We start from the raw sequence: 72,089 nt of genomic DNA on the forward strand, positions 1-72,089 counted from the left end.
TATAGATATATATATAGATATACATACATACATACATGTATATAAATTCAATTTCAGCTTGACAGTGGATCAAATTAAAGTTCAAGAGGTGAACTTTGGCAGCCATTTGGAAAACATATAATTACTTGGGTATACTAACAGAAACCCGATAAGAATTCTTTGATCTGTTCCATGTACCAAAACTTATGGAAAGAGGAAAAAGTGTAAGAGTGCCATTTTACAGCTTTAAAAGCTATGATACACTTAATGCTGCCTCACAGTTCCTTCTTTACATGAAGCTGTAGCTGCTCCAATGTACTGCAGTATCAAAAGGTACTGCAAAATAAAGAGCAAAAGAAAAAAAAAGTGTTGGAGTATTATATTTTTGAAAGTTGTAATCTGTTTAATGCTACCTGAGAGCATGTATCTTTTCAGCTTTAAAAACTGCAATTTACTTTGCACTGCCACACATAAAATGCAGCATAGCAGAATGAAATGTATAACAACTTTTAAAGTTGTTGTAGCTTTCTGCCATTATTCTTTGGTGGTTGCTGTTTATGCTCTAGTGTGACTCCAAAGCATAACAGTGATAGAAGGTGCATAACAAAACTTTGTAAAGCACATTTCTGATGTCAGAAGTGTGTGATGGAAATAAAGACAGTATATGTGTTTCAGTCTGGGGATTGGAAAAGCAGGATTACGCTCACATTACATATTCATAATTTATAGTGCTTGATGTTTCCAGTAGGTGTAGCCTACCAAACTTATTCACCTTTTTAAATTTCATAGAATTAATAATTTTATGACTTTTCAGATATTATTATATCTGTCTGGTTTATAATGAAATTAGTACTGGTTATGGCCTCCTGGTGTCTGCATTCATTTTAGATTTCTCTTCATATGGACATTTTTTTCACCATGAGCTCAATGCATTTTGTTTTCATTTAAGATAATAGCAAAATACATTATTTTTGATTGTAAAGTATATGAAATGGATATAAATAGGAAAAGCACTTGTTGATTATAGAAGGAATTTTCAAATTTTAAGACACAAATCTCCACTTTTAATCTCAAAATAAAGGAACTGTAAAATAAATAAATAAACAAACAGATTTTTAGCACAGGCCATAGAGACAAGACAGTGCTGGATTATCAATACAAACAGCAAGCAGAAAATACTAATTTGAAATGACATTTTGGACCTTTTTATCCATTTCTTTACCAGGACATTCAGAAATAGTGCAATAAATCAATGATTCTTAGATTTCTTAAAGATTTATATTTGTTGATATGCTAGGAAAGAATGGCTACATAGCTTTCTAAATATTTTGCTGGCAATCTTGAGTTGTCTATGTCATACCTAACAGGATAGTAGTTTTGGGTTAGTAGGTTACAGAAGAGGTGGTATCTGTTAGTTCCAGTGGAAAGTCACACCAGGGTGTCATATGTTGTAATCATTTTATTTATAGCCAACTGCTAGAATGAAATAACTGACAACATTTTGGCACAGGAAAGTCCTAGACATTTTTTTGTCTCTGTAGATAAGGCCAGACTTTTTTTACTTTTGGTGATAAAAATGTTGTGAGCTAGAACAAAATTCTACCACCATAACAGAAACAAACAGTACAGTAACACATTGGCATACAGAGACAAAAAAAGTTTCAAGCAATAAAGCAGAAACCCATCCACTCTTCCTCCCTGCATCATGATCTCATTCAAAATCACACTTGAAATGGTCATTACCCTCAGCAAGGTATGCACACCAGTTCCATTGGATGAGATACAGGGAAGCCTAATTTCTGCAATGAAAAATACAATAGTACACACCTTAACAGAACATTGAAAACTGGCTACATTCCTGACATCTGTAATCAGGCTGTTGCACTCTAAATCCACAAGGGAGGGCCTTGCACAGACTTAATAAGCAATGTCTCAAAAGCATGTTGTGCCGGTTGATGGAGACAATCGTTATGCCACTTATTCAGGCAGACATAGGACACTTCTGATGATTTAGCACCATTTCATTCTTTCAAAAGTATGCCTTGCATGGTTAACCTCATAAATTTCTTTGAGCTCATAAATGCCTTCCTGGATGAATGTTCTTCTGCCCATGAAGCTTACCTCAGTGTGCCTAAAGAGTTTGGTACTATATTCTACGACTGAAACATACATACATTCAGGAGTGTAAAAGTAAATGCATAATAACTTGAATAAGCAACAGAAGTCAAATGTGGCAACGTTGTCCTTAACCTCACTGATACTACCTCACTTCAGATGGCACTTAACACTTACATATGAATGATGCAGTAGAACAAACAAACTGAAAAGTAGCAATGCACACAACTTGAGGACTCAGAACAAAAACAGTGTGCAAACAATTGCTGGATCCAGAAGAAAAGAAACCAGTACAAAAAAAAAAAAAAAAACAGAGCCCAACAAAGGGTAATCTCTGAAAGCAAAATTCAATAAGAACTTCAGGATCCTGCTATTGTATGCACGCTGTTTGGATTCTGAATAATGCAGTAGAAATGACCTTGCCTGTGGGATACATGAAGAAGAGAGGACATCAGAGCAGAAACAGGAGCAGAGTAGTCCCAGCTGTATTGAAGGACAAGTAGAACAGAATATGGTGGTTCTATCATACATGCAGGAAAGCAGAAGAAGTTTTGGTGAAGACAATTTAGGAAAGAAGGGAAGTAGGCAAGAGAAAACAAGGACATTCCACTAAAAGATGGATGGATTGCTTGACAGGAGACCTGCAAGAGTCAGATGTGATTATAGAGGAAGGTAGGAGAGTGGAACTGAATCGAGAGATGTGGTGAAAGTTGAATCAACACCTCAACCCATTGTACAAAATTGATAAAAGGGGCCTGGTGATGGTGGACAATATCTAAAGGTTGGCAAAATAGTAAAGTAGAGATGTTGTAGTTGGTGGCCCCTCATTCTGTACCCATATAAGTACTGTTGTCCAAATGTATATGCTTTACCCCCTGAACCTTCATGTGGTTGAGAGCAATGCTAGGGAGGTAAGTGTTCCCTTCTATGCAGCTATCAGACCATTTACAGAATGCTGTATTCTACTCATCTGGTGAGGTTAAAGAATATATAAAGATACCTTGCAAAGAGAATTGAAAGGCTTCAAGGCTTGTCTTACCGGCAAAGACAACATCTACTCTCCTCCATATCTTAACACCTCCTTAGAGAAGACCTATGTCTGTCATACTGACTGTTAAAAGACTTCTTACTATTTGAAACCCTTTGCTTAGAATACCTCCCAGATGACTTGAACACAAGGGTACACTCAATTTACTAAACGTTATCAACTGTATCATGAAAATTAACAGCTTCACAGCTCAGCGACTCCCATCCTATAGAATAAACTTCCTCCCCTAATTAAAATCAGTCTATACCTTCAGGAAGGAAATGGTTGAGTATATGGTCAGCTGTAAGTTTCAACATGGAATCCAGGGCATCAAGCTCTTCATTGGCCTATAAGCCTTGCGCTTGCTCACCAATCCCATTAATGTATGCATCTGAGAACCAATGAACTTTATTCAGTGTTTCCATTACCTGAGAATTTGTTTGCCTGTGGTACAAATAAGGAGAAAAATATAAACAACTGCCCCTCCAATGGCACTCGGTCCATGTTACTCATTGATTAGTCCCCACTAGTACCTCCAGCACCTGCACCCCAGATATGGAATTTCTTAAGGGAATTCCCACTGCTCCATGTTTACTTGGGAAAATGAAGAAACTGCTATGCAGGCAGGGGTGGCTCATGCTATTGGGCTACAGGACTGCAGCCGCACCCAGCTAAAAAACAAAAAAGAAAAGAAAATAAAAAAAATAAAAACAAAAATAAAAAAAATAAAACAAAAGCGAGTCCCGGAACATTGCACATGTACACTTGTGGTATTTCTTGATATCCGGACTGCTGGTGAACCAGACTGGAGCATGCACACAGAATCCAGACTGTCTCACCAGCAGTCCGGATGAGGAAGACAGCATTCAGCAGCAAATATCCCAGAAGTCTATGCAGTTACAACTGCATAGACTGGAAGGGGATCAGACTGCAATGTCTGAAGGCTGGATAGCACGCAGCTTGCTCTGGTCTCAATGGAAGAACTAGGATGACCGTTCCGGGCTTTTGGTACTGAATGGATGGATGTTACAGACTTTAGGGGAAGGACTTGCTCTCGTGTTGTACTGGATGGATGTTGCTTGAACCCAGTACCTTGGGCCCAGGTGGCAAGAGCCTGAATTCCCTACCCACCACCATTTGTAAAAAAATTGCAGATTTTGCCTCATATTTGTTCTCTTCTGTTCCTCATAAAATCTGTGGTTTCTGTATTTTTGTGTCTTTACACAGTCAGTCATGCAGTGCTGCTGTGGTAGCATTGTTGCCTGACAGCTACAGGTTCTCTGGTTTGATTCTTGGCTGGGGTGCCTTTTGTGTGGAGTCTGCATGTCCTCCCTGTGTTTGTGTGGGTTTGCTCTGGTGTCCTCCCATCTTACGAAGACACATGTCTGGAGTGTTTCTCCCTGGGCCTCTGCTGACAATTGGCTTTTGTTCCAAGTCAGACTTTCCTGGTTAACAAATGTTAAATAAATAAAAATGACAAGCATTTGAATTTCAGACTTCATATTCTTCAGAAAGTACATGGTAACACAAACCTTTTATTCTAACAATTGTCTAAGTTTATAAGATGGATATTTGGCATGTGTCCCTATTTTTGGGACTGTATTCCCACATTATCGGCTTTGTACAGGTTTTTTTGTGCTATGGTTGAGAGATATGGTAAGAACTGAATTCACTGAATATGTTTGGGGGCTGTATTCCCCCTTACTGGCTTTGTCCAGGTGTTTTGTGCTAAGAGGTTGACAGTTATGGTGAGAACTGAATTCACTAAATGGTAGCCATTTAAGTTTCAGTCTTCCTCTCTTTTACAAAACAGCTGATTTGGCATAGTGGTATGTTGCTTTGACTGTTTTGCACAGGGTCCTGGGTTCAAGACTTGACAGTAAAATGTATGGTAGTAACACAGCATTTTATTCTAGCAACTTTCCAGCATTGTACAAGCAATGTTTAAAATGTGTCCCTGGTTTTTGGGCTTTTGCCCCCCCCCTCGATAAATGTTGGCTTTTTCCAGATTTCTTGTGCTGCAAAGTTCAGAGATACAGCTGCGTGTTAAGTAGAATTTACAAGGAGCTGAGAGCTGCAGGGAAGCAAAAGTTTAGTGCTGCTTATGCTGAGTCTGCTTGCATTGTTAATAGCACAAAAGGTAGTGTACTTGCTTTTGATGCGGAAGGCTGTGAGTTCTACTCCCACAGTAGGTAGATGCATTGCTGATACTGTGTTGCAAAGGGTATGGATGCTGCAGTCCTTTTTGGCAAAGATACCAAGTAACTATGAACCTGTTATCAGTTTGCCATCCATTCCCTATTGCAATATTACTAGCTTATCATTTTTTTAGTGTAACATAGGCAATTTATTCCTCAAGGGCAACATACACTTTATTTGTAGATGAAACAATGAAATATAAAGTTCTTTGCTAGCTTACAGATCGCTTTAATGTGGAATTATTTAGATGACGTTTACTTCTTTAGAGATTGTGCATATTTACTGATACTGGTAGACTGTTGACATTTGAGTAGACTTTTATGATGGAAATGTTCTGAATTGGACAGTTTTATCATTACTGGTGCATGTATTTTGTTTCATTGTTTACTGGAAAAATGTTCAAAACAATAAATTTAAAATGCCCTCAAAAACTGTACTGTATTGTACAAGGAATACAATTGAATACAATCAGGAAGGCGTATCAAAGAGCATGTGTATGTTTCATGTGCAAGGGGCCTGTAATTTGAAAACAGCCCAAATTTAATCTTTATCTGCCACTGGCAAAATGTATTTTCTTTGAATGTGGGTTTCAATGCTGTTTCAATGAATGTGAGTTTCAAAGGCAGAGAAGTTTTAATGCTAAGCCTATTTTCATTGTGAGACTGCATTGCTTTGTTTAGCAGATATATATTAGTGTTTGTGCTGTAAAATGCAAAATAAAACTTTCAAATAAAATCCAGATCATCACAGAAGCAAAGCAGTATGCACATTACAGTGTTTATGGTAAATTGGGTGAAATAACCAAGGAATGGGACATTGGAATAGCTGCAGGAGGGAGTCTCCATTTGACCATGATTTTGTGAGGGGGGAAGGGCAGCAAACTCAAAGACAGCCCCGGCTGAACTATACCTCTCATCTGTTCAGATTTTTTCAGAATTAATAGATTTTTGCTTCTTATTTTTGGTTTGTTCCTCATAAAATTTGCAGTTTTCTGGCAAATCATTTAGGAATGAAGTCACTAAATAATGACAGAAATTTTCAGATGTCATAACCTTCAGAAAAATACATGCTAAAGCAAGACATGTTATTCTATCAACTGTCTAAGTTTATACAAGAGAAATTTTTAGTACTGGTTATATGTTCCCCCAATATATTTGGCCTTGTCCAGATTTTCTGCATTAAGAGGTTGAGAGGTAGGTGCAAATAAATTGCTTTATAGAATTAGGAATATTCAAACCTCTCAACTGACCCCAATTTTGGCTCAAAATGTTGCTCTCCCCCTAATAATCCCTCTGCAGAATGGCAATTTTGGAAGAAAATGTGGAGGATTTACAATTATAAATAACTGTAACAATCAGAGTCATAGATTGCTTTTATTTTAGAAATGCAGGTAGATTGTCTTATTTTATCAGCTGCTCGAGTTAACAGTACTAATATTAAAATGGTGTCCCTTCTTTGACAGGTTCCCAGCTGTATTGTGTGGCAATTTTATATTTTTGCATCACATTTTTGGTCCGTTTTTCATAAAATTGCGGTTTTCTGTCAAATTTGTGGCAAATCATTAAAGATTGATGTTAGAAAATAATGGCAGACATTTGAGTTTCAGATTTCATAAACTTCAAAAAAATTCATACTAATGCAAGACCTACTACTATTTTATTATCTTTCTAAGTTTATAAGAACAATATTTAGAAAGTGTCCTTATTTTTGGGCCTTTGTCCCACTTCTGTGTATGGCTTTGTCCATATTTCTTGCTCTGAGGTTGAGAGGTATGAGTGTCAGAGCCATCATCCTCAGCCAGAGACATATCAAATTGTGACATACTTGTTGCACCCCACTCACCCATGTAGTGACTCTGGATGTGTCCAAGCAAGGCAAGGAGTGGTTATGCAGCATAAGTATGCAGAGTATTCCCCCATCCAAGGTAGACACAGGTACGGCAGTAGCTTTTCATCTGTCCTTGATTTTGCAGAATGTTATGGTTTTCTGTCATATTTTTATACTTTTGATTTATGCTTCTTATTATTCAGAAAATGCATGCTGTCACAGTGCCCTGTTGCTCTTTGTTTAAGTAGCAATGCTTTAATGACCATCAGGTAAGCTTGTCGGAGATTATAAGATGCAAGTAAGCTTTAATAAACATACTGCTAAAGAATTACCCACATTGAAAGCCTTTTTGTTGTTGCCATGCTGAGAATATTTACATAACTAGATAACGTATAAGCCTTAGGTACTGAAATTCATATGACAGTATTTGTAATAAAGGACAGGATTACAGTATTTTCAGAAGCTCATTACATTTGTTGGAGACTTGCAGTCATCTTTGCAGGCTTTACCTGTAAACTAAACAGAATGCCAATCTATCATGTGTGGTCCATAACCTGTGCAGTAATCCTTTAAGCAATTTATCTTGAGCTTGTTTCTTGTTTGCTGTTCATTTTTTACTTTAATCATGCCTTTCCCATGAAACAAGTAGATAGCTGTTGTCAGGCAGCAGGTCTTTTTTGGATAAGAAACATTTTTACAAGTGGGGGTATCAGCTACTTTCAACATGTTACTTGGTACTTTTATAAAGCTGAATATAAATGATAATTAGAACTGCAGTGCAAGGAGAAGTGGTTTGAGTTGAGTGCTGCTTGTTTTTTTAATACTTAATTTTGGCTGGCATTCCAGTAATGTATTTAAAAAGTAATTTATTTTTTCATGCCTCACAACCTTTTTGTTTCCATCTAGATATTAAGTAAGCTGTCATGTAGCCAATGCATTGAAATATTTTTTTCTTCTACACTTCATTTTGTCTTGATTGGACTCTTGTAATGATGGTTTGGCACCCAGGGCAGCGTATTTAATTAAAGTTCCAGTTGTTGTGGTTTTGAACGTAGCTCCACCCCTTTCTAGTTGGCTACACCTCTTCCCATTGGCCCCACCTATTCAGCTGTCTCCTGCAGACCCCCTTTAATTTGAAGTCACCAGCCTCCACTGCAGCTGTAACCTAATCTTCTTAAATTACCTTATTTCTATATTGAAAGACAAGTGTCCTGAATGCAAATAGTATCCTGACACATTAATATATTATGTTAAAATAACCTAGACTTTTTATGTGTCTTTCTACCCCTTTATATTATTAGAACATATATTTATTGATGCATTTAACCATGTCATATTGCTATATATGTCTACCTCACTGGTTAGGAGCCTCATAAAAGGAAAGCCTCCTGATTAAGCATATATAGGTACAACTGTTATTCTAGGGGATTTCTTCCCATAATTCTTTGAGTAGACAGATTATGAAGTTCTAGTTTTTGGGCACAACCTGTTACAACTGATTAGTACTATTAAACAAATAAATCATCATTCTTTGTATTCAAAAATAACTGTATTAACTATGCACACTTCCTCACAAAATTCCCCTAATCACTCCCTAATCCGACAACTCCCTTCCAACTCCCTTTTTCTAATCCCCCCAATAGCCCCCTAACCCTAAATTTCACCACCTACTCCCTAAACCTACATTCCCCAATCACTTCCTAACCCTAAACCTCCCTTCTGTTCCCTTAAACCTAATTCTTCCCTTGATTGCTGCCTCAAATCCTAACAGCTAAACTTCCACCTATTTCCATATTCTCCAAATGGCTGCCTCACTTAACTTACTCATACTTTAATATGCATTTGAGTGGCAGTTGCCATATATGGCTGCAGCACCTTGTTTGAACACATATAAAAGTATGAGTGTGAAGGGCAGGCAGTCCATGAAAGTTACAAGATGCTTAATTTCCTGAAAACTAAGCAGCAACTTAGCAAGATGTACAAATCTACACATAAATTTAAAGTCATTCACATCTCTTTCCATTTAGACCTGGAATATTATCTAAGTACACAGTGTGAATGCCTGCACAGCTACACTAATAGATTGGAGTAGGATATCTATCCTCTCTAACATAAGATATATAATCCATACATCTCAACGATACTGGACCCTCAATATTTATCATCCAAATAATGGGGTGCCATGAATTCCCTAGTAGCTTCATTAATTCTCATTTTTTTTTTAATTTTTTCGAAGTTGTTGCTGATGTTATCACACACAGGGCATGAGCGATGATGTTAGCTTTGTAAAGGAGACTGCCAGCCTGTCAGAATAGGGTTGTCCCAGCTTTGACCATTTTTTTTTTTAAATGTATGTTGGTTAAGCTACGTTCATAGTAGACTAGTGGGACTGGGACTCTTAGTCTTGTACAGCTGGCAGCAGCACTGTACAGCATATAGCAAGTGGAGTGGAGGAGTAGGACAGGAGCTGTAAAGGTATTTTACTTTAAAGTGTTAAACTTCTGTATTTGTTCTGCTTCAGCTTCTATCAGTGGCAGCCAAGCCAAGAAGGAGTGACAAGTGCCTGCAACCCTTCAGAACTCCAGGAATCCCATCCCAGAGCAGAGTGACACCAGAGACCTGGCCAGCCAGGATCAGAAGGGTCACAGGAAAAGTACTGTACACTACAGCAGTCAGGATCAGGAATCATTATCTCAGTATGAGAAAATTTCTCTCTGGTGGCTTAACTTCCTCCTCCAGGTAAAAAAAAAAAAAAAAAAAAAAAACGGAATGGAGTAACGGACATTGTCTGACTTTCTCAATCCTTTTAAATAGTATTGCATTTGCATTTGAGAGCTGCAAATGAGGGGGAGTGTAGTGAGGTAGCAAAAATGTCTTTCATTAAGTATTCTCCACATGTCCACAATGGAAATTTACAATCACCATGCAGTCATCCAGAAGGATATTAAAGGCTGGTGGGGAAGAAGACTGCAAGACAGGTAAAGGCAACTTATTCCAAAAGGATGATAGGGGCAGCATAAATTATAGATCATGCTTCAACAACCTATTCAGATAAAATAATCTGTGTGTGAGGGTTGTCTTAAGATGATTTTTTTTACCAAATAACTTAAGCATTTGGCAGCTAACTGATTACATAGGGTTAAGTGTATGAGTTAATGAACCTCATCATAAATAAAAAAATAATCAATCAATGAAAAATAAAAGAATAAAATATATATTAATTCACAGATATATGGTTCCCAGAAATACAGCTAATAAAATGATATGCAGCAAAACAGCAGGCTATTCTGTATAACAATATCTCTCTTTCAGACTAGGTTGTTTCAGGGAGAGCAGGCAGCCTACAAAGTAAGTATGTTTTTTGTATTGGAAGTTCAGGAGGTCTTAACCAATTTTGTTCAGCTATTTGGATCAAACACATAATATAATTGATACAAAGCTACAGAAGCAGGTACTGGAATCCTAGTAAATATAAATGATGCTTTACGTGCTCGCACAGGTACTATGGTGATGTGCAATAGCAAGGTTAATGCATGGAGTAGCCAGGGTTACCTATTAGTTAACCCTTTCAGATGCTGTTGAGAAAAACTAGCAATAGAACTGAAGATCAAGATGTCACCTACTCTGTTGCATATCATCTACTCCGAGGTGATCTCTGCTTAACATACAAGGCCATGTCAAACCCAGAACTGTTGGACATGCTACACTTAAAGAAATCCCAATCCCTCAGAGCCACATACTCCAGGGATCTAAATCTTGTCATCACAATAAACTAAACATGCTGGAGGGATAGCTTCCTGACCCAGAGACTCCCCAGACTCTGGAATAGACTGCCCATACATGTCAGGCAGAGAGCCTCTTTGGCTCTCTTCAAAAGGAACCTTGATGATTGGATGGGAGAAAGGAAATTCACCCCGGGGATCACATCAGTTGCCCTGCTAGACAGGGGTCCAGGGAAGTAAATAGTGTGGGAAGAAATAGCCAGGGAATTGTTATGGCTAGGCTTGTATAGGCCCTAGGGCTGATAGCCTAGTACCAACCTATGAACCTATGAACCTATGAGCAGTATAAATGGTTAACATTTGTAGTTAACCCTGGCCACTCATGAATTATTTGTTATAATATATTATGACAAATTGTTAAAAAGTATAAAAAGGGCTTAACTTTGTATGTTTTAGCTTGTGTGTGTGTGTGTGTGTGTTGTGTTTTTTTCTTTTTTGCCATATTCAACACCTAATGGTTCATGTATATTTTACTGTGATATGTGTACATTGCTGGGTGATGTTATCAATGAAATACCTACACAGGCAAGAAAGTTTTGTGATGTTGAAACTACATAGTAGCAAGAAAATTATGCTGCTAGTTATAGCGCTGCACCCTGTACTAGTTACAGCAGTTAGTTGTCCACTAGACACTGTATAATTATAAAGGTCAGATGATGTGGATATGAATATCTGCAACAAAGGAACTACAAACTAGCTGTAAAGAAAAGCTGGAACAGATTGTTACTGTCCGCTATGCGTGTGCACTTAGGCAGTTTATAACAGAAATAATGACACTTTGATATGAAGGACACACACACACACACACACACACACACACACACACACACACACACACACACACACACACACACACACACACACACACACACACATGCAGAATATTAGTTAAAGAACTCCTACCTCACTGTTAGCCAATAACCAGCACAGCCTTCTTATACCTTTCAATTATCCAGATTTTCACAAAATATCCAGATTTTTGCCTCATATTTTAAATCTGTTCTTCATAAAATTAGTGCTTTTCTAGTAAATCGCTGGGGTTTGAAGTAATTAAATAATGACACCTTTGAGTCTCAAACTCATAGCTGTCAACCGATCAGAGACAAATCACAACAGAATCAGGGACAAATCCTCAGATAATCAGGGACATTTTTTAAATATTTGTACTATTAACCTGAAATATTTGCAGAATAAGAGAATGTGGATTAATATAGGTTTTCTGATGTAAAATGTCTATAACTCTAAATTACTATCATTATTTATTAAGGGCGTTTCACCACCTTTTCTTCAGCAGTCACCAGTTTTAAGAGGGATTAAGAGGGACAGACCTAAAATCGGAGTCTATATCAGGGACATCCCTGAAGATCAGGGACAGTTGAGAGGTCTGCTCAAACTTCATATGCTTCAGGAAATGCATGCTTATATAAATGATGTTATTCTAGCAACTTTCTAAGTTTAAAACAGTATTTAAAATCTGTCCCTGTTTTTGAGCCTTTGTCCCCTCATTATTTTGACTATCCCAGATTTGTTGTGCTATGAGGTTGAGATGTATGATTAGGGCACATGTCTGTACTTCAGTTTCTGTTTAAATGTTGGTATCCCACAATTCCATGAGAGTGGATGGGATTACATAATTATGCATGCAAATTTTATGTTAATCAGCATATATATTTTTAGCCAGTTGCACCTATTTTCATGGACCTTTGTCTAGATTTGTTATAATTCCTGGTTGAGAGGTGTGGCTATATCTTTGAACCAATCATGTGCAACTTATATAAAGTATTACTATGGAATGGGATAACAAATCACACTTAAGGCGTGTGAAAGGCAGTTACCTAGGCAGGGTCTTATAACAGAATGTTTTATTTATAATAAAATATATCCAAAGCATTATATAATTTCTTAGAAAAATGTGTTTGATATGCAGCTTTCCTCTATAATGTGTTAATTTAGCTAAAATGAACATTTGCATGTAATTACTTATGTATTGTTTTGTTTCTAAAACTGTATTTAAGGCATATATTTTGGGGACTGGAAAAAGGCTTGAATCCTATAGGGATAACCTAGTTAACAAAACATACATACATGCATAAATAAATAAACAGGCAAACAAATGAATAAATAAAATAAAATAAATTTGACTCAATGGACTGACCCCATGTGTAAAAATGGGGAAAAAGGGTTGTGTATGTATGTAAGTATGGATGGATGAACTGACTCCAATGGAAAATGGAATGTAGTCGATTGCTGTATGGGAAAAAAAAAGCACATTAAATCATATGAGATGGAAAATGTGAGAGCAGCAACCTTGTATGTGGCTAGGTTTACCAAAACAAGAAATACTCATGAGGAGAAGCAACATGAAACTGACGTGCCGGCAAATTCACCAGAAGTCGCAGAATATTTTAGTTTTCTCATACACAGCTGACAACAAACATTGGTTGCCTTACCTTCCTATTGTGGTAGTACCGAAACAATAATATTTCTGGAGGGTAAATGTCCCATAAGGATTGTCAGTCCTCTTATCTCAAATACCATTCTGAAAGATTTCAGACTGTAAAAATGCATTCTAGTTAAAGCAATCTCTGAATCTTCTTTCTGTGCAGGAGCTCCTACTTTTAATAGAGCTATACTGTATTTACAGCCTAGGTGATAGGCTGGCTGCTTCTTTTACCCACCTTTCCACCTTCTGTAGATGTGCTGAAAAAGAGACTTCATTATACTATTTACTGTAGTCATCTCCCACCAGTTCTGTCTCAACATTATACAATCTGTATCTACTAGTTTTCTAGTGGAGTCCTTTGGATGGTAGCTTTCCTGTTGTTTCTAACAATCTGTATCACCTTACAAGTCCCATGCTATATTCTCTATACCTCCTGCATATATCCATCCAGTCCCCATCTTGGTCTTTCCCCAACAAACCTACAGGCTCATTTATAATACCAGTATTTAAACTCCAAACAATTACAGTAACAAGCAGTCTTACTATTCTGCTTATCTCTTTAACCTTCGGTCTACTCATTTATAGATATATGCCCTCTTTCTCATTCCTGTCATGAGCCCCTCAATCTTACACAGGCCCACTACTGGCATATAAGAATATACAATCTGCTGACTGATGCCAGCAATAAACTTACCTTTGTTGCAAAGAAACAATGTCTCCTGCAAACCATACTCCTTCAGATGGTGCTTGTGTATTTTGTCAAATGTAGGCGGCAGAAGTGACACACAGCAAGCCACAAACTTTAATATAACATTAAGCGATGATGCGATAAACAAGCAATAAGCCATAAACATTATTCTGATGAAGTCCACTGTACTGGGACGAAAGTGCTTAATGTTATATTAAAGTTTGTGGTTTGCTGTGTGTCACTTCTGCCTCCTTAATTTGCTCTTAGCTGGTTTTGGAACTTGTCATTTTGTCAAATGTTGCTTTGTTTGACAAATGCTAGGAGTGGTCGAGACTATCAGATGTTCAGATAGCTGAATGTCTGATATCTCAAAGTGCCGTTTCTTTGAAAATGTTGAGTAGGGATTGGGAGGAGGAGATTAGAATGTATTCATGTATATTTTTGTGTGTTAGGGTGTGTTTATGTGTATGTGTGTCTTGTATAGTGTCAGTGTTACAGGAAGTTTTTTTTTTAAGGTACAGTGTGGGTTTAGAGTTGGGATGAGGACGGGGTTAGGGTTAACATGCATTGCTGAAGTGATGATGTTCATTATACCAGACACTTCAGTCCAAGGTAAAATATTTTGGAAAAGGGAACTATAGCTCGGTTTTCATTCAGTTTTGATCCATGATTTTTAAGGGAAATGACTTTTAGGAAAAGTTTTTAGGCATATATTCATTAATTTATGTATGAATTTGTGCATGAATGCATGTATGTAAATATGTATTTATTTCTTTAATTGTTTGCTAGCTGGGTAAGTGAAGTGGTCTTTCATGTACTCATGACCTGGACCATATAGATAAAGGGTGAATACAGCATGTATATATAGACAATTTAGTGTAGAAAACCAACCATAGGATGCATTCAGAAAAAAATAGTACAGTGTGTTATGTGAAATATTGTGGTGTGTGTGGTCATATACAGTGAGGTGGCAATTCAGAGATGTACTAGGAAGCTTGTGCTACTAAGAAAATAGTGTAGTATGTGTTCTGTGAAGATGACCACATAATAGCATTACATTCAAAAACATTACGGAAACTTTAGCCATCAAACCTGGCTTAGCAATTCAGAAAAAATATAAAAATAACACAATGAGGTCTGACAATTAGCTATCCTGAACACCATGATTTCTCAGGGAACAGGAGCTCCTCCTGCTTAAAGATGTTAGAAGTAACATTTGAACTAAATCAACATTTATTATCAGCTTCTCTCACAGCCAGTGACTATGACACTGCACACTGCTGCTGCCAGATTGCAGATGGAACTGGGAATGGCTGACATACCATCACCTGCATAATAGGGACATAGTTGACCATTATTCTGTGGACAAGGTTTCCATATGTATGCTTGCAGACATGTGCTGTCGTCACATGGAATCACTGGGATGCAAGTGAACATTAAGGTTTGCATAGTGTTAACCATTGTTGCTACAATGACTTCGATAGTGACCTTGGTACCTATCCTCACAAATCCTACACCAGTTCCATGACTTGATGTTGCAACATGTGAAGAAGATTATATGGTTCCCCAGACAGCAGAGAAGAGAAAAAAAACAGTATGAGACATTCTATCATGTAGCTCATTTCCCAGAGGTTCTGGGGGCCACTGATTGCATTTACATTGGTATCAAGACTCCACCTGTTCCACGTGACATTCAGTATATCGACTGGAAGAACTTCTAATCTGTCAGTTGTCAGGTGGTGTGCATTACACAGGGTATTATTTACAACATGTCTGTGTGCCACTCAGGTGCTTCCCATAATTCCCATGTTTGGCATGTGTGACCTATACCAGCCGTTTGTGCCATGTGATTTTCCATATGATGATCTCACTGGTATGTGTACAAATGCTCCCCCCTAACCTCAGGCTGATAAAACATATAGGCTGCAGTCCATTTATAATGCTGTCTACCATTGTATGTTGCAGGTAATGCGGGACATGCCTTGGATCCTTGGCCATAGCATGGATCACAAAGGAGATGGCATACAACACTGCACTGTCACATCATTATTCATGTGTTCACAGTGGTGAAGGGCCTCTTCCATTGCCTAGTGATGAGATCTAGTGTGCTTCAAAGGCCTGCAGCAAAATATGTTTTTTCTTTGCTATGCTGCACAGCAGTGTTCTACATAAACAGCTACAGCATAGCTGCACCACTGGAGTGCTAGACAGATGGAGAGAGCAGAGGAGGAAGGGCCAGTTGAGGAGTCAGTGGTGGAACTGATTGTACCTAAACCGAATGCAAGGCTAAAGCAGGCACAATATGTTGTTGCACAGGCATGGAGTTGGCATCTGGTTCACAACTATGAGACATGACAGAGAAGACATAGAATAAAACTAATGCATGCAAAAGTACATCCAGTCTACAAAATACAGTGCATTGTCTGGTCATGCTGTGAATCAGACATTATCTAACACACACAGATGTCTGATGAATAAACAGGGTGCAGGCATCATCATTTGCACAGGTGGGGTGGTATAGTATTGGGGTACAGCAATACTGACTTAGATGGAAGGGTGGACAGGTTATGATAAATGGATGTAGTAACCAGGCACCCGTCTTAGTGGCTGGGGTAGTAAGGTAGCACACTGTCTACAGATGCTGTTGTGTTTCCAGATGGGGAATGTTGGCTGGATAGTTTGGGTAGTCCTGCAGTACTGGAAAGGGAGCCCTCCTGTGTATTAGATGATTAGCACTGAGCATGTATGTGACATCTGGCATGGCCATACAGGTGAGGTAGGGTGGTGGTACATTGTGGACAGCCATGGCCAAGATGAAGACCCTGTTGATGTGTTACATGCTGGGCACTTATGGATGGATTGAGGTGGAGCTGTATGAGTATGACCAGCTGGCCCTGTGGGTTTTACCCACAGTGGAGGCAGAGAAGCATTGGCCATGACTATGGGTACTGGTCCTGCTGGATGTACAATGGCCATGTCCTTATGGATGATCCCATCATTGTACTGAAAGCTGGACACATAGACAGACTGGATGGCTCGGACTTGCACAAGACTCTCAGGATAGGTCTGTGGGGTATACCCATGGTGAAGGAAGAAGAGCATCAGTCATGGCTATGGCCATGCCCATGCTTAGAGGTGTAGGCAGTCATGAGAAGTCTGATGGGTTAAATAGGCCTGCCTTGTGACTGTGCACCACACAGATGGCTTCTGGCTTGGCCACAGCAAACAATGGCCCCATACCTTTCGGCAGTCTCAATGTACACCAAATGGCCCCCCGCTGTCCTCAGCATGTATGAGTTCTTGCATCCCCTATGTCCCACGTCAGTATGCAGGCCGTCATATATGTACTCATGCATGCTACATATCACAATGTTTATCTCTGACAGGGCATGTGTGGCACATGTCTGTACCTGGATATCTGACCTGTACATTCACTCATTGATGTGTAGGGGGACTTCCAAGTCTAGGAATGACTGGTAGTCATGGCAGTGATGGCCAAGACCATACTCACCATGTACCATGTGCATGATTAGCAGTAACAGCACCACCCTCTGCCACCATGTGTAAAGTATAGACTGGGCATCCAGTGATGAGCTTCCATGGACAGTCTGGCCAGCACAGAACACAGGCCATATTGCATGGGCATCAAAACCCTCTACAGGTATATCTGCAGATGTGGGTGGTACTAGGCCCTCTCTTAATGTTGCCACCAACAGTGTCACTGACATTAGGCATGCCCCCATCATAGGGTGCCTGATCCCACACAAGTAGTACCTCTGAAGACAGGGGAGAAAATATTGTGTCTAAGGTGAAACATAGGTGACACCCCACCACATATACCATGCTAAGAATGTACAAAGTCAAAGGACATGCACATACCTTGTGACTCAATGCATGTTTGTTGCATCCCTGATATACCTGAAGGACAAATATATTTATGTTTACTATTGGTACAACACTGACAGTGGTGAACCACAATGCTGTGGTACTGGCACATTGTCATATCAAACTGGTGTATCCCCAGTAGACACCTTGTATCACCACTGTTCCAGCCTGCATATCAAGGTCTACTTCAGATTTAACTGTGTGGTCGCTGTCCCCAGGCAGTGATAACAGGAACTCTTCCATCTCTGTGAGGGTGCTCTGTGTAAGTGGTCCTCATCTCTGGCTATTCTGTCTCTGATGATGACATGTGCTTTGATACATGCATGCAGGATCATATCAATTACTCTAGTTTAGACTTGTATGTTCCTGTTATGGCCATTCACAGCACTGATGCCATGCACCAGAACCAGTACAGGTTTACAGTCATGACTCCTGCCTCTATCAATAGCCACTGGCTGTGCTGAAGTTGTGGAGGTGACAGGTGACATATCTGGTGCACAGTGGTGGCAAAGACAGGCTGCACCAGTGTCCCAGGCAATGGCGCCATGTATACAGCATTATAGTTTACATGCAGGCTGTAGGCCACATAGAATGTGAAGTGCATATTGTAGTCTGTCCGCACCCATACACCTCTGTGGCCTGTTCCATTAAACTGGTCTGAATGCTTCCACCCTCCTTCCATTTAGTTGATAGCCTTCCCTCTGCAGTATAGTCAGTTCCTTCTCACATTACTGAGTTTCTGGTGCTAATGTCTGTAGTCCATACAGCAATCCCTAACCATGTAGCTTTCCATAGGTGGGCTGTGGACAGCCATGTCTTATGTACTGTGTACCACTGCATTCCTTAAGCAGCTGTTGTTAGCCTGCAGTTCATCCTACTTTAATTGCACCCTCCCAAGCAGCGTCTATCCTTTTTCTGTGTCTGCCCCATGCATGGTTGCTAGATGCCTGTGCTCCTTTACCACAACTCATGTCTGTAGTTGGGTTGCTCATAATTCAGTGCTGTGCTTCTGTATTCCTGAATATTGTAGAGTATATTGAATATTGTAGAGTATATATTGCACACTGTAACATGGTCACTGGCACAATGACAGCCACACCTTTTATTGTGCTAACATGAGTCCTGTAGTGCCAATATTCAAATGAGGCAATACATTGCAAATATTTCTGAATTGCTCCCATAGCATGATGCATTAATGACTCTGTCCTGAGCTATGGAGCCTGTATCTGCCCATGCATGTGTTTGTAGGATCATCGTATAAAATGCATGGCATATGTCATCATACTAAGCTGTAAGGAAACTGTGCTATTGTTGGAAACTGTTCATGATGTGCTAACATTTTCTTTGGCAATGCTGCTCCCAATGAGTGAGAGATTGACATCTTGGGAGGACAGAATTCTGTCTGTTAGTATAGCACTACCATGTGTGCTTGTCACGCTAATGCTGGATTTTGTTCCATGGATGTCTGCTTTGGCCAGTGTGCTGGATATTGGCATCATGATGCTGTCAGTGTGCAACATGCTTACGTGCTGACATTTGATGCAAAACATATGGTGTCTCGAAAATGCATGCATGTGTCATGTGCATCTCTTTTACTCTTAAGTCACAGCTTTATAATATGCATAGTTTCTTTGGACACTACTTTTGGAAAGGCTGCAGCTTGTAGCAAAAAGAAGTGCAGGGTTTTTCTACACCTTCTGCAAAAGAACTACCAAGAGCACCTGCTGAGCAGGTATGAGGGCCCACTATGTAAAGTGGATGTGTGGTATCAACTTGCCAGAGAACTGAATTGGTGCCACTAGTATCCTTCACTCTTGTGATCAGTGTTGTCATAAATGCACGGCAGAGGTGCCACTCAGAGCATGCTGATAAGAAGAAGAAATTAGGGAGAAACAGCCACCTGCTTTTTGTAAGTTGCATTGTATTTCATTAGCACGGTTAGTTAGTTCTTGCAGATTCACTTGTATTTACTTCCTTTGCCAGTGATATGGTCTTGTGTTTTGGATTTTTTTCTATTTTGTAGCTCCACAGGGGATTGATGCAAATTGATTGACCTGCCATTTGAGACAGGCCAAGCTCTTCAGGCTTTGGAGTATGTGCATAATATTTTTGTGTGATATGGCATTGCACTGTAACTCTTGCTTGTGTGCTCTTATTTTTTTTCTTCTCCCCATTTATTTTTGTATTCTACAAGATCAGCTGTGGTGCAGGAAGACGTGTGGTGATGGTTGCCACTTCCTGCAGCCATTTCCACATCAAGTGCTATGTTCCCAGTGGTCCCCAAGCCTGATTAACTGCAGGCTGATGAATGAAATCCTGCAGATCATGAGCTGATAGGCTCACTGGTGGGCCCTGTGATCATTCCTCAGGAGGACAGGTGAGGACACCTCTCCTAAGGTAGAACAGAGAGGCCCACATTGATCACACAGTGGGGAGTGCAGTGGATAGTGTGGACCAAGTTAGAGTGACTGAAAGTTCAGACTGGCACCCAGGGGGATATCTTCACATAGCTGGTAGTGTTGTGTGTCCATCTGGCACCAAAAACTTTGTCACCAGAGGTTGCACTCACTTGTGATGTTAGCCAGACAGAGTTGACTGACTTCAGAGTGGGTTTGCCTCTGTGCTGTACTGGCAGACCCCCTGTTCCACTCCCTATCTCCCATTACTGTACCCCACTTCCATGTTTTTCCTCCTCTCATCTCATCTTCATCTATTATTCCACCCCATCATCAAATGTCAACCTTTTGCCTGTGTCACTCCCTCATTGTCCCACCTTTATTTTTCAGTACCTCCCCTGTTGTTTGTCTTTATGAGTATATTTGCTGGTTTGTGTCCCTCTCCCACCTTCTCTATAACTACCTGCCTTAAACTCACTGAAACTTATTACTCTCTTCCCTCTTCCTTCTTTAGAAAGAAAAAAGGGACATTTGTTCTGAAAAAAAACCCCTTCTCCTGTACCTTCTACCTGTGTCACCTTCATTTTTTCCTTAAGTGTGTTTCTTTGCTTACTCATCCTCATGTGTGAATGCACTGTCTCCCCTTTTCCTCCCCATGCATATAATGAACTTGTTTACTCCCATGCTGTGGTGTCCATTGCTGGGCTGCAGAATGCATGTGTCGCATTTCGGGGAATACTTCATTAAGTGTGTGATTGTTCATGGCATCTGGTATGTTAGATCCGTTTCCCATGTCATTCAGATCATGTGACTACAGCAGCATAGTCTATGTTGCAGGATGGTTGCTGCTAGTAGCACAATTGTAAATCATTCACTGGCCTGTCCAGTCTCCTGCATCATGTAAATTTCCTGTACTTATGCATACATAATCAGCACTGGACCGTATCACACTATCAACACCTCAATCTTTCTCTCTCTCTCCCCATGTTTTTGTAAGGCTGGAGATAACTGCAGTGGTTAGAGAAGATACATGCAGATATAAAAGAAGTATATGTAAATTTATCATGGTAGTAAGTAATTGGCGGTCAGGAATGAACTTTAGACTCTGGAGCTGTGAGGTAGAGATGTTAACAATGAGCCATCTATAAAAGAGTAACTGTAATGAAGATGAAGCGCTGAATTTGCACTAAGCAAAATTTTTTATTCAGGTTGAGCACTTTCATCTGTAACAGTGAATAAACAGGACTTCATCAGAAGACTGACTGAATGTAATCACCTCCCTTAAATACACTAAATAATTAACAATTAAACAATTAGACAATTAAGAATATAACGCAAAAATGTATTAAATAAAGAAATGCAGGATATTAATGCAAAATTAAAACCAATAACTAAACGATAAATTCAAGAAAATAGATATATACCTTTGAGCAAAGCACTAATATTTTAACATTTTAAAATTCACTACAAAAAACAACCACAGTGTTTCATTTTTAAAATACTTGTTATACTAATACATTCTTTTAACCGTGACCTTACAGCAACATTAAGTCACAATTTCCAATGAAGCTCACAAGCTTCAAGTTGCTCAATCCTGCCTTGTTGATCACTTATAAGTTGCTGTACTGCTAAGAATTTAAAATTATGGTCACCAAAACTTTGAATATGCCTCCTTAATGCATTGGTGCTAACAGCCTTGGATATATCTAACATATATCTAACAAATACCTTAACCATTATAAACCTTGGAGTCTGGCCAAAGAGTTGCAAACAATTGTCTTCTGAAATTAATAAAGGCCAGTTTTTCTTAACAATGTCACAAATACGTAATACAGTTGAATTATATGTAAGAATAAAAGAAAAACTACCATCACCTCTTTTAGGCACCATATTGACCTCTCCAGTGGCTGTGTTACAAGACAAAATGGGTGACTAGATATTACTATGTCTCTTGTGTTGAATCTCACTCTTAAGTATATCTAACAATGAATTAGGATAACCTCTAACCCTAAACATATACAATATGAAATCCATCTCATTGGCAAAGTCCACATCCCTAGTTGTCATCCTCGCTGGCCTCACAAGTTGCCCTTTAGCTATTGCTATTTTTTGAAATGCAGGGTGGCAACTCAACTATTCCAAATGGAAATTAGAGAATGTAGGCTTTTGGAAAATTTTTGAGGCTAATGAGTTTGTATTATAATCAATAAAAAATTTCAACATCCAAGTACTGAATAACATCAGGACTGTAATGATAGGTGAATTTTAAAATACATCTATAAAAGAGAACTTTAGCATTCATGGATATTATAAACTCCATTTTTGCTTTAAATCTGTTTTACTTTCTGCAGTATTAAAAATCTTCATTATTAGTCAGAAGGCCAATTGTTTTAACTCCACACAAGAGTTATGATTAATTCTCACATGCTGCCTGCTATAAGTTAAAACACTCTTTTGATATGCAGCCTTTAAACAGCCTATTTTTTCTCTAAAGTTCATAAATTCTAATACTATTTCTCTTGGGTAGATGTTCTTGATACTGGATCTCTGATTTGGGGTACAATATAATTGCTTAATCACAGTATTTGCATATTCAGGATGGCCCAGTAGTTTCATCAGACACCGTGGGAGAAAAGTTAACATGTTTGATCCCCAAGGTCTTTCTGCTCAACCAGATAAGTGAAGATTGGTATTCTGAACCCTGTTTTAATACTCTTTAGTACGACTCAAAAGTTTTTTATTTTGTTTTAATAAAAACTGAATGTGCATTTTGGCTTCCTGTAATTTGTCATCGAGTTCTGAAGTCACATTTTCCAGTGTGTTACCTTGAGGAACTATATCTGTAATAGCAGACTTTATTTCTGTGAACTGCTGATCCACAGACATCTGAATTGAGGCAGTTGTGGCTTTCAGTTCTATAATGGCTTCCAACAAAGGTATCAATTCAAAATTACCACTCTTAGATGGGCTTCAGGATAGGACATTGTCTAGTGCATTCTTGGAAGATCCTTGTCTGCCACATTTATTACCTCAGCATACCAATCCAAAGACATGTTCATGTAGGCTTTCATTATTTTGTAGTTCTTGCTTGCTGAGACAAGCTTTTTTCTAGACAGTTTTTTTATAGAGACATAAATAAGCATACTGAAGGAATAACTTAAAACATAATTTTTACTTTATTTAAAAGGCTGTCACACTCTATACAGGGAGCTAGTCACCTTCTGGGTGCATGTCGAGACTTTTTTCTGCTAGTTTGCATTTTTTCATTAGCATTGATATGTTAGAGAACTGCATTCAATTAACTGCAACAAAAAAAAATTCTGTAAAACCATGAGTCGGTAGTAGCAGTCATTGGTGCAATAGATAACATTGCTGCTTCACAGTTCTTGTTTCTCTGGTTCAGTTTCCAGTTGTGATTTCTGGAGTTTGCATGCATTCTGTTGTATCTTTATGTGTTATTGCTTGGTGCCCTGGTTTCCTTCTACCTGAGAGACATGCTGTAAGTGAACTGGCAATAATTCAGATTGCTCATAAATGTGTTTGCCATGCCTGGGTGTGAGTATGCATGCGTTCTATGACATATTGTTGCCCTGGCCAGGATTAGTTATATACCTTTTGTCCAATGAACATCAATATTTATTTAACGGGAAAGTCTGACTTGGAACAAAGCCAATTTTCAGCAGAGGCCTGGGGAGAGATGCTTTAGACACATTTTTGTAAAGTGGGAGGAAACCAGAGTACCCGGAGAAAACCCACATAAACAAAGGGAGGACATGCAGACTCTGCACAGAAGGTACTCCAGCAGAGAACTGAACAGGAGATCTTGCTGTGAGGTGACAATGCTACAGCTGCACCACTGCACCATCCAGTATTAAGTTTTGAGCCTCTGCAACCATGAAGAGGATAAAAAAGTTCACGAGAAATTAATTAATAAATGAATCAGTGCTATTTTTAAGTACATTTTAAAACACCAAGAATATATAAATTGTACCTAGGAATCGGTGACAGACCACAGTTACAAGTAATCTATTAGGCTTTATCTTATCAAATAGTTGCCCACTCAATGAGTTAGGTAAACAATGAACAACAAAACTGAGGAAAGTACAGAAGAATTCAAGTTGTCTTATGTAATACATGGTCAGAGTCCTCTTGCCTGCTAAGAGAGGTATACATAGACTTGTTAAAGCTGAAAAGATTTCCGAAATCACCAAATTGTTGTGGTTATTACATTTTGGAGAAAGAATCTGAGCTGTAAGACAGCCTGCAATGTCAGAAAACAACACACAGGAATGGATACCAGTTTTTATTAAATGCTTTAATGTATACAATGCCTTCATCTTTGTTCATCACCCCCAAAACTGGAAATTTGTGATGTTAAGTTCAATCACTGAATGCTATGAGCACCTGACCCTGGATGCAAATGTTACTTCATGTAGTATGGTGCCTACTTCAGGCTAGTCTAATGTGCAGGACTTGAAAAGATATTAGATAAATCTCCTTTCCCCTCTTCACTTACTCTGGCTGTTTTGTATTTCAGGTTATTCCTGAAGAAGGCTAGTGGTGAAAATGTTAGTTCTAACTTCTATCACTTCAGAGCTGTACTCATAACCTAGTTTTGTCTTGTCACTAAACATCAGTCATTCTATATGCAACATCTTAAGAAGAACATTGCTTTTGACTGCAAAAATACAAATATTGCTGTTATGTAGCATAAAATGGTTACCAGAGGGCAGACAAATAGCTATCAGGTGATTGCATAATCAGAGATATTTGACTGCACCTGTGATGGTCATTAATAATAACCATACTAATTTTCTAAACTTAAATGCATAATTCTGAAAAAGTGCTGAAACATTTCAAGCATGCAGACATATTTTCTTGGTAAAGCATATGAAATTTAGAAAAAGCTGAAAATCACATCAGAAGAGAAAAATGCTAACATATAAAACCTGGACTCACCTGCCATGGCTCATAGTTGGTAATGTTTATAAATGTTCCATTACCAAATGAGCCTCCTGAATTCAAATCATGTAAAGCATATGCCACCATATAAAATGCAGTGTAGACATTGTAGTCAAACCGCAGTTCAATCTTGGTTAGGAAATCAATGTTAGGACCTTGAAGAACTTCCTGGCCTGTACATTGAGTACTTATATTATCTGATATGTTTAACATAACATTTGTTTTTTGATTATCTGGCCACTTGCAAGCAAATACTTCTTCCCAAAACATGTAAGTAAATATATCATTTGAATTCGTAGCTGGATGGATATTATTAAGAAACTCCTTAAAACCTGGAATTTCACCACTTATGACAGAAAATCCAAGAGTACCTCGAAGTGTCTGAAGAAATGACGTCTTTGAAAGAATAATAGACTTAGACCAGGCTTCAGTAGCAATCCAGACTTTTCCGTTTATCTTGTGCTTTACCATCACTTCCATCACAGGGTACAAGATTTGCATATTAACAAAAACAACAATCACAGTGGCTGCAGATCTTTGGATAACATGAATAATATGTTGTGTCTTTGTCTCTGAGTATACTATAGGAATCATTTCAAAGAAAGCGATGCAGACACCTGCCTTAATTAAATTTGTTTTGAGGATCTGACTGCCAAGTTCACCATATTCACTGTTCTCTGCTATTATGCCGATCCAGGTCCACGTGAAGTACGCTGATAAATGGGCAAGACCTATAGACTGGGCATCATCATTTGGGGTTGTACGGAAAAAAGACGGAAACTGACTTTTATCACTCAAAGATGTTACTGATGATGCATAGCTAACCTGAAACAAATCCATATTCAGAAGCTGAAATACTTATTCATATTATAGTGGTGATACAGTTGTTTATAAGGGTATACTGCTAATTGAAGTATTGTTTATCACTGGATATTATGAGAGCATTTTTAAATACATACTATTTTCATATGGCAAAGTTAATAAATTATAAAACACAACTATGTTAATCTAGAGAAAGCTATAACAAAGCAGAGAATGTGAGATGCACATTGCTCATAATCAGATTACTTACAAATGGTTGCCTAAACAAATACCCTGATAAGAAAAGCAGTTGGTCCATTACCCTTTCAGTTCTTATACATGCTAACAGGCTGCTGTCATGCAATGCAATATTCATCATTTTCTTTCACTGCAGATTTTGCTACACTACCAGCTTATGTGCGACTCAGGAATCCTCATTTTTCTTAGGCATGTTTTATCCTAAGGAGTAGATGTAGTGGTGTCCCTGAGTATAAAAGGTAAAATAAATATTGCAGTTTTCTGTTATACATGGTATAATGATATGTTTAAGAAAATCAAATGCATTTATGGAATGTGTAGTAGGAGTACAGAATAATATGACCAGTGAGGGTACAGTGACATGCACACCGCAGCTTTGGTTAAAGTGTTTTATAAAGATTGTAGTGCACCAAATAACAGCACAAAGGAGCAAGCATGAAACAGTTTAAATCTCCAAATGCATATTACTGTGGTGGGGGAATTCCTCAAACTCCTTATTTGGAAGTCATTGCTCTCATGCCTTTTTAAAATAGATAACAAACACTATAAATCTTGATGTTACTGGATCTTGGCTGGAAAATGTTCTTTTTTGACATGTTGGAACTATAAGGCTTTCCTTTCTTTGTCATCATTTACATAAGGAATCCATTAACATAAATTATTTTAAAATGTAAGATTTGTGGGAGACATAAGCTTTGAGTGGTAAAAATATAGTTAAAGTTACAGTTCTTCCTCTATTAAAGAAGACCCTGAGCAGCAATTCTCATATGGATTTTAGCAGCTGCTACTCAAACTTATCTGTAACTCAACTGATATATTTAAATATTTAACTGCTAGACTGAAAAGAAAGTCATATGCTTCATTAAATAGGTTGCAGTACATCTCTGGTGTCTGCAGGTGCTTACCATTTTTTACAGGACATGCCTTGTAGAACACTGACAGTTCCTGGCCTACTGGGCATGCCCACAACTGATGGTTTAGTGATAAGGGCAAACCCAAAAGGCTACATTGTACTAGGAGTTGATAAATGGTGGGACCAATGGGCCTAGCAGTGGGTTTGGCATTAGATACTGGGTCTGTCTAAAAAAGTTGCTTTTTACTTTTTTAAACAAGTTCCTTGTGTTAGTAATATTTTTTTTTCTGCAGGTGTTCTGTTCTGCTGACATGATGCCCAGCAGAGAGATATCTGACATGGACATGAAATGAAGTTGTGGACATGCACGCACAACACATTGTTTGAACTGGTTTTATATAGGCCACTCTTACTATGGCATTAACGTGCTTTGAGTTTTAGTGTTCAAAATATTATTGGTATTTTTGCTTTATTTTAAGGCCTCCTTTGTCGCTAGCAGCTGAAAATGATACTTGACATCCATCTCACTTACCTGCTTAAAAAATGGAAAAAAAAAATAGAAAAATAATCCCTGAAGCAGCTGTATTTGTATAATGTTACAGCTTGATAATTTACTAGATTTAAAATAGTAGAGGAAATTACTAGAATGTTTGGATTGCATGAGTTTTGGCAGGTAGACATTACACCCAGTGAATTAATCTAGCTGACTGTCTATCTTTCTTTAGCTACAGTCGTTCATTCTGTGCTATAAAACTCTTGTGTGAAAGAAGGTTCTTTTGAAGAAGAACGAAGGAATCCTTAACATGGCTGATCTTTTCTTTTGTCTTGTATACGTAAGCATAGGCAGTATATGGCACTTTTTAACATGCAATATCTGGTCAGTATTGTTCATCACTTTTCAGCTGAAGCTTTATTCTTGACTTATCCCACTCACCTTCCTAGATATATATACATATTATGTATACCAGGATCAGATTACTCATGTGTTACATGCCTATTAACCTCTTAGAAAACAGCATGGATCCTTTCCAGGGAGATTTATTTTATAGGTTCATAGGTTCATAGGTTCATACTAGGCTATCTGCCCTAGGGCATTTATAAGCCTAGCCAGAGTGTGTGTGGCTTTCACCACCCCTTAGGATGAGAATACTATACCCATTAGTTTGCTGTGCCTCTGTCCAGCAGTGACACAGAGATGATTCCCGGGGTAAACCTACGATCTCCCATCCACTCGTCAAGATTTCTCTTGAACAGAGTCAGTGAGGGGCTCTGCCTCACATGGACTAGGATTCTGTTCCATAGTGTAGGGAGTCTCTGGGTGATGAATCTGTCCCTCCAGCACGTCCTATTTATATCCGTGTTGAGGTTTAAGTCTCTTGCTCTCGTGGCTTTAAGGTGAAGCATGTCCATTAATTCCGGGTTGGACATGGCCTTGTATGTTAGGCACAGATCACCTCTGAGCAGATGGTATGTGACTGAATAGAGCTGGAGTTTCTTCAGTCGGGCAGCGTATGACATATGTTTGAGCCCCTTTATCCTTTTGGTGAGGAACTTTTGGGGTCTTTCCAACTGCTGTAGGTGTCGGGTAAGGTACATTCCGAATGGGGCGTTGTACTCAATCATTGGTCTGATAAGTGAAGAGTACAGGGGTACAATGACCTCTCCTGATCTGGATGTGAATCCCTTCATGATCAGGTGGGCAATGTAGAAGGTCTTCCTAACCACTTTGGCAATGTGAGTGTCAAAAGAGAGGTTACTGTCAACTTGGGTCCCCAGGTCCCTGATAACTTCTTCCGTGTTTAATGGATTACCACCTATGTGGTAATTAGGGGTTACCTTGTTTTTCCCAAAGGGTATGACTATACATTTTTTGGCATTTAGCTTAAGGCCATGACTCTGGCACCAGTTATCCATTTCTATGAGACCTCTCTGGAGGATGTCTGTGTCTGATGGAGTGTCAATTATGGTGCCCAGTTTGCAGTCATCTGCAAATTTTGTCAGCCACAATCCCCCTATGTTTGCCTGCACTTCAGAAAAATAAATGCCGAAAAAGAGGGGGCCCAGGACTGAGCCCTGTGGGACACCACTCGTGACCGGCTTAGAGTCTGACATGGCACCAGCAACTCTAACCCTGTGGGGTTAATGAAAAATCATTGGATTTTCTCCAACATTCTAACATTATCATATGAATAAAAAGGGTTCTAAGACTAAACCATGGGGGAACTCACTTATATATAGAAAATAGGCACAATTTTAAAGTAAAAGAATAACTTTTAAGACAGTTGCTAATCCAGGACATAATGTAGATGCAACCCTGCTGTGTAAACAAGGTATCAGGTATAGCATCTTATGGAATAAAGGCAAAGACTTTTTCTAAGTGTAAACATTCAGTACCTTCTAGGATCCCATTAAATAGGAAATGAAAAACAGGTCTAAAAATCATAAAAGGATGGATAAACATGAATGCCTGTTAGCACAGCTAACTTGATAAGTGTCTGATTTAGGTTCATAGGATCATAGGAAGTTACTAGGCTTATGACCCTAGGGCCCTTACAAGCCTAGCCAAGTTCTGCCCTTATTTCCATGATCAGCACCTATTGCCCCTGTCCAAGAGGAACACAGGTGGAACCCCCAGGGTGAACTTATGGTTACCCATCTAATCATCCAGACTGTGTTTGAAGATAACCAATGAGGTGCTGTGATGACATGAAGTGGGAGTCTGTTCCAAAGGTGTGGTAACCTTTGGGAGACAAATCTGTTCCTCCAGCAGGTTCTATTAATGTCACATACCAGGTTAAGGTCTTTACAGCGAGTAACCCTTGTAGCATTTGACTTATGGATGCACAGCATTTCCATTAAAGCAGTGTCAGAGATTGCCTCTGAGTAGTCTGTATGAAACACAATAAAGTGAGAGTGGTTTCAGATGATCTACACAGGACAGATGCTGAAGACCTTGAATTTTCCTTATGAGGGACCTTTGTGGTCTCTCCAATTGCTGCAGGTGCTTGAAAAGGTACATACCAAAAGGGAGTTGTACTCCGTTATTGGCCTGATGAGGGAAGGGTACAGGGAGGTTATAACTTATTTTTTTTCTGCAGGCAATGCTCTTACTTATGAGATGAGCAATACAGAATGCCCTTCTTACCACTGTGAATACATGGTGGTCAAAGGTAAGGTTGCTGTCAATCTGTGTGCCCAGGTCTGTCACCACTGAGTGTGTACTTAAGGCGTTACTATTGATGTGGTCGTTAGCAGGGACATCACACTTACCGAAAGGGATGATAATACATTTTTTTGCATTGAGTTTAAGGCCATGACTTTGGTTCCAATCAGTTTGTGTAAGACCCTCTTGTAGGATATTGACATAATTTGGAGATTCTATGACTGTTCCCAGTTTGCAGTCATTGGCAAGCTTTGTCAGCCACGGACCTTTAGTTTTTGCTTGTACTTTGGAGAAATAGATTCCAAACTGTAGAGGTCCAAGGACTGATTCCTGTGGAACATCACTGGTTACAGGTCTGCTTTTGGAGGTGGATTCCCCTATTTTGACTATATGAGTTCTATCAGTGAGCCATTTAGCAACCACACTAATGATATAAGGGTTGATACATAGCTGGGTGAGTTTGTCAATGATGCCTGAGTGGGGGATAATGTTAAATGTCTTGGCTAAGTCTAGGTAGGCTGTATGCACAGATTTCCCATTGTCCAGGGCCTTGGTAACTGTCTCAAAGATGTCCACCAGGTTTAACAGGAATGATCTCCCTTTGACAGTTCCAAACTGAGTAGGGTCAAGTGTATGGAGATTACCTATATCTTTGTTGATGAAGTCCATGATGATTCACTCCATGCCCTTGCAGATAAGGAAGTCAGGCTAATAGATCTGTAGTTCCTGGGGTCAGTGGAAGCACCACTTTTGTGCAAGGGAATAACAGTGGCCATTTTCCATTTCCTGGGATGAAGCTGGTGCTTAGACTATGATTGAAAAGAGTACCCAATGGTGTTGCTAATTCTTGTTGGAGCCCATGTAGGACGTAGCCTGGGATGTTATCAGGTCCCATAGATGCTGTATTTCTGGCCTTAGAGAAGGCATTTATGACCTGCTATTTAGAGATATATGGTAGGGGACAGGTGGTAGGGATGTCATGGGGTACATTGGTGGGGACAGGGGAGTGAAGTTTTCACAGAACCTGTCAGCCAACAGGTTAGTTATGTTCATAGGCTCAGTATGTGTGGTATCATTAACTACTAGTTTGGCACAAATCTGGTTATGGTTATGGATTATGGATGTAACTGAAGAACATCTTATGGTTTTCCTTAGTTGAGGAAGCTAATTTGGCTTCATAGTTGAGGACTTCACAAGAAGTCTTATTTGCCTGTTTAAGCTAAGGAGGGAGTGGTTCCAGTTGGGTCTATATTAGAACATCAAAAGTGTAATAGTTTTAGGGGAGTGAAGTTTTCACAGAACCTGTCGGCCAACAGGTTAGTTATGTTCATAGACTCAGTATGTGTGGTATCATTAACTACCAGTTTGGCAAAAATCTGGTTATGGTTATGGATTATGGATGTAACTGAAGAACATCTTATGGTTGTCCTTAATTGAGGAAGCTAATTTGGCTTCATAGTTGAGGACTTCACAAGAAGTCTTATTTGCTTGTTTAAGCTGATGAGGGAGTGGTTCCAGTTGGGTCTATATTAGAGCATCAAAAGTTTAATAGTTTGAATCACTAAAGGTCGACCTTTATTGATCGAACTATTAAAATTTAGAATGTTCCTAAAACTAAATAAAAAAAAAAAAAAGAAAATCTAAAGGGTGTGGGCAGAGGAGCAAGCCCCCCCCACACCCCCCACATCCCCGCTACTTAAATATACCAACTCCGAGACTGCAATACATTGAATTATACAGAAATCTCCCCTTACGGAGATTTCTGTTTACCTGTCCGATGTTCTGCACTTTTGCTATTCTCATGTTGACAATGTCAGATTTTACATTGTCGTCTTTCAAGAATCTAATATAGACCCGTTACAGTTTAGGGCTCATCTCTCTTACTCTTAGACAGCAATTTCTTCCTCTTATTGTAAAGCCTGTTAAGGTCAGTTGTTCACCTGGCAGGTTTGCTCTTCCTTGAGGAGCTTGTTTTGGTCCTGTCAGGTCCTGCCGAGTCAATGCAGTTATACAGGTGTTTGTATAAAGCATTGGTGTAGAATTCGGCATAGTTGCCAGTTCCATCTGATGAAGAAGGTAGAGTAAAGCTATTTATACCATCCTATAAGAGATTATAATCTGCTTTGGAAAAGTTTTTTAGTTTAGTTGCCGCTGGGGGGGGGGAGTCAGGTGTGATAGTTACTTTGAATAAGGCTGATTTGTGTTCAGATCTCACCAAGGTAGACCTTACAGTGGGGGTGCTACAGTGTTCCCCCATATTGGTGAGCACTAGATCCAGGATGTTGGTACCCATTGTGTGTGTGTCATTTCTCTCTTCATATAGTCCAGAGAGGTACGTCTCAAGTTGTTCACACCAACATGGACTATGACGAAGTCATAACAGTAACTGTTGTTGAGAGACTTGAGTGCATGTGTGATATGGTATATATCCTGACACCTGACAGACATCTGACCGTGACATTTTCCATATCCAACGTGGTGAGAGGGACATCTGTGTGTCTTATGATGGAATCACCTGTGACTAATATGTTTGGTTTTGTGTTTTGCCTTAAGGGCTTGACAGGTGAGCAACTGGTGCACGAGTTATTTTGTGTATTGTGTTCTGCAGAGGGACATAATAATGTGTAGCGTACTTGTGTTTAGGAGATCTCTGGTGTTTAGGTATGTTTCTGGTGAGGACCTTCAGATACGTAGGTATGTGTGATGTGGGTTTGGGTGGAGTAGGAGGTGAGATGTGCATGCTGACAATCCACTCATTGTCATATGTACTGACTGATGTATGAGAGAGCATGGATTCAAGGTTCTTAATATAGTTGCATCTCTCACATATTGAGTTTCTGTGGACTAGGAGTAGAGGGTTGTTGGTGAACATAAATTTATTAAAGGGAATTAGTTTTAATAAAATTTATTCATACTATTTTTTTTTCCAGAATACTTATAAGACTTATTGTTTGTAGCTTTTGGGTTTTTTACATTGTCATTCTTGTAAAGAAGAATTTCCCAAACTAGTTATTATAACTCAGGGAGAAATCCTGTAGATACATTTAGCTGATGCAGACAGAGTAAACAATCGGTAATAAAATCTGTGATTGTGCATAAAGTACACACTCAGGTTATCAGGTCCTGCAGAAAAATTCACTATTTATTGTTAGCAAAAATTGTCAAACCCATTCTTCAAAAATCTTTGGGTACTTTTGGTAGTTACAGTTTACGGTTCCTGTTTGAAATGGTCCAAATATTCTACCAGACAATTAGCATCTGTCATCAGTTGATCACTATCCCTTAAGGTCAGAATTTTAAAGGTGTTGCAATAACTCATAACATGTTTGAAATGTATTTTCTTATGTCTCTGGTATAAGATAATAGGTGAAGTTCATAAGATGCTGTACACTTATTTATGTTGGCTCTCAAACTTCATTTCTTGTACTGTTCCTCATTGACAGAAGTGGAAACCTTCTGTTAAACTTACCAGTGATGTTTCTTTTTGTTACAAAGTTGTTTCAGGGATCTGAACCAGGAGTGGTTTAACTTGTTTTGGCTCTGTACAAGTCCTGTTGGGACATTTATCACAGTCACCAAAATATATCATTCAGGATTATTCTGAAATGATATAATGTTTTGGACATTTGAAGTGTAACAAAGTTTGTGGGACTGTTTGCAGGAAATGAAATGAGCTACCATGGAACTATTTCATTTTATAGGTTTTTATGTGTACAGGCTAAAAAAGTGTACTTTCACAATTTAGGATTGATGTTTTAGATCAGGTTGTTAGTAAAGATGTTTTTGTTGCAACAATGTGTTAAACATTATAAAGTAAAAAATTCATAACCTTGCGGAGGATATGAATACTAGAGGAAGAGAGGTTTGAGTTGGTTTGCAGATCAAAAGCTATAACTTGTCACATTTCAACAACATGGCTGAGTGATATACATCTGTAGGGATTCTTTAAAATATACAATGTAGCCAGAAGTATGTTATTTCTGTGATGATTCTAGATATTTAACTAATGAATTTTCTAAAAGAAGACATGAACAATATGGGGGGAAGGGACATACAGAGGGTAGTTGTTAAATATTTTGTACAGCATGTGTATGTTGAGAGCATTTTGGTTTGACTGTTTAGGGGCCGAGTATGCAAGAGTGAAAGAATCTGAATGTATATAAATGTATATAGGAGTAGCTGAATCAACAGAAAGTAGGAAAATGAAACAAGAGGGGTAGATTCTGGATAAAAAAGTAATGAGGAAGTAATGCTACTATGTTGCTTGTAAACACACAAATGGAACATGAAAATTAACATGAAAATGTTTAGATAAGTGTAGAATATTCCTTGGAACGGAACAATTAATCTGAGATTCTGGAAACAGAAAAGAAAGTTGGAGAAAAGTGTAAACCTGGACGAGGAAGTGGGGAGCAGAAGGGATCTGTAGATAAAAAGCATAAAGAAAAAGGAAGCAAAGGCTGAATGTCTTAAAGAAGGAAGAGGAACAGGAAGAAGTATAATATAGTTGTTTTATTAAATGTTAACATTATTAGGTCTTTTAGAAGACTAGTTGTACTTAACAAGTGCTATTACCTTTTGAGAATATATTTGATTGTTTAGTAAAGAATAAAGAAAATTGTTTGAGATACTGTGGGTGGGTAAAGTTGTATAGCCCTTAGAAGATAGATGTCATAACAGTGCATCTAGAGAGGTAGATAACAGCAGGTGTTGGTAACAGAAAGGAAGTGTTTAATGTAAAATAAATGCATGCACTTACAATGCCAAGTAAAAGGAGGGATTTATTTGAAAAAATAAAATATGTGTTATATAGTAAATGTGATTATAATTTGGTTGGGGGGTTTAATCTGAATCTGATAAAGAATGAAGATAAGATAGAAAAAGATACAAAAAGGATGTTTAATATTTAAAGATATGTTGGTTAGGGCTTTAAAGGAGGCACAGGTAAAAGATAATACCTATGTTAAATGAGAGTTAAGACAGAAATAGATTATGTTATTTTCTCTGAAAATGTGATAGAAGTGAAAGTCGGAAGGAAAGTAACTAGGTTTATAGAATCATCATGTATAAAACTCCACTTATGGTCTACTACAGTGCCACTACTGGAAAAGGAATCCAATCACTTGGATTTGGACAAAACCCACAGCCTTCTGATATTCAGGCACTAGAGACAGGTGTATCTGTTGAGTCACTAACACTGTCTAGGCCTTCTGGATCAGGAACTGGCACAGTTTCAGGGGCTGCAAAATTCTGCATAATGATTGCTGAGTGGGAGCTCCCTTTCATGCAACATCCTTCCTCTGTTGTAGGACCACCAGTGGTTGCCTGTTGCTACCAAAAGAAAAAATGGCAGCCAGATAAAAGCAGGAGTCACACAAAACTTTATAAAAGAAAGAAATAAGGCTCCAAACACTACCACAGCTCGAAGATAACAAATCTTTAATGTAACAAACAGGTTGCCAGTTGCTACCAGGTCTGTATTGAAGATCCTTCTTTTTACCTTCTATGCCCTACACAGTGTGGCAGTGTGGGCCCTGCTTATTTTGAAAGACAGCATTCTTCACAGTTGTCTGACTAAATACTTCAGGTCATCCAGAAAGGACTGCTAGCTGTCCCGAAGACCCAGCTGAAATATGTAAGCTATCATTTGTCTCACTGGTCCTGTTCTTCTGGAATCATTGTCCTTCCCTGATTTATGTGTATGGTTCAGAGACTTCATTAAGTAGGTCTCTACATTCCCATCTGTTTATGAAAATGTATTTAAATAGCATACTGGGAGCTATTTATACTTGCCCTTTTTTAAATCTTAGTACTGTTTTTAATCTTGTTCTAGTTTTACTATTTTATATTATAATTTTGCCTGTGTAAGTTACTGAAATGTATTCCTTTAATTATGTACAATGCTTAGTTTGCCTATCAGTTTTAATATTCCAGACAGATAAATAAGTAAATAAATAAGTACTAAGGTCTCCATCCAAACAGTGGATATTTGCCTTGGTATTCTACTAATCTAGCATTGTGAATGCAGCGTACTGATATATAACAGTAATGTGGTGTAATTTGTTTACCATAGCAGTAGACAACTAAAGTATCCCTGCCTTCGTAGTAATGTCTCCCCTTCCAAGCTCAGTTTATGCATCTGTATTTTCTTACTAATTATGTTGTTAGCCCAGATGCTGCATTTATGTAGAGATATGTTGATCTGCGAAACTGAGTCAGCCTTGCTATACCTGTATACCCCAGCAGGGGAGTATAGTGGATTAGCCTCGTGCCATAAAAAGGTCCTCGCATCGTGATGACAAACTGTAATGGCTGAATTGTATGACTGATGACATTCAGCAGTATAGCCATGTCTCATCTGTTTTTTTCTCCACCCAAATAATATGGTGAATTAACCTTTTGCCTGGAAATGGTCTTACATGGAAGTGGACCGAATTGTGATGGGCACTATATATCCATGTATTCCTTTTTCAGGTTCACTTGTGCTGTATGTGTAGCTGAATCTATGTTGACTGCCATTGTGAGATGATGATTTACACACCAAGATGTACTTCCTGCATACAGTATTTCTGTGAGGAGTAGTACAGACTGATTTACTGCAAACTCTGCCGTGTATGAATCGTTTTGGGATTTGTTTAATGATTTTTCTGGCCAGCATTATTCTGTGGCTTCCACCTAGCTTCATGTTTTGGTTTGCACATGCTCAAGAAAGCTGTGGTTGCTTTGCAGACATTGAGTATAGTACCATTCGTATCTTAGGAGCTGTTCCTAATTACTCAGCTTCTCACGGAATGATCAATGCACAGGCCATCAACAAAGAAACTAATCAATCATGAATAATTGGTAACACTACTGCCTGAATGGTCTATTCAGACATTACTTAAATCCCCCCCATATGGGAGGATTCACCCCCCCATTACTTAAATAATAATAAATCCATTGCTGTACAAACATGGCTAAAGGAGAAATCCTTAAAGGCTGAACACTCAAAATGCATGGACTGTGACCTTGCAGCATAAATATAACAAGACTAAAACATACAGGGGAAATGTTAGACCAGAGAAACAGGACTGTGGGTGTAAGGCTTGATGAAATTGTCATCAAGCAGATGTAAGGAAACAAAGTTTTCATCACCACTGAGTTAAAAATGTTTTCACATGCAATAGATTGTCACTTTCACAAGCTGCTGAACCCTGCTGTTTTACTAAGCTCCTAAAAATGTCCAGTAACATTATATTAAAGGCACTGTACATTTACATTTGGCCTTGAAGATCACTTTTCCAATTTCCTGCAACCCATCTTTTCAGTAAGGTCCTGAAATTGGCAGATGCCTTACATTAAAGGCATTGCACTTTTACAGCTTGGCCTGAAAGACGTCTGTCACAGTTTGCTGAACCCTGTGTTTTACTGATCCTTTTACTGTTACATTAGTGACATACCTGATTTCCAGTCCTCTACATGCATGCTCTTTGTTAGTGGTCAGTGGCCAGGTCCTTCCGAGTATAAGTAAGGTAAAAGGAAAAACACTGCTTGGAAAACAAATGGTTTTGTCCCTCTTCAGGAAATACAATATGAAGAGAGTTTCCTCTTCTCCCAGTTGCTCCACAGGCTGATGGCCAATTTGGGATGACAACTTAACTTATTCAAATAGAATACGATTTTAAAATATTCTATGTAAACAAAAGCTAATTTGCTGTGCATGGAGTTCAACTACAACTGCAACAATATGTATTCTAATGGTATTTATATCCTACTGATATCAAGAAACTTGTCTGGAGATTGTGAATTTCGACAAAGGAAAAAAATTGCACTTCATTTAAAAATATTGCACATTGAGTAGTACTTATTTATTATTGTGTGTTTATTTTTTCACTTGTTAACAGTGTAAATATACTGGCTTCATGGATCCCCATTTAGCCATGAATCAGGATGCAAGAGTTAGTACAATATATCTATATCGGTTTACTATCAATATGTCGAATGTGGAAATAATTTTCGACAGACATATCGAAAAAAAAAAATAGAACGAGTGATGATGTTGAATCCGCTGATTGAATTCAGCAGATTCAACATTGTTTTCGAACACAGCACCTGATGTCCATATAGTTCACGTACAGTAAACTCCTATACCTGACATCATGTTTTTGCCCCCCATGCCCCCTGCTAAGTATATATTCCAACTCCGAGATCGCACTACAATGAGGAAAGGGATGAATTTCCCTAACTGCAGTGTACCATGATCTCTGTACAGTTTTTCAAATTTATATTAGCAAATACACAGTACATTCACTAATATAAACATTCGAACATTGAGAATGCACCCATATGAAACATTCGAACATCTGGAGTTCGAATTTTTCATATGAGTGCATTTACACCTTGACATTATAATAGTAAACCATCTATATCTCTATCTATCTCTCTCTGTCTCTCTCTCTCTCTATATATATATATATATATAAAATCCATAGAAATGACATCATACCACATATTAACAAATCCCAAGCTTGGTGGACAGATTGAATTTAAATACATAATTGATTACATCAGACTCCAAGCAAATATCAAATTATTTAAACAATACATAAAGCATAAAAATTAAACATAAAATAAAAAACATTCAAATACTTTTATATTTTAGTAAATGTTTGACTGAAATAGTCTCATTTAATCCCAGAGCCATATCAGCATGTAAAAACACTTGCCATTGAAGTTCTAAAAATTCAAGATAATTGTGAATTGATCGATGAAAGGTAATTGGTTGACTTTTTCTACCCCCAAAAAAGTAAATTTATGGAAGTCAAGACAGTCAATACTATACCTAGCTGATGCATTATTACGATTTTTGTTTTTGAGTTTCACTTTTTTTAGTTTTATTTAGTGTTTTATTCCCTTGGTTTCATTTTTGTTGATCTTTGCTGTTTGGCATGATATGCAGAAAGTACAGTTGTGTAAATAAACTTATTATAACTGCAGGTGTTTGAATGATCACTGTTGCAGTAACCTTAGCTATATGGTTAGATTAGCTTAGCTTACTACATCTGAGAGGCTGAAAGAGAAGAGTCTAAGAGCCCCAGGAGAATGGTTCTAGCAAAGCCTGACCTGGACCTAGAAAATGAATCAAGCTTACATTGTATTGTATAACTATGCACAGAGGACCAAGTTGCAGTTCCTAGAATACTTCCCGTATTCAACCCTTTCCAAAATGCCACAGATGAAGCCAAGGCCCTGATATAGCGGGCTGTGACCTTGCCTGGAATTGTTTTGTTGTGGCGAGTATAGCAAAAGGTAATAGCCTTAGACAACCATTTGGAAATAGTCTGCTTTGACATAGGTTGTCCCTTCTTTTTACTTTCTCAAGAAAGGAAAAATTGATCTGAAGATCAGAAAGATTTATTTCTGTCAAGATAGTACCTGAGTTGTCTGTGGACATCCAATGTATACCTTTCTCCTTCATTTTTGGATTCAGGAAAGAAGATAGAGAGATGGATAGTTCAGCTTAAAATAAAATTGGATACCACTTTAGGCATAAAAGAAGGATTTTCAGAAGTACCATGGATATTGGTAGAAAGAATGGAAAGCATACCGGAACATTCCTTTTCAAGGAAAGGAAAAGAAAAGAAAAGGCATCTGTCTTCCAGGCCTTCTTGCATGGAGTCCTGCAGCAGATTCTTGCCAGGTAATCATTTAGAGAGGAGGCAAAGAGGTCTACTTGAACTCCCCACAGATGGATCAAATGAATCAAATCTTCAAAGACCCCTGATCTAGTTTCCATTTGTGATGGTCTGCCCTTGTCCTGCTCAGTTTCTCTGCCACAGAATAATGCTCTGACAGAATTTAGGATGCCTGTAGAGTGAGAATGTGCTGGGAAGCTATATCCCATGCTAACACTTTTAGTCTGCTTTGGAACAGGAAGCTAAGGGAACACTTGGATTTAGGGATATCTTTTGTCTCCACCCAGTGATTTCCTTTCTGAAAAAAACAGCATTGGGATAAGGGTTGTTGGTGATGGGACCAAAGATTCTTCAGGTATCACTGTTTCTTTCTCTTGTGGAGTCTTGCCAGGGTATCATGAGAATCACAGAAGTCATGAGACTCAAAATCCTGTTGTATTCCCTCACAGTGGCTGAAGTCTGAGTAGAAAACTCCCAGAACTAGATCTAGATTTAGATCTATTTTTATCTGTGCAAGGAAAGCTATTTGAACTGTGGTGTCTAATTGACATCCTAGAACACAATCTTGTGTGAATGAGTCAGGAAAGACTTTTGAATGTTCTCTTGGAATCCCAGCTTATGTAAGAGATCTGTCACCCAAGAGAGAGAGAGAGATTCTTGACACTTTGAAAAAGACTCTGCAAAGATAAGCAAGTCATCTAAATATGAAAAAATGTGGATACCCTGTAGGATTCAATGAGTTATAACTGGAGAAAGACACTTTGTGAACACTCTTGGTGCAGTGGATAGTGTGAAAGGGTAAGCAGAGAACTGATAATGTGATTCAGACACACAAAACCTTAAGAAACGCCTGAAGTCTGGATGAATATTGATGTAATGATAAGTATCTTTTAAATCTAATGTTATAAGGAAACTTGAATGAGGAAGAAGAGGTAACAGGTTCTGAAGTGACATCATTTTGAATTTGGGCACTATCACAAACAGGTTTAGGAAAGAAAGGCTCATAACTGGTCTCCAAGCATTTTCTTTCTTTCTTTGGCACTAAAAACATAATTGAATAAAACCCCTTTCACACATGTAAATGGAGAATAAGTTCTATCACTCCCTGGGACAGCATGTGATGAAGGGCAGGTGGAAACAAAAGGTTACTGTCTGGAGGATGAGGAATTATCTATGGAAAGGAGGAATTTCCTCCCACTGCCACCTGTAACCTTGATACACGACCTCCAAAACCCACTTGTCTGAAACTATCAGTTGCCAAAGAGAAAAGTGGAGATTTAGACTTTTTTGGAAGAAAGCAGCAGCTACCAGGATGGAAAGGGGAATAAAGTCTCTTAAATAGTTATTCTGACTTATTGGACTGTCCTTGGTTTTGGGAGTTCCCAGAATTCTTCTTGGAATCCATTTTTTTCTTTTTAAACATCTATTTACCAGTATTTTGTTAAGACTGTTTATTTTGTTTCTTGCAAAAAATTGGATAAGGAGTTAGAGAATCCCCTGGGAAACCTTGAAAAGGAGGGCTGAAAATTCTTACAGATTCCCTGTATTAGCTTACCGCTTTCATAACTTTTCAAACACCCATGAAGCAGAGGAGCCAAAAACTATATTTCTGTCTAAAGGAGAATTTAAAACTTCATTGTTAACATCATCTGGGAGGTTCTGAGAATGCAGCCTTACAAACCTCCTCAATCTAGTACTAGTGACTATAGCCCTTAAAAAAGTATCAAAAGAATCATGCACACACACACACACACACACACACACACACACACACACACACACACACACACACACACACTGCAAACAATGAGCAGTTACTTGAACAAGAGAAGAAATTAGATATTTAAAGCAGATTTTTCCTCACAAGAAGAAAATGCAGCTAGAGCATTTCTCACTCTTTCACTATTAGCCAGAACAAATCTTAACATATGAGCCTGCCAATTCAAAATTCTAGAAATCAAATTTGCAGAAACATATACTTTTTTTCCTGTACTTGTATGTAATCTTCCTTCATTATCAGAGAGAGTAGAATTGGAATTAACAAAGTGTTTAGCAGCTCAAGGATTAACTAAAGCTATAGCTGCTAGATCAGGTTTGGGAAGAGTATATAAAAACTTAAAAAGATTGAGGAACTTTATACAGTATATCTGCATTTTTAGGAGCAGTTGGCTGACTGTAGGGAAAATTGCAGGCAGTAACACACATGTACTCCAAAGCTGACAGGACAGGAGGAATGGGTACAGGTTTTGGAAATTCCTTCTGCAACAGCTCACAGTATTTTCCGAGGGGCTGAGAAATCCCAGTTTTCTCCCACTGGAAACACTGGCACATTCTAGAAATAGTCTAAGAGCAAGAGAACACCCCACAGGGAGAGTCAGAAACTGAGCTATCCTCTGAGTCTGAATCAGAAATCTGAGGAGAAAACCATGCATCTGTCCCTTATAGATTCATATGTATTTACTAGGCTAACAACCAGAAGGGCCTTTTTAAGCCTAGCCATGTACCCTGAATCTCTGACAAGTTCTGATACCCCTGATAAGTGTAAGCAGGAGTTTGGGAAATGAAATATTTACAACCATGAGCCTGGGAGATGAACCATTTACAGGTTACCTGTGTCCATTAGAAACATAGGTGCCAAACCAGGGAAGAACTTCCTGTTCCCCATCCAATTGTCCAAGTTGCACTTGAATTGGGTTAGGGAGGAACTCTGCTTCACATGGATGGGGAGCCTGTTCCATAGATGGGGTAGTCTCTGAGATACATACCTTTCTCTCCAGCAGGTCCTATTTATATCACAGGCAAGGATTAGGTCTTTAGAATGGGTAATTCTGGTGCTGTTTGTATTGTGGATATGCAGGAGGTCCATCAGAGGGGAGTTTGACAATGCCTTGTATGCCAGGCATAGATCTCCCCTCAAAAGCCTGTAGAAGACAGAATACAGGGATAGGGCCTTGAGGCAGTCTGCACAGGACATTTTACTTGCTCCCTGTATTCTTTTAGCAAGGAACCTCTGTGGACGTTCTAATTGTTAGATATGCCTCGTTAAGTACATACCAAAGGGGCATTGTACTCAATGATAGGTCTGATGAATACCGAATACAGTGGAACAATGACTTCCTTGGACTGGGACACCATACCTTTGTTTATAAGTTGTGCAACATAGAATGATTTCCTCACTGCTATAGATACGTGATGGTCAAAGGCTAGATTACTATCTATGTGTGTCCCTATGTCCCTGACTACTGGGTCAACTCTAAGGAGTGTGTTGTCAGTATGATAGTTACCAGGGGTGGAAGACTTCCCAAAGGATACTATTATGCATTTCTTGGCATTTATTTTTAGTCCATGGCTCTAACACCAGTTGTTTGTCTGTGTCAGCCCCTCCTGGAGAACATTTGTGTCAGTGTGGGATTCAGTGACAGCTCCTAATTTGCAAGCATCTGCATATTTAGTCAGCCAGAGACCACTGACATTGGCCTTGACTTCAGAGAAGTAAATGCCAAAAAGGAGTGGTCCAAGGACTGATCCCTGAGGGACACCACTCATGACTGGCCTCTCTGTAGAGGTGGACTTCCCAATTCTAACTTCCTGGGTCCTGTCTATGAACCAGTTGGCTATCCACTGGATGACATACAAGTTTGTACCTAACCTCTTGAGTTTGTCAACAATGCCTGAGTGGGGTATTGTGTCAAATGCCTTGGCCAGGTCAAGTTAGGCAGTGTGAACCATTTTTCCCTCATCCATTGCTTTGATTACCTTCTCAAAGAAGTCCACCAGGTTGAATAGGCATGTTTTGCCCTTGAGGAAACCAAACTGGGTTGGGTTCAGTGTCTGGAGTGTTTACTATATCTCTATTGATCATTTTCATAATAATTCTTTCCATGGCTTTACATATAAGACTAGTGAGACTTATGGGTCTGTAGTTTCTAGGGTCTGCAGATGGGCCACCTTTGTGCAGAGGGGTGACTGTTGCCTTTCTCCATTCATGAGGCATGAAACCTGTTTGGAGACTACAGTTAAATAGTAATTCCAGAGGCCCTGATAGGTCATGTTTCATGCTATTTAGAAGGCATTCTGGGATATTGCCTGGGCCCCTTGATGTGTTCTTGGTCTTAGAGAGAGCATTAAGGACCTGTTCCCTAGTGATAGTAGAGGGTATTATATTTGATGGTATTTCCAGACGGAAGGTTGAGGGGGAAATAGGCGTAACCTTGTAGCTGAATTTATCAACCAGGAGGTTTGCTACATCTTCTGGCTCAGTATATGTGGCTCCATTTACAATGAGCTCTGCACACAATTGTGTATTGCCTTTGAGTTGTCATCTGAGTTGTTTGTTTAGTTTGATAAAAGTATTTTTATCCTGCTGGGTGCTGCACCTCCTAATTTTTGCCATGATTTTCTTCCTTCTGTTATACAACCTATTGATTTTGTGATTCCACCAGGGTGGCTTGTTTTTTGAGTTAGTTCTGTACTTCTTCCTGGTGGGTACAGCTGCCTCTATACAGCTATTAACATGCTTGTACAGAGTTTCTCTGAACAGTTCTGCATAGGCAGCAGTGTTCTCATGGTTTATGGGGGCTTGAAATGTTGCCAGATTATCACTTAATATCATGAGGTTAGCCTTAGAGTAGTTCCTGAATATTCCAGGTTTAGGTGGGGGGGGGGGTCCAAGTTTTATTTATACTTCAAAGGAGACCGTTTTGTGGTCTGAGCTTACCAGGGAAGACATTATAGGGGGTGTGCATCACTCTCCCATATTAGTGAGAACCAGATCCAGTGTGGTTGCACCCCTGGTTGGTGTATTGACTAACTGGTCCAGGGAATTTGTGTTTATAAAATCCAGGAATCTCTGTGCCTGTGCATTTGGTGTTGTATACGATTTCCAGTTAATAGTGAGGTAATTAAAGTCACCCATGAATATGGTATTAAGTTGGATGACTTGTGTTTCTAATAAGTTTAAATACATGGTATGGGTTTCCTGGGTCATAGAGGGGAACCTATAGCTTACAGGGAAGCCTTTCCTGTTCCCTCTCCCAGGACCAACAAAAGTGGCTCTCCTTTGCTTACTGAGGGACCCCAACAGCCCCAGAGGACGTGGCTAAGCTTGGTCCATAGTGGCTCTAGGTGCTACACTAGAGGGCTCTAGAATAAAAGATGAGTGGTCTGATGTACAACTAAAGACCACAGCAGAGTCACCTACCTGTGATTGTTCTATGGTCATGGTAGAATTAGTGCCTCTTTCCCAGGGAAAACATGCAGCAAATGCCAGTAAAAACTAAAAATCTTTAAAAGTCACTTTTTTCACAAACAAACACAGTAAAAAGCACTTTAGAACACTTTGCCAGCCCCACAAAATAGAATAAATGTAATTTATCCACAGAAAAAAGTGTTTTCAGCTACTTTAAACAACTTTTAAACTGATATAAAGAAACAACACTCCCATTTAAAAGTACAATACAGTCTTGTGGCAGTCCATTAAAACACACACTTCTAGCTTTTAAATAACTTTCCTGAAGAGAAAAGTATTAATAATTAACCAAAAATATGGAATGGAAAGTTTTTTTCCCTAAAGTGAACTTATTTACCAAGCAAAAGAACAGTGCAAGCTGACTGTCAGTCCAAAACCTCAGAGGAATGTACTCTTCTGCAGCAGTAACGCTGGCACTCAAACTTGTGTTTTAGGCAGCTCAGCTCAAGCTGCCAGACAGTTTGGGTGAGTGGAAGGTGCTCTGAAGCTTTGGAAGTTGACCAGTTGTTATATCCTTGGCAGAAAATAATCCATATAGCTAAGGCTACTGCAGTAGTGATTAGTATGATGAATACCAGTGATTATCACTATTTACATACTAGAGATAGCCTGCAGAGATGTTTCTGAGTATGGAATCAGCATATGCATATATTACTAATAGATGAATGTCTTCACTGCTGTGCTTAAATATTTTAGGATAGTTACAGCAGAATGTAAGGTTGTAACATGTTAACTTTATGCCGAGTAGAATGGCATTCTCACAGAGGTACTTGCTGTCCCATTTGCTATGGAAATGCTTTGGGAGATCATGGCTGGGTAGGACATTCTTGTTGCTGATGTGTCATCAACATTAGGAACTGTACACACTGGTATACCTGGATGCAGGCAGACAGGATATAGGCACGGGTGAGTCAGCACCCACATCACTGTTTGATATTGGGGAGGTCCTGTTCCCATTAGATGGTCATGATCCCACAGCGAACTTTTGAGGTGAAGGTACTCATTTGAATATTTTTGTTTCATCCCAAAGTTATTTAAAACATCCTTTAGTCATACAGTTTCATAATGTGATGCTTCTGTTGTATCCCCATGTATGTTCCTATTTATCTCATAACTATATGTAAAATTCCAAGTGTGTGGGGGCTCAGAGCCAGTGTTTCCCATTCACCATGTGCAGGTGTTACAAGTATGTAACATGCATCTCTATGTGTGTATGTTTGGCCATTGCATTGTTAGGCATAGGGTGGAGTTAGGTTCTTTAAAGTGTTATTATGCATTTATGTAACATAACCCATAACTCGTGTGTGTGTGTGTGTGTGTGTGTGTGTGTGTGTGTGTGTGTGTGTATATATATATATATATATATATATATATGTGTGTGTGTGTATCTATATATATATATATATATATATATATATATATATATATATGTATATGTATATATATATGTATATATATATATATATATATATATATATATATATATATATATATATATATATATATATATATATATATATATATATATATATATATATATATATGTATATATATATATATATATATATATATATATAGAGATATAGATATTAGGATTGTTTAGGCACAAATATCTTGCTATAATGACTGTTTTGCAGATGCTATGCTTGCTGCAGTCAACATATCCTGCTGGGATGATTTTGTAGACATGCAGGTCACAGCCTAAGACACATTGGACATGGTTGGCATGCACATGTTAGCACTTTCAGTGTGGCTGTGATGACCATTCTGGTGCTGCACACAGTAGAGGAAGAGTGTGAAGAGCTACACCTGGACTGTACATTCAGTACCTTTGATGGAGAGGTCCCATGGGGATACTACAGGTGGTAGCAACACCACATAATACCATGTAGTTGATGGTTTGGGTATATAAGCACTAGCAGCTGAGATTATCCCATAGCAACAGATGGCACAGGTGGTCTGGCTTACATTATCTCCCTTTGCAGATCCATGTGTTTGTGTTTTCCAAATGAATGGTTGTCTAGGCAGACCATGGGTGTGAATCAGACACGGTGGAGGCAGTATATTGTGTATCATACATGCTTTGCATGCTGATTGATAGTGCTGAGAAATATCAACATTTATGGTGCTTGACATGCAGTAGGATGCAGAATAACATTATTCTGAGCTTCTGATGTACAAGCAGGTGATGGCATGTGGCAGTGTATTACAAATATGCTGGTTATCCAGCCTGTCTCATGATTTTTTTGAAGTGGCGCATTCCCGTTTTCCCCAGTGTACTGGTGGTTGAGGGTGAGGGGTCACTACTGTTCAGTGTTTTGGAAAGCAGCACATTTGCCACCAGATACAAATTTTAATGTGTTTGTTTGGCACAGTGGATCTCTTAGTGAATCCTATCACTCCTAGACTTGGTTAATCCCAAGATATATGATAGGATTCTGCTCCTCAGCCCTGTTTGTGTGACATCAGCCTTATAGAAACACAGAGCTGTAGGGTTTTAAAATAAAGAAGTTAATGAACAATTTGAGTTATTTCAAATTCCTGGAACCCACAGGAAGCTACTCTTCTAAAGGTGTGATGGAAAGGATGAACAAACTAAAAACTTTATTTTCTTTTCTTTAGGTTATATACTGATGTGAAAGGCTTGTCTTTTACCTAAACTGGTTTAAGCATTTGTTAAAAAGCAGTTCTTGAGAAATCTTGGAGAAGAATGTTATCATGTTTCTCTGAATATATTGTGCATATGGAGGCTACACTTGATAAAAGTAGCTGTCATAGTATTTATTTATTTATTTGAGATGGCCATATTTTGTTGAGAGTCCATTTAATTAATGCTTTATGCATGTTGTGCAAGTTGTTCATTTTTAATATGCTTTTGTATGTACCATACCTCTCAACCTCTTAGAGGATGCTGTACTGTATAGGATAGGTGTTTGAGACTCTGGATTTTCCTGACCAGGAAAATCCAGGGTCTCAAACACCTATCCTATACAGTTAGGCTGAAAGCCCTGTCCCTCTACTCAGTCTCATACAGACTGCTCAGAGGTGACCTGTGTCTGGCATACAAGGCCGTCTCAGAGCCAGCCTTGATGGAGTTGCTGCATATCTGTAAGTCAAACTCCCCTTGTGCAACCTGCACACAATGCCTCAACCTTGTCTGAGACATGAATAGAATTTGTTGGCAGGATAGATTTGTGTCCCAAAGACTCACCCATCTGTGGAATAGACTCCCTCTCCATGTCAAGAAGAGTACCTCACTAGCCCTCTTTAAGAGGAACCTGGATGGCTGGATGGGAAACAGAAAATACACCCCTGGGATCCCACTCGTGTCTCTGCTGGACAGGAGAAACAGGTGCTGACTTTGTGAGAACATGGGCAAAATTCTTGGCTAGGCTTATAAGGGCCTCCAGGTCAATAGCCTAGTATTGACCTATGAAGAAATCTGGACAAAGACACAAATAATGGGGGGGGGGGGCAAAGGCCCCAAAATAGAGATGCATTTTAAATATTGCTCTTAGAAACTTAGAAAGTTGATTGAGTTTGCATTAGCATGAATTTTCTGAAGGATGCTGAGTCTGAAACTCAAATGTCTGCCATTATTTTCTGACTTTAGTACTCAATGATTTGACAGAAAACCACAATTTTAGGAGAAACATGAGGCAAAATTCTGAACATTCTGCACAAATCTGTACAGTTGAGAGGTATGGTATGCACATTTCCAAGATCAGCTTATTTGATCTGGTCACTGTTTTCTCACTACTTCATAGTGCAGTGAAGAGTTCCTCACTCAAATTCTGTTATTAAGGTATAAAAGAACAGCTGCTTGTGTTGTTGTATAGAATGTGAAGATATACTTTGGTGGTGCACATTTGCTATATTCTGTTGTACTTATGAAGCTGACATAAAACTGAATATCAAATTCATGTTGTGCCAATTATTATTAAAGGTTTGTCAGTCTCCCAAAGGATTTAAATCTCTCATATCAGTGCTATTTTTTGCATGCATAAAGGATACCATTAGTCACCAGCAAACTCATTGACCATGTTCCTCACAGCTCCAGATGAACATGCCCACGTGCAGAAGGAGCAGTGCACATGCTGCTGATGCAATTGTCTGTTTTAGTCCTCTTACATACTTATATGCACATTCATAATGCTTTACTTTTTATTATTATATCTGTATGAGTTGGGGGGGTTGCAATTTAGTTTGAACTACTGCATTTGTTAAAATGGGAAAGATCTGCATGAGACTGGAAGTCAGCAGAGTTAAGGAAGTTTATATTTTTCCCCTGCTGATGTGCAATCTTTGTGTTGGTACTTTTAAGTAACATGAGGTGTGGAGGGTGAAGTGGGGGTTGGCCCCCCTGCAAAAACACTTATTTTTTTATTTTGTTTTTTGACTAAATGAGAAAAAGGAGTTGAGGATAGTTGGATGGATTCCACTGATGTGTAAGTTGGTAAGAATATTAGTCGACAGAAGGAGTTTTTGATTTTAAGTGACATTTGTGTATACCTCTTTTCACTGTTTTGATCTGGTCTTTCCTTATGCTGTAGTGTCAGTGGCTCAAAAAGAGCATTGTTGCCTTTGGTATTACATGATCATATAATTGTGGGTTATGTTCCCATGCCAGGTGTTTGGATTACTCTTTCAATACTGACACTGCAGTGTGGCATATTGGGGTGCTGAACTTGTCAGTGTGCCATTGCTCAGATGAGATGTTAAAACCACATTCCATCTGCCAGAGTTGGTGGTAGCTCAGGTGAATATAAAAGATCCCACGGCACTTATCAAGCAGAGTAAGTAAAGTTCCCCTTATCAGTATGAAGACCATCTTCAATCTTTCCTGAAAAGATGCCAGTAGCCTGTTGTGACTAACCCAATCATTAAAATGAAAACAAAAAAGACATACAATAGACTATCCAAGTATACTACAAGAGCTGTAAACTGTGCAAAAAATGGGAAAAAAAAGTCCCTTCCCTTTTAATACTCCTCTGCTGCTCTGTACACCAATATTCAGTACTTCCATATTATACAACACCAGTAACTGTAATTAAAAAGAGGCTGCTGCATTACAGTTGTCAATGAATACTAGCTGGCAATAAACTCCACTTCCTGTTTCTGGATGACGACTGCACCCTCCATAACAGCTTGTGTCCAGGGCAGCTGCTTCCTTCACCCTGCCCTAGCTACAGTTCTGTATGCTACTAAGCTACTATCATTCCACTCAAGGTAGTGGAGTTTAGAGACAACCATGTAAGGTCGACTTTACTTTTGATTCTGTATTACTGATGTACAGAGCTACACGTAAAGATGGATCTAATATGAGACCTGAGTATTTAAAGTACAAGACATGCTTACTGTTTTGGTTGTTGTAGGTAAGAGGAGTTAGAAGATTAAGACATTTGTTTGAGTCTGTGGGATGTGCTGAGGAATTTACTTTATTTGTTTTAATATTCATTGTAAGCTGCTTATATATCAAGCAGGTGTGGAGTTTATCAAAAATATGTTGACGGTTACAAATTATTGTTTTATGGTTTGGGGTGGTTCAAAAAATACAAGGTTACCAGCACATAAGAGAAGAAAAGAGTGGACAGCTTGAGGTCGATGACAAGAAAGATAACCTATATGATGAAAAGTGTTGGGGTCAAGACTGAGTCTTGAAGAACAGAATTGGTAAAATTTCAAGGTGTTAGCATATTATTGTTAGACTGAATTGTAAAGGCTCTGCCTGAGAGGTAACTAGAGAACCACTCAGTATTGGAGGACTCAGAACTGGTGGAGGCCAGAAAGACCTGAAAAACAAACATGAATATTTTATTTATTTATTTAATGCTCATTAATCGAGTTGATGAACTGAGGTAAAGGAGTTATTTTGGCAACTGTGTATTTTGCTGTTATTTTAGAAGATACTCAAAGCTAGGCACCAGTACCTAGTTACAGTTCAGAATCTGTCTACTCCGCTTACTTATGCTTGAGGCAACTTATGGCAGTTTCCAAATCTTTGATCACTGTAGAAGACATGGCCTGCATTGAGGTCTACAGCCTGGCAATGATTATAACTTGGCCACGCAAACAATGACACAATTCACAGTCTTGGAACTGAGCACCATGTGCTGGGTTTACCCTGGAATGGCAGGACTTATGTCTGCTTTATGTTAAGTCTGTAAAGTTAATAAAGAAATTTGTGTTTATTCTGTGGCCTTTCCACACTTTCTAACATTGGGGGAAGTTGCAGCAAACCTGTGACACATAAGGAATGTTATGTACTGATTTAATAAAGACACTACAAGCACCCAAAGCTGAAAAGCAAGACCTAAAGTCTAAAAGTAATCCTATATTCTGGGGGGAGGAAGCAAAGCTTCAGCACCTAGGAAACTGATACAGTGATGTGTATTTGCAATATTAAGAGAATGTAACACACAGAAGAGAGGCAATCAAGTGTAAATCAGATCAGGTAAAATTCTCCCCTTATTGCAGATGACTGCAGCAATTATTCTGATAGTGTTTTCAGTATGTAAACAAGACTTCATAGTGCATTTCTCAGGTACTGTGGGGTGAAACAGTGGCATACTGATTACCATTTTTACTTTACAGTGCCTGATTCCTCCAGTTTAGTTCTTAGTTAGGGTGCCTTGTCTGTGGAGTCTACATATCTTCCCACTGTCCACATGGGTTTCTGGTCCAGTTTCCTTCTACAGCCCAATTATATGTCATAGGTAAAATGGCTGTAGGTGTGCATCCCACAGTGGGTTGGTTTACCATTCTGGTTTAGTTTCATTGCGTTGCACCCACTAAGTACTAGGATAGACTTTGGTTCACTGTTGTCCTGAACTGGATTTGATTTAGCAAAGCTTAGATTATCCATTTGCTGTTCAGCAAATGCAAATTCATATTCTGAGTTGCACAGCAACGGAGAAATACTGAGAATCAGGTTTATTTACCATCTAAACATTTCTCTTTTCTGCAATGGCATCCAGCTCTGGAACTGGATTACTGACCTTTGTGGATGTGTGCTCGTTATTGGGGCTAAAGGCTATGCACTGGGGAGGGGTGAAGTGAGGCTTTCTTCCATGCAGAAATGTAGCTATAATGAGTGATGGTGCATTTTTCAAAGTTATATTAAAATTCCATGGTCTCTGCATTTCGGTGAGCTGTGATTATTAAAGCTACTTTTAATTGTTAAGCACTGTATCTTTTTGCAATTCTGTTAACACAAATTTTCACCTAAAGAGACACTTAGATTATTAGATCAGGGTAAGATATGAAACTGGTTATCAATTTAAGTTAAAAAGGAGTTGAATTCCTGAGTTTGCCAAATTGTTAGAGTAAGGAAACTTCTAATTACCTGGAGAGGTACATAACTACAAGAGTTAATATATTTGCAGATATGAGATATGGAACGGGTAGACTTTGATTTTTTACAGTACGCAGATTTATTATATGTGTGTGTGTATGTTTAAACACACACACACACACACACACACACACACACACACACACACACACACACACACACACACACACACACATGTATATATTCACATGTATACATGCACACACATATGTTGGGATGGATGATCCTAGTATATTTCTACTATGGGACCACTGTTTGATTACCATTCCATTCATTTATTATTTCTAGCTTATACAGCATGTTGAGTTTTGACAAATTACACTAGGCATGTCAGGTGTACAGCTTCATATTCTACTTTCATGACTATACAGGTCCACATATTAGAAAATGTTTTTGGAATCATGCACTGAGTTAAAGGAAACTACGACTGCTTGTCCATTTAATTTGAAAAAAATCATGTGGAAGCCATCTTTTGCAGTACCATGATGTAAGCTACTATATCCCCCCTGTTGTCATAATACCATACTGTGAGCAACAAGAACACAGCAATTAGACCTTAAGGAACAACAGTAAAGCTGGTAGGATATCAGAGGATGTTAAAGCTATGAACTGCTAATGTGCTTTGTTCTTCTGTTGTTTTGGTCTGATCACTTAATCAGAGAGTGGTCCTCTGTCATTTTTGAAAATGATCTGCTGTGCCTAGTGGGCTTAGCCCAGTTATCAAGTTGCCATCTATTTCATTTTTCCCAAGTTGTACATGGGAGTCAGGGTGTCATATTAGCTGTGACCATCACAGAGAGCCAATAATTACACCACCAGATACTTAAGAATGGTATCAGCAATCTTTGAGTAAAGCATATACTTAAGCAGCATATAGCTCTGGGTATGATTGTAAGGACAGATTTCTTGCAAGTCATAGTGCAAAGAGTAAAGCCTGTGAAGAGTCTGCATGCTCAGTGGCTGTGAGATCAAAGTTACTATAAACATGAGAGAAAGGACTGACTGTATCACATGACACTACAGTAAATGCAGTTCCTGTATCACATGACACTACAGTTAATGCAGCTCCTTTATCACATGGTACTACAGTAAATGCAATTCCTGTTACATAGCACTGCAGTAACTGCAGTTTTTGTAGTAAGGTTATAATAGTTGCCTATGTGTAGAAAATGTGACCATTATGATGACAATAGGTTATTCTATACAGCATGGCTAAAAGCCTCATGACTTGGATCCACTCAGTATGCACACTATTGCAAACAGATACATTATATTTTCTATTTAATTTTGAATAGTCAGCAAACAAAAAATAATAAAATGATCCATGAAAAGGCATTCCTATAAGAAGTCATACACACATTTAAATTTAAAGTAATTACCTGTGGGTATCTATATAGTCCAAGTGTCCGAGCCATGGGTATTGACATATATGATTTGTCATCTCCAATTACTGCAGCTAAGATTGGTTTCTGACAGTTGTAGTTTGGGACAGGTATATCCATCCCTGTCAATAGCCACAGTGTTCCTATCAGAGATAGTGTAACAGTATCACAGGAATCAAATATTTTGAACCCAAGTGTGATATTTGGCAAAATGTTTTGGCTTTGGTTAATTTCTTCCACTGCAAATACCATTGCTTGAAGAAGTTGGTAAATGTTGAGATTAAAACTAAACAAGAGAAAAATAAACATATGGGTATATTGTATACAACAACATATGTAAACATTGGAGAATAACTACAAATGACTCTACTGTATCTTCTCAAAGACATAACCAGAACAGAATTGGGGTACAGTTATCTTTCTGGTTTACTGGCTTGATTTGAGCATATAAGTGCAGATGTTGAATTTTCCCTGATATGAGCAGTTACTGAAAAAGGGAGACACTTGAACAAAATAAACTTTTTTAAAAATAAAAAAGCAACTGCCTTCATTAAAGTAATAAGCTCAGAAATGAAGAAATGCTTTCAGTGAACCATTTTTCTTTGAACTGTCATGCACCCATCTGTCTTTTTATAATTTTATACAAATTATTACAATTATTACTACCCTCTCATATATTAAACTCATTCTGAACAGCAGATTAATCTTGATACTCTTCACCGGCCACTTGTACCTTATTAATTTGCTTGTATCTTGAAAAATGAGTGAGTCTAGCTAGAACATTTATTTTTCTTTCATGACAAATACAAGGAAATACAAGACTATTAAGTATAGGTGCTAGTTTGCATTGCTCTATAGGTTCTGGCCATGAAACATTTAGCATGTAACTATCAACAGAGTGTACCCATATATGCTTTAGATTTTAATTTCAGAGCTTACAGACCTCCTTGTGGTGGTGCGGTAGCATTGTCACCTCACAATAAGATGCTGTCCAGTTCGATTCTCAGCTAGAGCGTCTTCTGCGTGGAGACATGCGTGAATGGGCGTACCTTCGTTGAAGGTTGTGCGTCAGGGCTGGTAACTCGGCACGTAAAAATCAACTACCAATCATTAGCGGACCGGAGTTCCGCTGTGGCGACCCCTAACTGGGAAAAGCCGAAAGACACAAACAAACAGACCTCCTTCATTGAACTATTGTTGACTGCGGGCACTAGCTGTATTCGCATTTACTCTGCTTATCATACCCTGGAGTTGGTAGAATTAGCTGTTTGCCAGGAGTTTTATGCAGGGAAATTAGTAGGTTTGTTAAGGAGATAGTCACTGAATATTTCTTTGATATTAAGAAGGTTAAATGACTAATGCTTTGACAACAGCTTGAAACATAGTTTTAAATTCACTGTTTCACATATGATCAATATTAAATTGAGGTGTAGTGAAGTGGATGGTAATGATAAAGCTGATATAAATGGATATTTAGATAAAATGGAACAAAATATATTGGTCTTAATGAATATGCAACTTTAAAGTGCGTTCTTAAAGAAAAGTGTCTCAGACATTTAGTTCCAGATGTCACATGACCATGTTTGCGACCCTATTATTTTATATACATTCATTTGAATTGCACATTGTAGACATACTCATCTGAGGAAACACCATAGAGTGTAAAAGTGTTTATTTTGTTTTTTGTAATAGTTTAATAAGATGTACTTTACATGTGCTATTGGTTTGCATTCCATAGAATGTTGGATTTTTGCTGGACTGCAGTTTATCTTTTGATAAAAAGTGTATTTTTTTCCTCTGTCATGAATACACTAATTAAATGCCTCCCCACCCCTTCCAGTTTTATGTTCTTTGGCCTGTATGACAACCTCTTGCTTCCCACCTCATTCATAATTAAACTACTGACATTGTTTTTAATAATTTCATCTTAGTGTGTCAGTCACAGGCAATTAATTATTAGCATTATGAAAACTATTAACTCCAGGTTACTTGACATTTTCCCACTTTTGTTTATTACTGCCTGTCACCTCCAGAATAAAACACTTCACAAGGTGAGCTTGCTGCCTGGTTAGTGGAAAACACTTCACAAGGTGAGCTTGCTACCTGGTTAGTGTAAAATACTTCGCAAGGTGAGTGTGCTACCTGGTTAGAGTAAAACACTTTACAAGGTGAGCGTTCTACCTGGTTAGAGTAAAACTCTTCACAAGGTGAGCTTGCTACCTGGTTAGAGTAAAACATTTCAAAAGGTGAGCTTGCTACCTGGTTAGATTAAAACACTTCTCAAGGTGAGCTTGCTACTGGTTAGAGTAAAACACTTCACGAGGTGTGCTTGTTACCTGGTTAGAGCTGTGCTGCTGAAAATGTGTACTCTGTTCATTTTGCCACAGTGACAGAACTAATATGTGATTTGGACAAGGGCACTGACATTTGGTTTTCTTTCACTTTATTGCTGTTTCAAAAAAGTGCATTTTGACTTTTTATTCTAGTTTTTGTTACAGTATTTTAGATAGCCCAGCTAACCAGTGCAATAGCAAACAGATTAATGCAGATGAATCACATTAAATTTGTGATAATCCATACGTAACTGACTGTTCCTAAAAGGCAGATATTACAAATCAGTATTAATCATTTATAAAGATGAAATGTCCCTTCAAATAGTCAGACCATTTCATCTTGTAGTTAAGACAGTCTAGATTCTGATAGAGCTTTACTAAATAGAAAGCCCAACAATGTGAACTACTGCTTAATAAAAGGCAGCTACCTTACATAATACAGGTGTTAAAATATTGCTCATCATGGTTTGTTTAATATACCCATAGCCAGTAATATTTATTTTATAGTGTTTCTAACCTGAAATTAAATTGGCAAAATCTGGGAAAAAAGGGAATGCTAGTACCCAGTAGCTGATGTGTTACCAGTCTTTAGATGTCTGCAGAGCAGTCTTACTTCCCCTCTTATGTCATTGAGCTGTCCTTTTATTCAGAGAAGATTCGATCAGAGAACTGCTCAGGAAACTTTACCATGCATGAAAGATATCTGTAGTCCTGTCCTAAGTACTGCTTTGGTACCAGTGACTAAGACCATGATTAGAAACCATCTGAAATTTGTGTATTGTTATAAAATGTGCTATAGCCTTTTCATCCATTGCTGACTCAGAATAAGACAACAGGTACCTCTTAGGTTCATAGGTTCATTGGTTCATATTAGGCTATCTGCCCTAGGGCATTTATAAGCCTAGCCAGAGTGTGTTTGGCTTTCGCCACCCATTTTAAATGAATTTTGCTATGCCCTTTTTCAAGGTTAGTATACTGTGCCTCTGTCTAGCAGTGACACAGAAGTGATACCCAGGGTAAACCTACGATCTCCCATCCACTCATCAAGATTCCTCTTGAAGAGAGTCAATGAGGGACTCTGCCTAACCTGGACTGGGATTTTATTCCAGAGTGAAGGGAGCCTCTGGGTTATGAATCTGTCTCTCCAGCATGTCCTATTTATTTCAGTGCTGAGGTTCAAGTCTCCCGAGCGAGTAGCTCGATGGGATTTGGATTTTCTGAGGTGCAGCATGTCCATTAATTCCGGGTTGGACATGGCTTTATATGTCAGGCACAGATCGCCTCTGAGCAGGCGGTATGCCACTGAGTAGAGCTGGAGTTTCTTTAACCGGGCAGAATATGGCATCTGTTTGAGCCCTTTGATCCTCTTGGTGAGGTACTTTTGGGGTCTTTCCAGTTGCTGCAGGTGTCTGGTAAGGTACATCCCAAAAGGGGAATTGTACTCAATTATGGGCCTGATGAGGGATGAATAAAGAGGCATGATGACCTCCCCTGATCTAGATGTGAATCCCTTCATGATTAGGTGGGCTATATAAAATGTTTTTCTAACCACTTTGGCCACGTGGTTTTCAAATGAGAGATTGCTATCAACTTGGGTCCCCAGGTCCCTAATTACGTCTTCCGTACTTAATGGATTACCACCTATGTGGTAATTTGTGGGCATTTTGTTTTTGCCAAAGGGGATGACTATACACTTTTTGGCATTTAGCATGAGGCCATGGCTCTGGTACCAGTTGTCTGTTTCTATGAGGCCCTTTTGTAGGATGCTTGTGTCGGCTGGAGAGTCGATTATGGCGCCTAGTTTGCAGTCGTCTGTGAACTTGGTCAGCCACAGTCCTTCCGTGTTGGCCTGTACCTCCGAGAAATATATACCGAACAAGAGAGGTCCCAGGACTGAGCCTTCTGGGACACCACTTGTAACTGGTTTGGAGTCTGACATGGCTCCAGCAATTCTAACAATGTGGGTTCTGTCCTTGAGCCAGTTTGCAACCCATCTAGTGACATAGGGGTTTATATTTAAGCTGGTGAGATTATCTATAATGCTCGAGTGGGGTATTGTATCGAAGGCTTTTGGGAGGTCCAGGCAGGCTGTGTGGACCACCTTCCCCTCGTCAATGGCCTTGATGACTGTTTCAAAGAAATCGACCAGGTTTAAGAGGCAGGATCTGCCCTTAACAAAGCTGAACTGGGTAGGATCCAGTGTCTGTAGGTCCCCAATATCTTTATTTATGAGATACATGATGATCCTTTCCATAGCTTTGCAGACCAAGCTAGTCAGGCTTATGGGGCGATAGTTTCCAGGATCTGTTGAGGCACCACCTTTGTGGAGAGGGACCACTGTTGCTGTACGCCACTCTTTGGGTACATATCCTGTAGTAAGGCTGAGATTGAACAGTAGTTTTATGTTTGGGTTTAGCTCTTCTTGGAGTTCATGTAGGATGCAGCCCGGGACACCGTCTGGTCCCATTGATGCTGTGTTTTTTGCTTTGGAGAGGGCGGCTCTTACCTGAGCATCTGAGATGTCAGGGGGGCAGCACTCTGCTGGGATAGATATTTGCCCTTTTAGTGGGGAGGGGGGGGAGAAGTTTGTGCTGAACCTGTCAGCTAGGATGTTGGCAATGTCTGTGGGTTTGGTGTATTTTTTGACATTTTGGACTAATTCTGAGCATATCTGGGAGATCCCACCCAGGTTCCTAACATAACTAAAGAAAGCCTTGTGATTATCCTTAGTGTCCTGTGCAATTTTTCTCTCGAAGCTGGCCTTAGATGATTTTATGAGTGCCCGTTATTTTTTGCTAATACTGATCAGAGATGCCTTCCCTTTTTGGGATTTTGCTCTGTCATGTAGTAGCTTCCTCCTTCTATTGTATAGTTTGTTTATGGCTGGGGTCCACCAGGCAGGACGCCTGCCTTTGGAGGATTGGGTCTTGGTTTTATTTGGGATTGCATGATCCATGCATTCCTGAAGGTGTTCATAGAATGCGTTTATAAAGGATTCTGCGGTCTGGGCCGTATTTTCCACAGGCCCGGGGGCTTTGAAGGATTTCACCTCGGTTTTGAGGAGTGTGAAATTTGCTTTAGAGAAGTTTTTCACTGTGGTTTTCTGGGAAGGGGGTGGGGTCGGGATGTGAATATCCAGTGAAATTAGTTTATGGTCTGATCTTACCAGTGAGGGATACACTTCTGGTCTGGAGCATAGAGCCCCCATGTTGGTGATGATCAGGTCCAGTATGTTTTCTCCTCTTGTGGGAGTGGTAACAAGTTGTTCCATAGCATTTGAGTTTATAAATTCTTATTTGGAAAAATCACATTTGGTTGACAATAATTTAAAATGTCTGAAAACTCATTTAACTCACTGTTCACGTGACTGAAACATCAGTTAATCAAGTATACTATATTCTGTGTAATAGGCATATAGGAAAATACAGACATCTTCAAAGAGTTTTAGTTGTTTTTGCCTGCCACACTGCTACACCTCTGCTAACTCCATGTTTACAGGATTAAAGTGCGTAATTGTTCATACACTGTTTGATTTACACACAAATCCAAGGTGCATACTCACAGTAAGTATATGGAGTCTGGGGCATTTTGGCAGAGAAGTGTGTGTGTGTGTGTGTGTGTGTGTGTGTGTGTGTGTGTGTGTTTGTAGATGAAGACTCCCTGCAGAAACATTGTGTCCAGATTTTCGCAGAATGTCCTGATTTTTGCCTCATATTTTTGGTCTGTTCCTCATAAAATGTGTGTTTTTCTGGCACATTATTTGGATGATCTGAGGACTGAAGTCACTAAATAATGAAATACACTTGAGTTTCAGACTTCAGATCCTCCAGAAGAATGTGTATTAATACAAGACCCTTTACTGTATCAACTTTCTAAGTTTGTAAGGGCAATATTTACAATCTTTCCCTATTTTTAGGCCTTTGTCTCCCCATTTGTCACACTTTGTCCAGATTTCTTGCACTAAGAGGTTGAGAGGTATGTGTCAGCTGGGTATTTCCACTGACTGATATTTGGCCATATGATATTTGCTTAAACGAGAAATCCATTAAATAAGGTTTCAGCCATATGAATCCACTACACTGAGATTCAACTAACTGCATTTTTGACAAATGACATTGATAATGGGTATATTAAGTACTCATAATAATTATACACCTCCAGGACAACTTATTACCTCTTAGATGCTATGGTGCTTGAACAGGAAACAGAAAACTTGAAATCAAGGACATCTTGAATCTTAAGACATGCTTCTTTAAAGTGATTGACTCTCTCTGGATTATAGAAAGGAATATAATTTTCAGAAAAGTAATGCAAGAAGAAGATCAGCTGAAGGGGACCATTTTTTCTTATTTACACTACAATGCAAGCTGAAATTATTCTAAAAAGCAAGGCTGCTGTGTTAGTTAAGACTCCAAGCTAATTAATACTAATGATGTATCTGAACACATTAAAATAAACTTTAGCCTATTCTCCCTTTCATTTTATATTAACAGCAGCACAATGTTCTCTGTTGTATGTTACATTTTGCTTCCTTTAAAAAATTACTCAGACTTCCATGTTTAGACTCTTATGGTTTAGATCTTCTGTATCCTGGATTCTACTGTTCACTTTCCATTTTAATGCTGTTTTTGTACTGGCAAACAATATGGAAGGCTTTATAAGAATGTGTCAAACATAGTTATTTTTTGTGAATATGGCAAACATGCCTATGATGATCGCTGCCCTGTCTTCCTACTTCCCTCTTTGGCAGATCCTTAAACGAAATTGTAGAAGGACAAGTGAGAGTCCACTCTACATACTGGTTACTATTTTCCACCCAATATGGTATCAGCCTGGCCATTGCACTAGCACTGCTACTGCTACCTGGCTGACAGAAACTTCTGTGTTTAAGGCAGTGGATGAAGGTCTCCTAACTGAGCTTTCTGGCACTGTAAAGCCTTTTGAGTCAAATGGTTATCCTGTTTTAAAAATACTTATTGACTGGAAAGTGTTATAAAGCTTAATAAAATAGATCCATAATTGGTTCACTAGCAGTAACACTCCTGTTAAAATTGAAGCCCATCTCTCCAACAGACCTGATGTATTTAATTCTTATTGTCATTATGTATGTTATTTTACTACATACATCTGACTAGGATCACGTGTGAAAGTGAACTTTGTGGATTAGCTTATTTACTCAAATATGTATAGGAAGTCAGGGTTAATAAACCAGGCAACCCTAGACAAAGTAACATATGTGTACACTATTGTACAAAATATCATGTGAGTGTAGTGTGTATGGCTATAAACAATGACTGCTGTTGTAATGATGTTTATGTAGTTAGCCAGTGTGACCCCCCCCCCCACACTGTACATATACACAGAGCATCAGAAAGAGACTTGTGGTCTCTCCATTAGCCTGCTGTCCCTCGAGTCGCACTGTGGCTAGGAAATCCTTTTTCTTTTTTTACCAAGAATCTGAAACTTATGTTTTATATATATATATATATATATATATATATATATATATATATATATATATATATATAAATTAACATTAAACAGTAGTAGTATATTATATATCTTAAAACTATTTACCTGCTGATAAACTTCTATTTCCATGAGGGGGGAGTGAACCTAAGTTAAATGTACAAGTTTGGAGGGTGCAAGCTTTCTAACAGTCTACAAAAGCTCTGCTTGGTTAACTGTCAAGGGACTCTATGAATAAACTGTCTTGGTACAGTTTTGTTCTCCAGTTAAAAAGTGATAAATATTTGTTATAGCTTGCAGATACTCAGGTCATGAGAAGTATCTTGAACTTGCAGATATGAGCCTTTGTCTGAAATCTCACATTTGCAGATTTTACACCTAAAGCATGTATGACAATATGGGATATAAGGCAGTAAGGCAGTTCAATGAAAGACACATTCTACAAACACAGATGTGAAAGCTATTCCTCAACAACATACTCTGGCAAAGTTTGACATTTATACACACACACACACACACACACACACACACACACACACACACACACACACACACACACACACACACACACACACACACACACACACACACACACACACACACACACACACACACACACACACACGCACGCACACACACACACACATGCACATACGCACGCACACACACACACACACACACACACACACACACACACACACACACACACACACACACACACAAATATATACAAAACCCCATTTTCTAAGTGCTGGGGGCAGATCCAGTCACTTACACTTGTAGTTATGAGACCAAACTCCCTGCATCCTCCCTTTACTTTATTCTATGTCTGCAGCCACTGATACTGCAAAACGTTCTCACAGCCCCTGCCCTTTGAGACCATTCTATCATTTTCATAGGCTACAGTCAGTGTATCTGCATCTCACATTTCACATACCTCTCAACCTCTTAGAGCAACAAATCTGGACAAAGCCACAAATAAAAGTGGGATAGAGGCCCAAAAATAGGCACACATTAAATATTGCTCTTAAACACTTAAGTTGCTAGAATAACAGATTTTACATCAGCATGAATTTTCTGAAGGGCATGAAGTTTGAAGCTTAAATGTTTGTCATTATCTTCTAACTTCAATTTTTAATAACTTGCCACTAATTTGCCAGAAAACAGTTTTATGAAAAAATGGACCAAAAATATGAGGCAAAAATCTGGGCATTCTGTTAAAATTTGTACAACTGAGAGGTATGATCCTCCATAAAGTCTGACTATAGATACAGTTGATTTTTCTACCAGAGTGTTTGGCTTGGAAATCTTATTCTCCGTGCTCAACGTACATTGCCCATAAATGTTAAGGTCAGTTTTGATGAAACAAATATATGATTTGTAATTCAGGCCATCTGCTGAAGTTTTATTTATTTATTTTTCATCTGCTACAGTTTATGCCTCACATGGAGTGCTATGTGCTCCAGTAAAACAAAACAAAACAAAAAAAAAAGTTTGCTACATTTCTAGGAAACAGCTGCTATACGTTATGTCATACTTTGAGCAGTAAAGTGCTTCCATTTAAAAAACTTTCCTTCTTAAACTGTAGAAAACTGCTTAGTACAATGAATCAAACAACTGCTGCAGTTTATGCCACAAACTGAGTGCTAAACACTTTAGTTATGATAATAAATACAATATCTGCACTGAAGTATGATCGGCATCTGTTGATTGCTCTCCCAGTTCTTTGCATTCAAGTCATCTTCTCCCTTCATCTTTCCCTAGCTACGTTATTGTGCGAGAGACCCTGCCTGTTTGCTCTACTACCTGCATCCAGTTCAGCAGGGGCAGAGGTTCCTGGGCTAGGTATTAGTCCTACACCCCATCCGTTCCTACCCAAAACCCTAATCAGTGGATCCATTTTCCCTTAATGGTGACAGTTGGGCTGTAAAGAATGGGTGACATTTATTTGCGCATGTTATCTAGCTGGTCCCATTAGCTAAAACACAGTCTTCCTACTTAGTGCCTTTTTTAGGCAATGCTAAACTGAAAGTACTTCTGACACAGCAAATCAAAATAAAGAAAATCTAAAGATTGTTGTGTTGTGTCTTTCGGCTTTTCCTGGTGAGGGGTCACCACAGCGGAACTCCGGTCCGCTAATGATTGGCAGTAGATTTTTACGTGCCGAGTTGCCAGGCCTGATGCACAATCTTCAATGAAGGTACGCCCATTCACGCATGTCTCCACACAGAAGACGCTTTAGCTTAGAATCGAACAGGACAACATCTTACTGTGAGGCGACAACGCTACCGCAGCACCACCACCGCAGTCAAAGAAAATCTAAAGGTATTACTGGTCAATGCTAGGAGGCTAAACAAAAAACTCCACTCCCTAGAAGCTCTTTTCAACACAGAGAATGATGGCGTCTGTGCAGTCACTGAGATATGGTTTAAAGCTATGGAGACCACACTGATAGTGCAAGGTTATAATGCATTCCACACATTTAGACCAGCTACTAAACAGATAGGGACTAAAGGTGGAGATGTCTCAAATTGCATCAAAAATAAATATACCTTAAGGCTGGTCAAACAGGACAATGCTATTCCATGTTCAAATCACCACAGGCAAAATCCAGTACCATTTCCTGGCAAGCTATAGGTCCCGCTCTATGACCCATGAAATCCATATCATGTATTTAAACTTATTGGAAACACTCACTATCCAACCCAATACCATATTCATGGGTGACTTTAATTACCCTACCATTAATTGGAAATCCTATATGGCACCAAACATACAGGCACAGAGATTCCTGAATTTTGGAAAGACAAACTCCCTGGACCAGATTGTTAGTACACAAACCAGGGGTGCAACCATACTGGATCTGGTTCTCATTAATATGGGAGAGTGCTGCACACCCCTCTAGTGTGATGTCTTCCCTGGTATGGTCAGACCGCAAAATGGTCTTCTTTGGAGTAAAAATAAAAACTGGTCCCCCAGCTATTAACCTGGACTATTCAGGAACTACTCTAAGGCTAAAGTCTTGCTATTAAGTGATAACCTGGACAACTTTCAAGCCCCAGTAAACCCAGAGAACCCTGCTGCGTATGTAGAACTTTTCACAGAAGCCCTGTACAAGCATGTTAATAGCTACACAGAGGCAGCTGGATCCACCAGGAAGAAGTACAGAACTAACTCAAAAAACAAGCCACCCTGGTGGAATCACAACATCAATAGGCTGTATAACAAAATAAAAATATCATGGCAAAAAATAGAAGCTACAGCACCCAGCAGGACAAAAGCACTCTCATCAAACTAAACAAACAACTCAGAGGACAAATAAAATCTACTAAAGCCAAATTTGAAGTAAATTTGACCTCCCAGGCCAAGAACAACCACAAAGCATTCTTTAGCTATGCCCGCAACCTCAAAGGCAATACACAATTGTGTGCAGAGTTCATTGCAAATTGAGCCACCTATACTGAGCTAGAAGATATAACAAACCTACTGGCCAACAAATTCAGCTCTAACTTTATCCCATCCCACCAACCTTCCTTCAGGAAATGCCATCAAATATGACTACCCTGCTCCCACTATGAGACAGGTCCATAATGCTCTCTCTGAGGCCAGGAACACTGCATAAATGGGCCCAGACAATATCCCAGGATACCTTCTAAAATAGCATAAAAACATGACATATCAGGTCCTTTGGAATTGCTGTTTAACTGTAGCCTTCAAACAGGCTTCGTACCTCATGAATGGAGAACAGCAACACAAAGGTGGAACATCTACAGACCCTGGAAACCACAGACCCATAAGTCCAGGTAGTCTTATATGCAAAACCATGGAAAGAATTATCATGTAAATGATCAATAATGATATAGTAAACCTACAGACACTGGACCCAACCCAGTATGGTTTCATCAAGGGCAGGTCATGCCTACTCAACCTCATGGACTTTTTTGAGAAGGCCACCAAAGAAATAGATGAGGGCAAAATGGTTCACACTGTCTACCTTGACCTGACCAAGGCATCTGACACAATACCCCACTCAGGCATTGTTGACAAACTCAATAGGTTAGGTACAAACCTGTATGCCACCCTGGGGATAGTCAACTGGCTCACAGACAGGACCCAGGAAGTTAGAATTGGGGAGTCCAGCTCTAGAAAGAAGCCAGTCACAAGTGGAGTCCCTCAGGGATCGGTCCCTGGACCTCTCCTTTTTGGCATTTACTTCTCTGAACTCAAGGCCAATATCAGTGGTCTCTGGCTGACTAAATTTGCAGATGATTGCAAATTAGGAGCTATCATTGAATCCCACACTGACATAACTGTTCTCCAGGAAGGGCTGGCACAAAGAAACAACTAGTGTCAGAGCCATGGACTAAAACTAAATGCCAAGAAATGTATAACAGTATCCTTTGGGAAGTCATCCATCCCTGGTAACTATCGTATTGACAACACACCCCGTAGAGCTGACCCAGTAGTCAGGGACTTCGAGACACACATAGACAGTATTCTATCCTTTGACCATTATGTGTCTATAGTAGTGAGGAAATCATTCTATGTTGTGCAACTTATAAACATAGGTATGACATCTAGGTCCAAGGAAGTCATTGTTCCACTGTATTTGACATTCATCAGACCTATCATTGATTACACTGCCCTCTTTGGTATGTACCTAACTAGGCATATCCAACAAATGGAACCTCCATAGAGGTTCCTTACTAAAAGAATACAGAGCATTAGTAAAATGTCCTGTGCATACTGCATCAAGTCCCTGTCTTTCTATGGACTTAACTGGTGTCTTAATGGAGCACATCCAAATGAGTGTGTGTGTGTGTGTGTGTGTGTGTGTGTGTGTGTGTGTGTGTGTGTGTGTGTGTGTGTGTGTGTGTGTGTGTGTATGTTGCACTGCTCTTTATTTAAGATGAATTTTGTTTTCTTTGTAAACTGTTTTATATCTGTAAATATATATAAAATTTGCTTTAGTATTTCCATCTACCCATACATCCACCCAGCTATTCTCACAAGCTCATCCATCTCCTGAGGAGATCCAGTGAATAGTACCTACCATTCTCAGAGTTTGCCCTATTAATAGCTTTTAATTTAAAGTTGAAGAGTTTTGTAGACTTCACATGATACTGAGGACAAATGCCTTTAATATTCTTAATTTCTGTATATGAGACTTAACTGTGTAGCTCTAAAATATCCTTTCAAATCAGGTAATCCTAAATCACCTTGTTGTATTTGGAGGATCATCTTAACACACTTAACTCTTCTCATCTTCCCCTCCCAGTTAAATCCCTCCATGTCTTTATTAATTATTGTCAACAACTTCTCATATTGTTAATAAAATATGCCTGACCTGTGCATAAAGCTTGAGGGACTAAACAAAATTTTACTGTTTGTATCTTACTGTCTATATCTATAAATAATTGTTTCTAGTTTTTAAGTTTTTAGTATTATATTTTGTTTAGTCTCTTCCCACATATCCTTAGCTGCCATAACTGAAGCCTTTTTAATCCATATTCCTAAATGCTTCATTTTATAATCTCCCATAAATATGAGTATTGCTGCACCAGTATTTGAGTGGGTACATAATTTATGGCTATAGCCTTTGTTTTATTTTCAGTGATTTTTATATTTTGAAAAGACTTGAAAATGTCTCAGAATGTTCCACAACACCAAGATGAGGCAGAAGAGAAGCAAATGTATCCTAGCAATCAGGGAATGTCAAGAGGTAGGTGTGAGATTCAAGTTGCTGTATTCTGCTGTCTTCAGAGTATTGTTTCCTGGAAGATCAAAGGCATTTGTTGGCTGGAGAATAGACTAAAGTGGAAATAAAAAAAAATATGCAACAAAAAGTGAATCAGCAAGCGGTAGGAGACTCTGTTTCTTGTTCTTCTGGCAATAAAGATCATAGAGAGATTTTGCCTATGAAACCTTTTCCAGTGCTCCAAAGAAAAATGTTTGAAAGACAGAAAAATGCACAGGGAGTTGACAAGAAGAATCAGGAGTACCTTGAACTTGAACCAGAGTCAGTGTTAGGATAGGGAGATGATCGGAAGAAGTCAAGCAACACTGAAATTAATGAATAACTGAGAGACTATAAAACACCTATCACATTTGTGAAATACGGCTTTGCAAGAAAAAGTGGCTTACAAAAGATTGGGCTTTTGCTCACTTTGTTAAACTTGTGGGTGGACTATAAAGCATATACCCCACAATATGTCATTTAATGTTTTAGAATGACACTAGAAGGAAAAAGACATAACTGTAAGTCAAACAATTTTTGTTCTTATTAGTATTTGTATAATACTACAGTACTATAATGGGTGGCAAAGTGGATAGCATTGTTGCTTTACAGCAAGATGTTCCCTGGTTCAATTCTCGGTTGGGTGCCTTCTGTGTGGAGTCTGCATGTCCTCCCCATGTTCAAGTGGGTTTCCTCTGGGTTATCTGGTTTCCTCCCACATTCTAAAGGCATGCAGTAGTTGGATTGGATATTCTAACTTGGCTGTAGGCATGAGTGTGTGTGTATGTGAGTGTGATGTGAAATAACTACTACGGTAGGATTAGCCATCTGGCAGTGTAAAACCTTGGCTCTAGATGATTGTTGAAGTGACACCCCAACCTCATGTGCATAAATGGTGAAAAGTGGTGATGGGTAGATAGTATTTGTATAAAAAATAAAATGATTCAGTTATGCATCTACAAAGTTGTTAGCTATTTCTTCTTCATCACTAACTACTTAACATGGAGATGAGCTGTCTGCAGGTGGAAGCAATTAATCTTGAGAGTTGTTGGCATTCTTTGCTGAAGAGAAATGCAAAATTTAAAGGTAGAATGAGAGGAAGTTCAATGAAAGATAAAGTCTTAAATTATAGGAAGTAAATAAGAGATAGTAGCCTCCCCAGCAACTTCAAATCTTTAATACATATAACAGTACAGTGCACAGTCAAGTTTTATTTAAAGGTGCACTTTTTCTTAGGTCTAAAAGTTAATGTCTGAAAGCATACAAACTATTTTTTTCAAAAATGGGAGGAGAATAATAATAAGAAAAGAACAGACGTCAATCAGTGTAATTGGGAACACAGGCTATAACATGCACTTTGGCACTGACAACCTTACTTTTAGAATACGTTATGCCACTTGCTACAGATGGGAAAGTTGTTCCTATCTGAAGGGTTAAACTTCATTTCTGAAAATGTACATAGTTTTGAGAGTTAATTCTAAGTTTATAGGGGATGGAGGCATTCTGAAAATGTAATTTGTTTTTTGTTTGAGGGTTTTCATTTAAGCAAAATGTCATGAAAGATGTGACATAGACTGAAATGGAGATGTGAAGAAACAATTGTATAAAAGATCCTCCTGCCAAACATTAGTTTGTGCATCTAAGACAAAAGTTGTAAATACACATTCTAAAAACTGCAAAAAATGAACTAGACTGTCACAAACTGAAGAATAAAACAAAAAAAGTTACATCATTGATGTTGTTTATTATACACATATAAGCACTTTTGTCCATTTGTTATACTATGAACTTCATCAGATTACCAAAAAGCACAATTCATCCGCAAAATAATCATGACAAATCAGATGCTGACCTCATCGGTCTTAAGCCTTCCTACATTTAAAGTTGTAAACCATAAACCTTTACTTAACTAAAAACTTATTAATGTATATCAGTTAAAAAAATTATTAAATATGTTTATAAAAAAGTTTTCAAAAATTGATTAGAATGTACTAATGTAACCAAAAATAGAGTAAAAGTAGAATAAATATTTTATTAAACAGTCCCTACTTTTACTAATATATATATATATATATATATATATATATATATATATATATATATATATATATTAGAAAATACGTACAAAAATCTATGCATCCCTTTAATAAGAGTGATAGTTCCCGGGGTCCGTTGTGGCTCCACCTTTGTGGAGTGGAAAAACCGTTGCTGTGCACCACTCTGTGGGCATGTAGCCTGTGGAGAGGCTGAGTTTAACCTCCTCCTAAACCTGGTGGACTTCTTTGAGACAGTTACCAAGGCTATAGATGAGGGAAAGGTGGCCCACACAGCCTACCTAGACCTTGCAAAGGCCTTTGACACCATTCCCCACTCAGGTATTATAGACAAGCTCACCAGCCTGAACATAAACCCCTACATCACAAGATGGTATGCCAACTGGCTCATGGACAGAACCCACATGGTAAGAGTTGCAGGAGCTAGGTCTGGCTCTAAACTGGTTACAAGTGGCGTTCCCCAGGGCTCAGTCCTAGGACCCCTCCTGTTCAGCATATACTTCTCAGAGGTACAGGCAAGCACAGGAGGACTATGGCTGACTAAGTTCGCAGACGACTGCAAACTAGGGGCTATAATTGACTCTCCGGCTGACACAGACATCCTCCAAAAGGGTCTCACTGAGACAGATACCTGGTGTCAAAACCATGGTATCAAGCTAAATGCCAAAAAGTGCATTGTCATCCCCTTTGGAAAAAACAAAGTACCCACAAACTACCACATAGGTGGTAGCCCCCTAAATACAGAAGACGTAAAAAGGGATCTGGGGACCCAAGTAGATAGTAACCTCTCCTTTGATAATCACATTGCCAAAGTGGTTAGAAAATCCTTCTATGTGGCCCACCTAATCACAAAAGGGTTTGCATCCAGATTGAAAGAGGTCATTGGGCCCCTCTAAGCATCACTCATCAGACCCATCATAGAGTACAATGTCCCATTTGGGATGTACCTTACAAGACACCTGCAACAACTGGAAAGACCACAGAAGTTCCTCACCAAGAGGATCACTGGCCTCAAGCAGATGCCCTATGCAGCTCGACTGAAGAAACTCCAGCTGTACTCGGTTGCATACCGCCTACTCAGAGGTGATCTCTGCCTGACATACAAGGCCATGTCCAACCCAGAATTGATGGACATGCTCCACCTAAAGAAAACTATATCCCATCGAGCCACACGCTCCAGGGATCTAAAGCTCACCACAACAATAAATAGGACATGCTGGAGGGATAGATTCCTGTCTCAGAGACTTCCCATGCTCTGGAACAAGATTCCAATCTACATTAGGCAGAGCTCCTCACTAACCCTCTTTAAAAGAAACCTTGACGAGTGGATGGGAAACAGAAAGTTTATCCCAGGGATCACTTCAACGGCTCTGCTGGACAGAGGCACAGGGAACTAATCTAAGGGGGTGGCGAAAGCCAACACATTCCATCTAGGCTTATAAATGCCTTCGGGCAGATAGCCTAGCACCTACCTATGAACCTATAAATACATAAGAAAAAATACTAGAGTGAAAATACTGAAATAAAAAGGTAAAACATTTTAGAGAAATTATACAGAAAAAGGTATAAATAAGTGTAAGTATAAAACATTGCAGCCATGTGTGCTTGATAACTTTCAAGGGTGTCCTTACTTTTTTATGGTAAAACTCATTCAAAAATGTTCTAAAATATACAAAAATTAACTTAAATTAACCAAGCCTCGTATCAGAATTTAAAACAATATTCATTACTTTGTCTTTATTGTATATTAGTTTGTTTTAGTCATCTAGCTAGGGCTTTAGTTTTCAAGAAGCAGTTAATCGAGCAATATTCATTTAAACCTGGCCAACCATATGCATTCAGCAAAATCTGCCATATTAATTCTTTTTTCTCCAAAAATAATTTCCATGGCCCCCCCCTCTGGTGTAATTTTTAACATTGTCTATTACCATATATTTAAAATGGTGTCCCCAGTTAGTATGTACATGTTTAGCTAATGCATTATTTGTCTTGTCAGTCCTAATACTATATTCATGATCATAGATTCTCTCCTTAAATTTACGTTCAGTTTTTCCCATGTAATAACATGGGCATTCCTGACAAAATGTTAAATGTACCACTCCTCTGGCATCACAATTGTAGTTATCCTGTATTTTATATTGAGACCCTCTTATATTAAAAGTGTTACCTGTATTAATAAGTTTACAATTGGGGCAAAACTCACATTTCCTCATTGAAGGAGGTCTCACTTGTTCTTTTAGATTTAGGGTCTCCACATTATTTTTAAAGTTAGAACCCCTCTGAAATACTATATATGGCTTTTCCCCTATTCTGTCTCTAACAAATGCATACTTCTCCACAAATACCCAATTTCTGTGATGTATCCTTCTTAACATGCTATGATTGTCATTAAATGTAGTGATAAAATTTGTAAAAAAAATTAGTGTTAACAGGTTCTTTTATTCCATTATTTTCAGTATG

Source organism: Protopterus annectens, chromosome 8.part0 (genome assembly GCF_019279795.1).
Source record: "Protopterus annectens isolate FY-2018-M chromosome 8.part0, PAN1.0, whole genome shotgun sequence".
Taxonomy (NCBI): domain Eukaryota; kingdom Metazoa; phylum Chordata; order Ceratodontiformes; family Protopteridae; genus Protopterus; species Protopterus annectens.